Genomic DNA, 72,089 nt, shown 5'->3' with positions numbered 1-72,089 from the left:
CAGTTGCATAAAATGGTCTTAAAATGACAATAATATCGCTTATCGCAGTTATTTATGGGGCACTATATCACACAACAAAAAGTTGTTATCGTGAATTATACAATAATAATTCTCCCAACGATAAGTTCCACTGTCTAATTTCTATTTAATTCTCTTTGACGTTTAATGAAAGTCACTTTATTTCAGCTTGGTTAAATCACTCTACAGATCAGAAAAAAAGATTTATTTCTTGTATCAATTCATATCCTGTTCTGTTCTTTTAAAAGAGCATTACTTTGTGAAACTGAAGTGTTGCTCAACAACACTAAGTCTAGACAAGTGAAGACTTCAAACACAACTGTTTGAATACAGCTTCATCCTCTTTGTCTTGGCTTATGCTGAGGCCCCGTCACTGCCTGTGGGTTCCTGCGTAATCAGCAGCTGTTGTTTACAGTAAATATGAAAAGAAAGATCACATAATCATAGAGGGCTAATTTTTAAGGGGACTAATTAGGCTATTATTAAGTGGGTGTTGACAGCTGAGTGTATCAAAGATTTTTGGGTGGCAGAGATGAAAGACAAACAGGGTGTACAATTGCATGTAGTTAGAAAGCATTAAGTGCACATGGTTTTATGAATGCCATAGAAATTAATTTTCTTTCATGAACATAACCTATGCTTTCCCGTGGGTGCCGTATGGGCCTCATTGTTGATTTACGGTGGTGGGAATGTGCTCTATACATGTATGTCAAGCCCACCGCAGTTCGGTTCATAGGTCAACCCGATCCTCACACCTGGAAAGATAAGATGATGGCAAACAGAGATATCGGGGAGGAGAAATAAGACATCACAGGTCGAAGGTCAGTGTTTAGTGTTACTTTTAGGATGCTTCACATATTCTTTGTCATGAGGTGGAAATTTTGACACCTGTTTAAGTAAAAAAAATTTTTTTATCTCACTCTCTCTCATACACTAATGAGCAGTCTGTATAGTAATTTTCAATCTTTATCTTTTCATTCTTCAAAGGCTTAAGGAACTGAGAATGCTGACGCTCCTCTCATTTACTATGAGATGAATGAACGTCAAGACCACTGCAGACTGTGTCCAAGATTCTCAGCAGGATGAAAAACAGATGTCGAGAAAGAATCTATAATGAGAGCTGATAAACTTTACAGTGTGTGAGAAGTCTCTTCCTATCACTTCAGATCCTTTCCACCAGATAACTTTCTCGCTACATTTTTACTTCTATCATGAAATGGCAGTACCTAAGCTGAACTTAACTGGCTTAAGCTGGTCTAACTAGTTTCCCAGTGCACGAAACCCTCTAAAACAAGGCTGATTAAAGCTTGTATTTATGTCACATTAACTACAGCGAATTAACATTTTAGGAAAGCAATTCAGAAAAAAGAAATCAAATTAGAACTGCCTGATTAGTTTGCTGTTTATTATTACACATTTCACAATGGCTCCAGACAATGTCAGACATTCTCAAGGCTTTTGTTCAAACTGCACGTAAAGCATCACACTAAAATATAATCAGCTATTCATGGCAGAACATCGGAATAAGATTGGACACTTTTTTTCTAACCTGTTGTCTATTAATACAAACAGTTCGGTCAATACTTGTGTGATAACTACATGATGACAATAGACAAGTTATGTGTAATACTGCTTAACAAGCTTGCACACCTATGACACATAACATAACATTTGGCACCATACCGTGGAATGTTTAGGCAATTTTCTTTGTTTTACAAAGCTGCAATTGTAATGAAAGAGCCCTCATAGTTCAGTCAATGCCAATATAAAGCTGCCATGATTCAGTGCTGTGGTTTTACAAATAATAGATGAGCAACACCAGTTTTAACTGGCTTTAAATGGATCTATAAGGCGTTCTGGTACTTATATATCTGCAGTATTTGTCAAGATTAAATATTCCATATTTTCTGCTAATTAAATAGATATATATTGATGCATTCTTAAATTAGATTTACTTTACTACCACAGAAGTATTTGTATAGCAAACTTTTCTTTGGACTGCACCGTACATAAAAAAATAACAGGTCACCATAAATAATAGCACTAACACATTTAGACAATAACATCATAATTTCATGGTGTCGTGATTTTTAAATAGCTCATGAGTAGAAGTGCCCTGTAATCAGCTGTAGTCTCTGTCACAGTGCATGCATTGAAGTTTTTTTTTTGCAACCAGAGACGAGGAGTTCACTTCCTCTCAGGTTTAAGTCTGTCCAGCGCCAAATGCTCAATAAGAGTCCCCGGTCACTTCTTGGTCCCTTTGAGTTGTCGATGAAGTAATGATTACGAGGGAAAGACGCACAAAACGGGAGCTGGAAGGACACAACAACAAGAACATACTGTAGCTACTGGACACCTACAAGACAGAAAGCTGGAGTGTACTACATAAGACAGACACGTCACGTTGGTACTGAGTGCTTCTAAGGGTCGTTGTTCACACAAATACAATGCTTCATTGGACACAAGAAGAAAAAAATGGCTTCCAGAGGACTACAGGAAGGTGCTCATGTTTTCGTTATGACAGTTTTACCTTGCTTTTTTTTCTCACTTACTGCTTTTAGCCCTATTTTTTTCATCTGTTCTATGAGAATTTTGCTATCGACAACCGCAGCCCTCCACCACCATGTCTTGATAGTTTTTCAACACCACTCGTTCCTCCTGGTCCAGGTAGAGGAGGGCGATGGGGCTAAGGGCCGTCGGCACACAGCAGGCCCGCGGCACGGCCCCGTTCACGGAGTTGACCAGCGTCTGCACCATGGCATGGCTAGATGAATTCATATGGTCAGCCAGTGGGAAGCGGCACTCTCCAAGGCAAAAGAAAGCATCATAACCGGACGGGGCCACGATCCATTTATTCCATCCTACGTCTTTGAAGTCCACATACAGCGGGTGTCGACGGCAGCGAGCCCTGGAGAGCCGTTTGAGCTTGGCAGCCCTCCCACCGTGTCGTTTCACTCGCCTTTCATTCCATCCCACCCGCCAATCTGTGTCAGAGCCCTGACCCCTATCACCCTTAAACCTGCCCCCGGTCCATCTGCCCCTGCCTCGTCTGCCAGCAGGGGTCTGCTTTTTGAGGGGCACAAAGGGCTGGCTGCGGCCATCGTGACTGTAAGTCACCAGCAGCGGCCTCTGCCTCGCCCAGCTGTGCTCATCCTGCCCGGTGGACCTGCGCACCCGCAGATGTCTCTCCTGGGAAAGGCTGCTGTTATTATCAGCAATAATGTCCAGAATAAAAGACAGGCTCCCTGACCTCTCAGATAGGTTCTGAAACACTTCTCCATCCAGAGCAAAGGTTTCCCAGAGTTCTGTGGCCTTTCGATCTTTAGTCAGGCGACGCGAATGGATCAGTGTGGGCTTTGATGCAGGGTCACTATTGGAAAGAAAAAGGCTGACCACATCTTGACTTGATCCTCCGTGCAGGAAACGGAGCTCTGCTGAAACCACGCTCTCTTCTGACGGGATGGAGGACAGATTGAAGCCAATGTGAATGCCGTCCCCTGTTGTTTTCAGGACTGTAGAATCTAGACGAGAAAAAAGAGACAAATTTCTTAAACTGTGAAATACTTTCCTTCTATCGTGTTCAAACGCTTGCTCTTTGGGTAATGGCATAATTGTCCAACTAAATAATAATTGCACATCATTTGCTAGGAGCACTTATGAAAATAAGCTTCGTCCTTCTTAACCCGTTCCAAGGTGTCTACGCTGATGCCAAGACTCGAGTGAAAAATATCAGAGCATTGAATTCATGGGTAGCTTTTTCAGTGGGCATGCTGGCACCTAAGGCAGGTTAATTGACTTCCACACGTCTCCGTGCTGCGTTTTATGGTAAATTTAGCCTTTTATGACTGCCAAGGGAATCTGTATTCCTATGACCTAGTGCAAAAGCTGCTCATACCTGTGTGGTGAAAGCATCGGACTGTGTTGGCTCCTTGCACATGCTGGGAGGGGTAGCTAAACTCTGGGTCTTCAACGAGATGGTACTGTTGAGTGTGGAATCGATACAGGTCTAAAAGATACTGGGGCACCCGTGCCTCTGTACTGGGGTTGGGGTGTGACTGTAGGCCCAGGCGGCTCAACAGGAGGTTTTGAATGGTATGGGCCAAACTCGGTTCCAGAGGACTATCAAGGTTTCCATGAGTCTGGCTGGGACCCTCCTGTTGACCTGATGAGACATGAGGTAGCAGCAGGATCATCAGAACCAGTAGGCTAGCAGGGAACATGTTGGACCTGAGGGAAGATAAAAAGAGGAGCCATTGTGAGACTTTATTTTATAAAGATATTTAAAAAAAATTGTTTTTCATTGCTATTTTGAACCACATTGACTTTCACGTTATGGATAAAAAACATCATATAATTTTTGAATGGCACAATGAAAGAAATCGTGTTTTTGTGTGAACTATTGCATTAATTCATAGTGCTCATTCCAGTTAATGAATAATTGACCATGTGTCTTCATTTTGCCTTGTATGTTGGCTGATTTAGCGCTAATAGTCTGGTTTGTTGCATAGAGTGGTAAGAAACGATCGCTCTGTGTTTCTGTTGTTGATTTACTGGTATTTGTTGTTTTGGAGACCGTAATTGCAGAAACAGTGTCATTAGGGAACTGAAGTAGTTTTACAGAAATTACGGTTTGTGCTGTTTGATTTAGAGGTCTACAATGGGCCGGTTAGGCCAATTTATTAAGCCTGTGTCTCTTGAGTTGATTTAACTGACAAATGAGAATAACCCAGGACACAGAGCATTGGTGCACGGCGTTCTTAATAAGCATGCAAACGTACTTACTTGCAAATTTATATAACCTCATGCTAGGCTACGTTCCGCTACATTATGTACATTATGTGGCGTGACTTATTCTAGGATGCTCACGAGGCACATGATAATTCTTGAATGATTATAACGTTCACTGTGTGATGAAAGTAGATTTACAATTTGTTGACTTTGTGCTGTTGCCAGTGACCCAGAGAAAAGGACTTGTTCTCATTTGAAAATAATCACTAGGTTAAAGGTTTAAAGTTACTTTCAGCACACCAATGTTTATGGTAGCTCCCAATATAAAGTAAATCACCTTTCAAAAGTAATTTGAGAGTGAAAGGTTTAAAATTGCCATGGCTTGTAGCTGATTTTAAACATTTATCCAAGTCTATGCATATTTGAGAATAATTCTGGTTGCATCAAACTGACTCTTACTCTTCATTGATATCTTGTGCAGAATAAAGATATTTCTGACTGGTTCCTCTTTGATGTTTTCACTGCTAACAAGAGAAATTCTGCCTGAAGAAATTGCCTAAAAGGAACGATTGGGACTCAACACTTAGACCATCCAGCACTTAAATCTCCTTCCTTTCAGTAATAGCTAATTGTTGCAAGCTGTCATCCATTACTGACAAAATCTTCTCAAAGCTTACAGTACTGAACTATCCTTCCCATCTCTAAGCCAACATAAGTCTTTTGGTGTGTTCGTGAGAAGTGTCGAAGGGGTCATTTGAGAGCTTTGATAGAAACATAGTTAAGCAAAATTTAACAAATGAAAATGAAAATTGTTAAATGCAGCTCTATCGATAGCTTCAGCTGAAACTGAGATACAGTGAAAGTCACTGGGGTATCTATTATATGCTTGGCCAACACATGGTCTGTTCTTACATATAGATCGGTCTTGATAATTTCTGTGTTTTCAACAGCTTCCATAGCTCATATAGAGCTTATTTAGCCTAGAATATGTATCTACAAGGAGCTGGGTGGTCTCACACAAGCCAGGAACACTTAAATCTGAGACAAACTAAATGGTCTTTTGATGTAGAATGTGCCCAAGTCAGGACTTGCTGAGAAGTGACTCCTTTGGGAGTCTTGGATTACCCTCAACTGCAGGTGTTAAACGCACTGGAAAAGAGGATGTATATCGTCCTCCCGCTGTCCTCTATGTCCCCTCCATCTCGCTCACACTCATTCACCAAACTCCAGCCTAATCCTCAGAGGACACACAGGATAAGACAGTCCCTCACGCCCACAGCATCCGGCAGTAAAGTAGATTAAGTGGCTTTTACCCATCCACTTGATTGTTCCGCCCAGTGGGAGCTCACAGAGGTGTAGCTTCCAGATGGAGCTGTTCTCTTGAATGCCGCTTCTCCCCTAAACCTTCATTAGACTCCTTCGCTTCTGTCTTCCCCGCAGTCCCTCCCCCCTGTTGGTGTGTGTTTGGGCCGCATATGTGTTACGGTTTCTGTTGTGATTGGATTCGACATGTAATCACTTCCTCTACTGGGAGAGCAGTAATCAGACAGAGGGGGCGGAAAGAGGCGTTTATTAGACCCCAGAACAGACGGCGAGAGGTGACCCCGGCAGAGGAAAGGTCAGCCAGACTCGTGCCATTACCAGAGCGACATGGCCTGTTGACCTCAGAGTCGAGGGCAGGGTTTCTTTGCATCCACTTATCTCTTTCAGCTTTCTTTCCACATTTTTCCACCACTATTTTTATTCTTCTTATCAGTTCTCTTCCTGTAAAGCATGACTTCCAGAATTGATATATTGTTACACAGTTCTAGGAAAAGCAAGCTCTCTCTCTCTCATGTTTTCCCCTTTCAGATTTACCAAGAAGTCAGCAGTGTAAGGCCGTAGGGGTCATGGTGCCTCTGCTTGTTGCTGATTTATCCTCCACCGCTGTCTTCATGTTTCACATTTCACTCCGTACCCCGATCCCTCAGCTCTCCTTTCCTGTTGTTCTTCCTTTGGTTCATTCCCTAGACTGCTTCTCCCCAGCTCGCTTCCCCTCCCCATTTTGTCATTTCATTCTTGAAGAAACTCTCTTAAATATGAATTGCATTGCATTTTCAGGTGCAAAAAGTACAATGAGAGCCCTTGGTACATAAGAAGTCAAAAATAGTAGACCTGTGTCCCTGTTCTGTTTCATTAAAGACATGAAATCATTAGAATAATATTACAGGTTGGCCGCAGGGTGGCTTTATTGGAGTATATTAGCACAAAACTGTAATTTATCCCAGCTGGACAGATTAAGAGATAATGACAGCAGCCCAGACCTCAGTTTGTGCCCCATAACATTCAGTGGAACAATCTTCTGTGACCGTACACACATACACATGCACCCCACTGTTACAGACTGAAAAACACACTCCAGAACTGATACAGTTATAGGAACATACACGCACTTTCTATGCAGCTTGCCAAAGGTTTAGCTAAGAACAAACTAAAGTGGTCTCCAAGGATGAGTAGAGTAGAGTAGACCAGACAAGACATTTCCTCCCAGAATCCTCCCCTAACCCCCACATAACATTCTGTTATCAATTTGACCGATTCGATGGTCCTGAAACCCTCAGACAGCGCTGTAGTATCATCTGGCAAATGCAGAAGTATCTAAATGTATGATCTATTTTAGTTAACACAACATTGTAACATCCCATTTTGTAAGCTCTGAAAAGACACATCACTTATCAAAATTTCCTTTTTCTGCCAGATTGCGTCTTTATGATTAATCCAGTTAGCGTAGGGCTTGCCTGTTTGTTTGCTGTACGTTTCATCCCCCAATTCGAAAGCATATATTCAGCTTTCTGCCAGCCCTGGACAGCAAGGATCTACTCTCCAGCCATTTATTTTGCATGCGCCAGGAAGGCAACCTTAGCAGTCTGCAAATCTTTTACAGAACATTGTCTGCTTTTTGGTGGAAACACTGACCTGCCTGTTTCACATGTTCTGAGGATGCATCTCCACTATGAATCTTTCTTCGGGTTTAGTGAGTAACACGTGCACATTTTTAGCACGGAGCAGACAATTTGGTAAGAAATGGGTGGTTGTTTGACGTTTCAGGTTTGAGTCACACACTGCAGAATATATTTTTCAACTGACAACTGACCTGAGAAGCGAAATACTGTGAGACAAAACTTGTTTACAGCAAATAAGCTAAAACCTTAGTGAAGTTTTTGTGATTTGTGCCTTTGTGTTATACAAAGGGGTAATACATTAAACTTAATTCAGGGTTTATTGCCCATTTTTCGCAGGCAGCTTTGTTTCTCTTGATTCAAACAGGTTTAGATGTTGTCACTAGTTTTGTGGCACAGGATACTACTGATGTTGCAAGCGTCAAGGTGTTCTGCTACGGAGGTTGGTACTCACGTCCAAGTGAAGTGGGAGGTGTGCAGAGTCCATGGTTTGTCCTTGAGCTCCAGCGTTACAGACCCTCTCCTCTCATTCGCTCCTGAGGACGGAGTTGACGTCGTCTGCCTCTCCTGGGTAAGTGAATGTACCTCTGGAACAACGTCAGCCTCTCCAGCTTGTCTTCAAGCGCTCATCCTCTTCTGAGTGTCAGAAGAGCGCTTTTAAAAAACATCCGCCGGCTTCCCTGTGGCTCCCTGTTAGCCTAGGACCAGGACTCGAAATAGCAGCTGAGAAGGAGACCAGGATAATGAAACGGATGACAGAGGAAGATTTGGAAGTTTGTGCCGGCTAAATTCCCTCCTGTCCCACTGGCTTTGTAGCTGACTTTCTCCCTTCCTCTCTCAATCTGTCTGTACTTCTCTTTTGTGCTCTCCTCCCCTTTTTCCTCCCTCGCACTCTCTCTCTCTCTCTCTCTTACCAGCTGGTAAACTCAGTTAAACTCTAATTGACTTTCCTGTCCATTCGGATCCTCCCTGATAGTGATGTCACCGATGCCCCCTCCCTCCACCCACCTTCTCCAAACACACACACACACACACACACACACACAAACAAAGATAAGGTCAGGGCTGCTTTAAATACACAGTACAGGTCAGATTGCCATTTGCAACTTTACTTTTGGGTCTAAATGTTTCTTTTGCAGGAAACAGGAAAAAAACCTGCGAGATAAATTTGAGCACACAATGGGCGGCACGGCCGGTTGATCTGACACTATCTGAGCGACTGTTTATTCTGGAGGGAGTCATGAAGGTGAAAGAGAACTAATGATGATACAAGATTAATTCACTGTCATTGGTGCAAATGAACAGCCAGAGGGTGCCAGGAAAACACATCTATCACCAGCGAGAGAGAGAGAGAGAGAATGGGGCACGAATATAATGAGTGTGCAAAAGGAACACAAAAAGAAAGAGAGACGAAAGAGGGAGCAAGGTGTGCTCGTCCTTCCGGTGGAGTGGAGTGGACTGCATTGGTATGCATCTGGCAGGGCAATGAGAAAATGTCTGTAACCTCACAAGCATCGTCTGACAGATTGGATTGCATCTGTTGAATCAGTTGAAACACCCCCTTCTCAACACACACACACACACACACACACACTCAAACACAGAAACCGGTTTGCCCATGCAAGGACACTACTTTTCATACTGCTCTGTGGCATATGATACAGATTTTACATTAGACGTCAAGTGGCAACTTAATAAAAAAAAACTAGAAAAATTAGAAAAATGTCAGATTTGAATTTGAGATGTGACTTTTAAACACTTTTTTCTGTTCAGTTAGTTTTGTTGTTTTAGAATTTAGAATTGGTTTTTATTTATTTATTTATTTAAATGTCACCTCCAAAAAAACCCTCTTTTTGTTAATGACTAAATTGAATGTCTTTTTGTCTAAAATGATAATAAACACACAAATTATTGTCTTGTTGTTTTTATAGCTCTCCATATAAATTGCACTGGCAATATGCGAAATAACATAAACATGACCGTCTAAATTGGAAATCATTTCATGCTCTTAGTGAGTCGCTGCACAAAACATTATGGGCACCACAAATTGTATTCACTGCATGTGAAAAAAAAAAACCCATTTATTATAGTCAAGAGTTTTTCTTTATTTTGTGTGGTTTCCCTCACGGTTTTCTGGATAACGGCTTTTTCTGGATAAGTTTTCTGGAGTCATTCCGCAACCTGTCTAACCTGTCCCAACCTAATCTGACCAGTTCCAACTACCTGAAAAGTGCACTTGTTGCATAATCCCATTACGTTTGATCCCATGCACAGATATGGGAAGAGTTGCTCCCAAATTGCAACCCATTTTCGGTCAATGAGTCTGTTGCTGAACAGAACTGATAGCCGAGCGAGGGAGTTTGTCTAGAAATAAAAAGGAAGGAAAAAAGAGCAAGACTACTGTTGGATGATAAAAACGAGGATCTTCCTGTAGACTTGCTCTCAGTTGATGTTCGCAGTCACTGTTTGAAACGGTTCAGAGAGAGAGAAATGTCATCGCCCTCACATTTCCTCCTCAGAGCTGGGAGAGTCTTCTGCATTCCGACACGGGTGGGGCATCCTGAATTAATTAATTTATTTATTGGCCGCGATGTCCTTGTGCAGATCTGTGAGAATTTATTCGCAAACTATTCCTCTCTGTTGTGGCGTGCTGTTTCTGGCTTGCGGCCGGCAGGAAAATTACATAGAACCGAATGCAACCCTCAAATGTCACTGGAAATATTTCTTCTTAATCCCTCAAGATGCTCTGTTGTTTGACTGTCACCATCTGCTCGCTCAATAAACTTGATCCTTTTTTACATGTATTTTCGGTCCTAGCATTTCGAGTTTCCCATTCCACGAATTACTCATCGTAGCAATATAAGGAAACCAGATGAGATTTACTGTTAAACTAATCGAAAACTTGACACCCACCCCAATGATGGCCATGATATCATTTCATATTTCCTTCTCTTCTCCTCTTACCTTCCTCTTTTTTCCCCCTCTATCTCGTTTTGTTTTGCAGTTCAGCTCGGTCCGTACTCCCCCACCAGATGCAGGAGGAGTTCCCGTCCACTTTAACCTCTGATGTCTGAGGAGAGGAAACGTGGCCCCACTGGTAATGACACAAGAGGCGTTATAGCTTTACATTCATGCAAACTGGCATCATTTTAAATTCAAGTTAGGGACTAAACATGATATTCAAAGTTCATTTATTTGTCACATGCATATCGTGATGTTGTGCAGTTTCGTTCCACAGTAATACTGTATTATGTTTGTTTATTTATACCACCACCACCACGGATATTGCAAAAACAAAATATATGGACAAGCTGGTGCAATATTTAATATTGATTCTGCTCTGTTTGTGGTTACACTTTATTTAGTTTGTCCCCTTCAGAATCGGTGAAAAGCTTTACAACTTGTCAACTAAATCTCATTAGACTGCTGGATTAGATTTAGTAGACTAGTAGTGTCATTTTTAGTAGCAAAACATTTAATATGTCGGGATAGAAATGTCAAATGACTGACAGTGTTATGCTATGATGCAAATTATTTTATTTATTTATTGGAAGTGAAAATTAGCTATTTGTGATTCGTGTAAAGAAAATATACATAAACAGAGCCCTTTTTGACACATTAGGCATACGATTAAAGGGTTAGCTCACCCCCCAAAAAGTGAAATTTAATCTGGATGCCTATAAAGATATTTATTCAGTAAGGATTTATTTTTTGATTCACAAAATGGAGATTAAGAATTCACATCGATCATTTTTATATTGTTTTTTTCAGAACATTTTGAGGCTTGAAACTTTTAGGTGAATAGAGTTTCAACGGAGCGGCAGAAACCTCCTAGGATTCAAGAAAATATTTCTTGTGATTTCTTGTGTGTCTTATGAAGATAAATGAAAGTTTTGTGGCTTTAGAATAATATGAGGGTGAGTGAATGATGACAGAATTTGTCTTTTGTTAACTTTTGTTGTAGTGAATGCGTGCGTGCCATTTGCAATTGCCATTTTACATTAATTTAACTTTTACTTTCAGAATTATTTCTATTTTCTTAATCTCATTAAATTGATTTAAACCCCTTCTTTATGTAAAAGGAATGCGTCCCAAAGTTCAACACATGGTTACGGTGACCTAAGATGTAAGATTCATTCTCTGTAAGTTTTTCTTGCATTTGAGCAGACGTAAGGACTTTTACTTTGACGGTGTTTCATTTAACGCCGTTTATTAAACGCAGGTGAATAACCCGCTCCGATAATTCTCTCTCTGTGTTTTTCTTCCACACAAATGCACAAACGCAGGTTGCCTTGTATTCGACAGAAATTCCAAAGTGCGTTCTGAGATAAGATTCCTTTCTCTTTAGGTCATTGTTTTTTGAAAGAGAGAGAGGGAGAGAGTGATGAGATTAGGATGGGGGCGTCCCGCGCCTCGTTCTTTGAATGAGACGGTGAGAGACCAGCGGTTTCCTGAGCGTTAATCGCTGGGCTGCCAACCTCGCTTCCCTGCATTACATGATAAAACACGGCTGGCCATCACAGATATATAAAGAGACACACACACACACACACACACACACACATTGTATTGTCCCTCTCCCTCCTTCACAACACATTCCAATGATATCATCGGTGCAAATGTAAAGGTCACATGGGTAAACTGTAAAAATGTCCCGCTCTGTTATCGATGCAGTGATTTTGTTAGTGATCTAATGCACAGGCGCTTGTTGGAGTCTGTGTTGGTGGCCCCTGAACCTTCACCTTGGCCCCTCACGAGCCCTGACAGCTTCTTTTAGAGACACAGGCATCAAGTCCGCTTTCTGATAAACTCATGTAAATAGAGTTCATGCACATCCGATGATCGCAGTCACCGCAACTTTGTCTTAAAACTGTGCATTGAGGAAAAAATGCAATTTAACGCAATAAAAGTAATAAAATCAAATTAGTAAAACAAAAAAAGCAACAAGCCACGCAATTGGTAACATGCCCAGTAACTTTAGTAAATGCATTGAACTGCAACAAATGAATATGCGATTAAATCAAAGAAAATAAGAATATAAAGTTTAGCTGCTCTTTGGACACCTACAGTTCCAGATGTGCATGTTGCTTGCCATTTTGCGAATATCTCCAAAACAGAAATGACAAAATCGTGCTCTTTTTCTCTGTTTAATTTTATTTTGTGGATACTTCTGCAGGTATGTATCGATATATTTTACGTAGTATATTTAAGTAACACTTTAGGGAACGCTTATTCATATACATTTCCCTCCGTAAAGTCCTAATCTGCTGCTTATTAATAGTAAGGTAGTTGTTAAATTTAGATAATGGTTAGGATTAGGGTATTTGTGTGTATATATATATATATATATATATATATATATATATATATATATATATATATATGTGTGTGTGTGTATGTAATAGTTATAACGTGGTACATAACTTTCTCTTTTAAGTATTAACAAAGCTTATTACATTCATAAAAAAAATTAAAAATGCACCAATTATGTTGTCTATATGCCTCACTGTTCTTTACTCCTCACATGACGTTATAAAGGTGAATAGGTGAAAAACACACACGCTGTAATCCCCCGTTCTAATCTCAACTAATGTGATCAGCTTTCTCACCACTCAGGTAACGTTTACTGCAAATAAAGCTCATTTCATCACGCAGCACTGCTAGGAGAAACCTCAACTCCCGCTAAACCGTTTGACTGCTTATCACCCTGATAAGAACCGCCATCGAGCGTCTTTTCTTGTAAGCGCCTGCTGTTAAAGTGATACGAGATGTCACTCGAGCACTCGACGCGGCGATCTAATCGGAGCCTGCTGATACGCAGGCGTTTCGTCTAATCTCGTTGATAGTACGACCTCTTCTTGTGCTTGAGTCTCAGCCGTCGGCTTGCTGCTAAACGATAGCGAGCGACGCTCACGTCCTGCAATTAGCTCTGTTCATCATCGCTGGAGGCGGGAGGAGCGTGAAGCTTCGGCCGGCCCCGTGGGGTGAGGGGGGTCGGAAAACGAGACGGAGGGGCTTTCAGAAGAAGAGGAAGATTAGGACTAACAGGAAGTGCGCTCTCCTCTGCTCATGTAAACGTGTCTGGGTGACTGGACGTCTGAAATAAATAAATCGGCCTTGTGGGAGACGTCCATAGCGGCGGTGGAATTTTTCCTCCGAAACAGAGAAAGCAGCGCGACACACACACACACACACACACACACACACACACACACACACACTCACACACACACAAACCCCGGAGAATCCAAACAGGAACACCTGCGATTCCCTCCACATCCACCATCCGTCTCCATGCCGACCGTCCTCACTGTGTGTAAACAGTTTATAGTAGACAACATGAGTGAAGGAGCACAGAAGAAAAAACTGCTTTGGGACGAATAACAGAGAGTTAAAAGACAATCGAGCAGAGGATGCGTTCCATAGGCTTTTTCGCTCCCTTCTAAGGGCACTTGGGGAAGGGGACGTCATTCATAGGGAAGCTCCAAACGAAAGTGAGCAACTGAAGCCCTTAAAGAAGTGTGTTAGTGAAGGGAGCATGCAGTGGTTTCGCTTGTGGTCGTGTGATCTTCAGTTAGAAGTTCCTGCAGTGCATTTCAAAACAAAGTTGGGATTATTTGGACGTATAAAAACACGTTGAATGGGCTGATTAAATTTGGCTTTATTGTCACACTAAATATTTTTGTCAGTAATAGAAATCTGATTTAAGAGCGTAGTGTAAGCGTAGTCTATCTATCTATCTATCTATCTATCTATCTATCTATCTATCTATCTATCATATGTCTATCTGTCAGACCATCCATCCATCCATCTATCCATCCATCCATCCATCCATCCATCCATCCATCCATCCATCCATCCATCCATCCATCCATTTATCCATCCATCTATCCATCCATCCATCCATCCATCCATCCATCCATCCATCCATCCATCCATCTATCCATCCATCCATCTATCCATTTATCCATCCATCCATCCATCCATCCATCCATCCATCCATCTATCCATCCATCCATCCATCCATCCATCCATCCATCCATCCATCCATCCATCCATCCATCCATCTATCCATTTATCCATCCATCTATCCGTCTATCCATCCATCTATCCATCCATCTATCCATCCATCTATCCATTTATCCATCCATCCATCCATCCATCCATCCATCCGTCTATCCGTCTATCTGTCTATCTGTCTGTCTATCTGTCTGAGGCTACAACTCTTTTGTCAGGTAAAAGTTCAATAGTTTATTCACATTTGTACATTTATGCTGGATAATAGCAAACCACCCTGGCTCATTAATGTGCTGTAAAATGTGTGTAAGACTGAGTTACAGAGCCCGGCTCGACCAATCAGAAGCTTTATCTCACACTAATTATAATGTAAACAACACAACAGTGTGCAACAGCATCTCACATCTTTTCTTGGAGTTAGAAAGCTGTGCGGTATGTTATGGATAACTCTATAGAGACTCATCGGTCTCTCTTTTGTCCTCATGGGTGGCCTCTGGATTTAATGCACATGTCCAGAATCTGCCATTCGATATCAGAGAGATATACATCGCTCTCTAAACACATGGAAACTCAGCGCAGTTTGGGCTTCAGATTTTTCCAAAAGAAAGCTGTATGTGACTCGCAGTAAAAAATATAAAATACTAAAAACCATCAATTGACTTTTCTTGGAAACTGCGTCCGTGTAGACGTGCCAGAGAGCTGACGGAAAATAAAACAGCGCTCCGCTCTCACATCTCTGATCAGAAATCCCGTTGAAAGGATGACGGTTTAATCCAATATCACTGGGTTCAGGCGGCTCGTGAAAACGTCCTTCAGAACATCTCGAGTCAGGAAGATAACGTTTCACCCGCAGCTGCGGGGGTTAAAACACGGACACGCGAGATAAAACTGACAGAAGGCAGATCGGGAGAAACGACGGAGAGAGAAAAACAGCAGGTCGTAATTCAGAGCGGGCGAGACGGCGCAGGACGGACGCTCCCGTGTGATTTATGTCTGGTGCGGAGGCCAGATGTGGAGAGAGCCTGCAGGTGCTCAGATGCACATTCACACACCTGTCTCCGACTCCCTCCGTTCCTCCGCAGGTCCCTCACGGGGCCCCGAAGGTCGAGCTGAGGCCCCGTACCGTGCAGTGGGCTGCTTGCGTGTTTTAGTCCTTCTTTAAAGCACCGGTTCAGAACAGAAGCGGTTCTCAGTTTAGCGTTGCATCACATCTGTGGTAAACAACGGGACAAACTCATTAGAGTTGTGTAACATTATCATTTAGTCTTCCATTCATCTCGGAAGGGCTCTTGCATCATTTAGGGGTTTCTTTTATGATAATGAACTTAAACTTTTATCTCCCTTGCAAAATTAAGCTTCAAGTTTTGTTCAATAAAGTCCAGCAACAAGACATTGCTCTTTTGCGCAACTGCTCATGCATGCTCATAAAAAAATGCTCCTAATTTTGATCAGCATGTTAATTTCAGCCGTGTGCATCGAGTTATATATTCTGATTATTTTTTTTTGCACGCAAGAAAGTAGCTAAATTATTTGAGGAAAAAAACTTGAATTCGAATATTTAGCCAAAATGTTCTCAACTGAAGGTTTTTATGGATTAAGTTTACAAAAAAAAAAGTTTTGTTGCAATCTTACATCTCTTTGCATCTCTTATAACTTCTTTGTGCAAGAATGATAATAATAAAAAAAAAGAAATAAATATGAATAAAATCTTTCAACAAAAAAAAGATATTTTTTGTCACTTTTGGCCAACAATTAAAACGTCTAAGTAGGTACAAAGAGACTGCAGATTGATCCTAGAAAAGGAGAGTATGTTGGCTCGAAATATATGATGGCTCTATATAGCGACCGGCCAATCAGAATCAAGCATTCCAGAGAGCACCGTTAGCTCATTTGTAAAGCTATGTGCTAAAATAAATGCGCGAGTCACTCTTCCAGCGAAGTCTTGTGTTTGCCATGGCCTTGATTGACTGGAAGGAGCTCAAGTCAAGTTATGCGCGTCTTCTGTTCTTATCTGGAGCCGGTGTTTATCCAGATCCCGGGCCGCTGATAGGATCAGTAAACACGCTGTCCCCTGGGACCCTGCCAGTCCATCCCTCCATCTATTCCCTTTCCTCTCTTCCCCTCTTATTTTGTCTTCTTCCCATCTCATCATCCATCCCGGCCGGATCTCCTCCAGCCTCTAATCACGAGTCCTGCCGCTCCTTCTCTTCTCTTCTGACAGCACAGAACAGACAATGTCAGGTCGGCCCTACTTAATCTGAAGCGGCGGCGGCGGCGGCGGCGTCCCGCGGTGACTCCGGCCCGATGATGACTCACCCGCTTTGGCTGATGAAGGTCGGTGACCCCAATTTGTGAGAGGGAGGAGAGATGGGCGGACACGTCGACGTCAGCGGCTCGACCAACGGCTGGATGTCCTTGTCCTGACTGACGTAAATCAAGAGCCGGAGGAAAAGATGTCGGGGGAAGAGGAGAGAAGAGAGAAGGAACGGGGTGCTGGGAATGTTTGAGACAAGAGATACGAGAGCTAGATCCCATCAAACGATGGTTAAAAGTCTCTTTTAAAGCCTTCTTAACTCTTGAAATGCTCAGAAATGAAAAGCCTTTAAAATAATTGCTTGCAAATTTCTTCCAATAGCTCATCTCCAAATATCGGACTCAAACGTGTCTTCTTTCAATCGCCACAGATTTTTTTGTATCTCTATTTGGAGCTAATTGTTCATAGATGGCGTTGATCTGAGCAACTCGCATTTTTAACCCGGAAGAGCATGATTTGTAGATAAAAAAAAAACGTCAGACGAATGAGGCCTACGAAGAGTCAGAATGAGGCCTCGAAGCTGACAGGAACAAGTCAGAACCAAACAAATTCCTAACATAATGAGAAATCTAAAGGGTCAAATATACGATCATTAACTCACATTATTAGAGATCTGCTGTTCACAATCAAACCACACATTCGTACAGAGAGTCATCCAGACGAGATGTTTATAAGTCTTCACTTAAAAGAAAGGTTTAAGCAATGACTTTTGAGCTGGAACTAACCTTATTACACTGAGAACCAGATGTTTCTAATATTTATTGAGCAAATAGGTGGATTAGAAAACAAGAGATCTGAAGGCATAGTTCACCCAAAAATGAACATTTTCATAATTTTCCCGTAATTGTGAACAGACTCCTGCAGAACACACAACGCAAAACAATATTCATATCCATTTTAAGAGAGAGACAGAGAGAGAGAGAGAGAGAGAGAGAGAGAGAGAGAGAGAGAGAGAGAGAGAGAGAGAGAGAGAGAGAGAGAGAGAGAGAGAGAGAGAGAGAGAGAGAGAGAGAGAGAGAGAGAGAGAGAGAGAGAGAGAGAGAGAGAGAGAGAGAGAGAGAGAGAGAGAGAGAGAGAGAGAGAGAGAGAGACAGAGAGAGAGAGAGAGACAGAGAGAGAGAGAGAGAGAGAGAGAGAGAGAGAGAGAGAGAGAGAGAGAGAGAGAGAGAGAGAGAGAGAGAGAGAGAGAGAGAGAGAGAGAGAGAGAGAGAGAGAGAGAGACAGAGAGAGAGAGAGAGAGAGAGAGAGAGAGAGAGAGAGAGAGAGAGAGTAATGTATCAGTTCAGAGGACATAGGGATGAGTTTATGGGAATCAGTCTGACGTACCTTTTTTAAAAGTCTTATGAATGAGATAATAACTGTTTAGCAAAATCTGTATCAGAAGAATCCTGCAGTATATTTATTTCATGCTTGGCACAGGAGCCCAAAAACTACAACACAGTTATTATAGAATCAAACAACACGAGAGTCAGTGACGTCTCATCTAAGATCTACCTTTTCTCCTGAAACGTATGTTTGACCTTAGATGCAACACACACACACACACACACACACACACACACACACACACACACACACACACACACACACACACACACACACACACACTCACACTCACACTCACACACACACACACACACACACTCACACACACACACACACACACACACACACACACACACACACACACACACACACACTCACAGTGTTCTTTGTGTATCCTGTCCACAACATTCCTGGAGTGATTCAGTGTAACTACTTGAATAAATTGAGGGCGATTCATAATGTGTTTTGACAGAAAGCCCTTAAACTGCCTCTCACCAGAGAAGAATGCCGTTCAGCGTCAAAATGAAAATAACTCTGGCATGGCAGGCTCCCAGTTTCAGGACTTGGACCGACAACAAATGTACTGGCTTCCAACAGGAAACCACTCAATAGATATTGCTTGTCTACTTCCTGTTTTTGTCTAATTAGAGAATTATTATAGCGAATTCTTAACAGCTTTCATTGTCTGCCTGTCAGGCCTAATTCTCCAACATCAAGCTCCCTAAAACCTGCTCCCTGGACTCATATACAGACTAATACTGACGCTTTTGATCCAACCTGTAGTTTATATCAGTGACCGTGTGAAAAAAAACAGCACTGCACAAAAGATGAACGACACGAAGAACAGATACAGGAAAAATAACTAATGAATCATGACTTAAAAGTTATTTAGGATACTTTAAAATATTAAGATATATTTTTTCTTATATTGTTATTTTTGTCTAAATTATATGATTTTATATGTATTAAATTATATTATTATATAATTATATTAAACAATTTATAACTATTTTATGTCTTTTGATTTTCACTTTGATTAAAAGTTATTTAGGATACTTAAAACATATAAGAAAAAACATATCTTAACAATATTTTAATCAAAATTATATTATTTTATATATATTAAATTATATTAGTAATTATTTTTAATATATATTAAATTATATTAAACTATAACTGTTTCATGTCTTTTGATTTTTCACTTTAATTAAAAGTTATTTAGGATACTTTAAAATCTTAAGATATATTTTTTCTCATATTGTTAATTTTTGTCTAAATTATATTATTTAATATATATTAAATTATATTAATAATTATATTTTATATATATTAAATTATATTAAACAATTTATAACTGTTTTTATGTTTTTTGATTTTTCACTTTAATTAAAAGTTATTTAGGATACTTTAAAATCTTAAGATATATTTTTTCTTATTTCTTTTAATCTAAATTATATTATTTTATATATATTAAATTATATTCATAATTATATTTAACATACATTCAATTATATTCATAATGATATTTTATATATATGAAACCATTTCTAACAGTCTTATGTCTTTTGACACACAGAGTTAGAATCAGACTCGTCGTCCTCCGGCCGTAGCGCTCCACAGAACCCAAGACAGTGTGTTTTTTTGCAGACCGAAGAGATACTGGTCTTCAAAAAGCGTCTCCGTGGCCAGTTATCAAGCTCCCATCGGATAATGCGTGGGAGAATGGTCAAGTGAACTTCCCCATAAGAGAGAGTTTAATGTGATGTGAAGCAGCGCGGTCTCTCATTAGCTCAATCTTCCTGTGTTTAATCCCAGAGGGGTGTGGGGAGAGACCCTCCACTTTGATTCAGATAAAAGCAGCTATCTCTCATCTCTTTATAATTAGGATCTCCCCTCGTGTCCAGTCCTTCCTGGCGAGACGGAGGCCGCGCGTCCCACCCAATCTCCACCTGTTTGCCCGGCTAGAAAAGTCCTCGAGGCTTTTAGCAGAGTTCGGCGAGACAAGAATCACTCTTTCAGCGAGTTACCGGTGCCGTCTGACGCTTTCTTCATGTAATATAGCAAAAAAAGACATGCTGAAAATAGCGTTATATTAAAAAACGAATATTGGAATTATCGTACAAGTATTTATTTATTTAGATTCATGACGTAAGAATATACACGCAACAAAATTGTGCTGGAATTTCAAAAAAGTGAAATAATATTTGCCAATAACAAAGAAAGCGTTAGTGTGCTGGGCTATTAGGAAATGTGGCATAGAAGAACATGCTTCATGAGCAGTATGAGACACGAAAAGTATGAAAAAAATTGAAATAAATAAAAATAAATTAATTAATTAATCAAAAAAAAAAAAAAAAATATATATATATATATATATATATATATATATATTTTTTTTTTCCTTTTCATATATATATATATATATATATATATATATATATATATATATATATATATATATATATATATATATATATATATATATATATATATATATATATATATATATATTTTTTTTTTTTTTTTTTTTTTTCATACTTTTCGTGTCTCATACTGCTCATGAAGCATAAATTAAAAATAAATAAATAAATATTTATTTATTTATTTTTCACAGTTAGACGACACAGAGTGTATTTATTCCAAACATTTTTTAACGTGATTTTAAACGCAGTGCATACTTTGAGACGGCCCCCGGCGTAAATTCATTTATCGAAAATCGAAGAACAAACGAAACTAATTCCGACCAAAATCTGGCTAAAATAAAGTTTGTTCTGGGCCGCCATTGGTCCGAGGCGGTCACGTAATCGCTGGCCGGCTTCTAACACCCTTCTTTGACGTAGAGTTTCGTTCTCATTTATCCGAGGGCATGTTTTTATCAAACGCCGCGTCACTCAGCCGAGTTCCTTCGAAGTATGTCGGGGCCCTAAGAATGCAAGACGCAGCTGGTGGTGCTCTGAAGGGTTTTACGGGGCGGTGGGTTTCTGCTAGCGTCCTTGACCTTCCTCGTGTCGTTCTTCAGGAGTGAGATGGCTTCGCCGTGTTAACTCCTGCTCGCTCACAATCGCTGGAGCGCCTCCAAAATTCCTTGAAAGCAAGTTAAACAAAGCCGGGGTCGAGGGTGACTCACAATGGGCACAGAGCAGTAAACATCCCAAAGAGACGGAGCCAACGTCTCGGCCCCAAACCAAACATCAGCTGAGCGACGTCTTCAGCGCTCGTTCTCCGTGCATCGCAGAGATGTTCAGGTGAACGGAGGAAACACCGCACGCAAAAACACATCCATAACAGCGCAGGGGATGACGAAAGGTCACGGGATGATAGAAGTCACGTGACTCCACTAAAAGACACGCACACACTCAGCCATACGTATGAAAATACACGTGATTTTGGCCATTATTTTAGCCGGCTGGTTTGGCGGAGATGGTTCAGAGAGGGGCCGCAGGGTCTGTGATGTATTTTTGTAAGTTATCACAGACATGTTCCTGCGCCTGGCAGGAAGAGAGAGAGGGCCGCAAACAGGACGGACTGGAATGTGCTTCCTGCTGGCCAGTGGAGCTGGACAGGGCAGATTTCTTGTACCATCGCTGACACACACACACACACACGCACACACACACACACACACACACACACACACACACACACACACACACACACACACACACACACACACACACACACACACACACTCACACACACACACACACACACACACACACACTAACACGCACGCACACACACTCACACACACACACACACACACACTCACACACACACACACTCACACACATACACACTCACACACACACATACACACTCACACACACACACACACACACTAACACACACACACACACACACACACACACACACTAACACACACACACACACACACACACACACACACACACACACACACACACACACACACACACACTAACACGCACGCACACACACTCACACACACGCACACGTATTCAACTTATTGTACTAAAATAAATGTAGAATAAAATAAAATTAATAAATACTATGTACCCGTGCAAGTTATGTTAAAATGGCCAAACTGTGGACGTTCACATAAAAACATTTGAAAATATTTTTATTGAGAAAAGATTATTTTAATTTAAGGTTGTGTACTAAAAGAAATATAAAATTTAAAATAAATAAATAAAAATGATACAATTTATTAATTTGCATGATCTTTGGTTTACCTTAAAACAAACAAAAAAAACAACCCAACTTTGATTAATTCAGTGAATGCCTCGCATATAAGCTCTCGGATCAAATCGATGCGCTTTCTTTCTCCGCAGCAGTCCTTCGCTCGTTCCTTGATGGATTCAACGAAACGTTTAAAGTAAATGAAGGGGAGGAAGATGATTAAATGTGAGCGACGAGCGTCTTCCGTGAGCGGCCGCAGACCTGCATCTCCAAACCCGATTACCGCTGGCTGCAGGTGAGCAAGATGACCCGCAGGTACAGTTCATGACTTGAAATATGAAATTAACATTGCATGTCCTTGTGAGCTTCCTGATTGAATTAGGAGGAGCCCGTGTGTGTGTGTGTGTGTGTGTGTGTGTGTGTGTGTGTGTGTGTGTGTGTGTGTGTGTGTGTGTGTGTGTGTGGGATGAGTCATCAGACCCCGCCGCTCCGTCAGGACAGCTTCACAAACAAAGGCACAGTCATTGAACAATGTCTAATGATATTCTAATAAAAGCGGCTTCGGTAAACAACCTCGTACCTTTTAAGAAGATTGAATGTCATCGATTCTCCTCGCTCCATTAGAAGAAGAGCAAACTCCCGCGCCCTTAAAAAAGAAAAAAACTAAACTTTTCGGACACAAGTAGATGAGTGATATGCTTTTCGATGAAAAAAAGTCATTTTTAAAAACAGTTAATATTAGGTCCTGAGATTTGGGCTATTTTTCTTTCATAACTCGAACGAAAGCGTCCTCAAAACACTTTTAAAGAGACAGTTCACCCAAAAACGTACGTCGTGACGTTTAAAACCCGTTTGGATTTCTTTCTTCTGCCGAACACGAAACAATATATTTCGAAAAATATGACAGCAGCCGTAATATTTCCTCACTGAAGTCAAATGGGAGCGAAAACCGCTGGTTATCAGCATTCTGCAAAATATCTTCTTTTCTTTTTTGGGGGACAAAATATCCCTTTACGTGTTTATTTTATGACATTTTATCTGTTTCAGCCGCATCTTAATTAAATTGAAATCTTCACTTCGGTAGCACACCGTAAAAAAGAAAAAGTTTGTTTCCTGCTGACTTAAATTTTGTAGTTTAGTCAACTTAAATATTCCAGTTACATTAAGTAACTTAAAATTTTAAGTTGACTGGACAAAAAAAGTTTTTTTATTTATTTTTACAGTGCACGTACTGTACATCAAACTTTACAGATTTATTCTATATTCTGAGGGGTTTGCTCAGATCTAATTCACGCTACTTAAGATCTTATTTCTGAAAATCGTGGAGATTTTGTTTTTGGCAATATTTTGGGGGTGACCGAAAAAAAGAAATCCGAAACCCTTTCTGTGAAAAACAAATACATAAAACAGAATGAAACGATGCAACTAGAAACGCAGCCTTTCAGCGAACTCGTAACGCTGTCACAATGTATAATCTTTCTTTAAAAAAATGAATAAATGTGAACTTGATGCATCTTCATCTGCTGGCTTTGACCTCAGAGCTCATGCATTCTGAACGATTCCTTAAGCAATGTCATGATGTCATTTTCAGAATAATTCATTGCAAGGCATTTATTGTGCAATTTTTTATGTAACTCATATGCCGTTTGATTACGATTAGTTTAATTATCAGTAGGCAGGCTACAGATACTTAGAAATGAAGGGGCATCGATGAACAACCTTTAACTTTCCATTGCACAAAAGGTTCTTACAGTGGGGAAAAAAAAAAAAATCCAAACACAGTTCTCAGCAAAGGTTTATTACAAACAACAACGAGAAAGGTCTTCGACACTCTGACGGCAGCTCTCGTGGCGCGCTCTCGCGGCGAGGATCGGGACGGCGCTCACGGTTCAAACGAGCACGCGACCACGTCCTGGCTCCTCAGGAGCGCCTCCCTCTGGACCCCGAGGGGAGTCTCCAGGTCAGACACCTGGAAGCGGAGCACGTCGATGTCCGAGGCGCCGAACCTGGCGCGCACGCGCACGCGCTCGTGCATGTCGAACCGGACCGACCTGTCCGTCATCAGCGAGAGAGTCCACAGAAACCTCTGGCGGAGCTCCGAGCGCAGGCGCTGCTCCTCTTCATCACAGGAGGAGGAGGAGGAGGAGGAGCACAGAGCGATGAAGCGGGGAGAGCTGGGGTCGAACCCCCGGCTGTTGGGCTCCGGTCCCCTGGGCAGCCGCAGGACGCTCACTGGGGTCTTCATACCGCCTGCTTGGATCACACACACATCACGGGCTCTGCTGTGGACAAACCGACCCCACGAAACGGATATAAAGCGGCATCTGCTGCAGCATCCGCTGCTGTTTACCTACCTCGTTCGACGCGAGCGCATCTGAACTTCCGGCCGGAAGAGCGTTTCGTTTCAAAATTAAAGTCATCAAGCGAGATATAAAAAAGAAGTCATTCGGCAGAGACGAGTTATATTTCTTAAAAGCGACAGCAAGGAGATTTAATGATAAAATATATTTGTATTTCTAAAAATGCTGTTATTTTGCCTTTTGTATTCATCAGAGTAACTTGAAAAAAACGCATCACAGTTTTCACAAAAATATAGAGCAGAAAAAATTGTTTTCGATGATGACAAAGTGTGTGAAAACGCCCCCTACTGTTTTTCCCTGAATAACCACAAGATAAAAGTCAAGAGGAATAGCTACGTTGACAAGAGTGATGGAGGAAAAGGAAGCTTACACCTGTGATATAACGGATTTCACTGTAAAGTATCTAAAAGAAGTAAAAAAATAAATAAATCTATAATTATATTTTAAGAATGACATTGTTTTCCCCCCTGAAACTTAAATGCCCTCCAGCCAGGTGAAGAAAAATACACTGGGAAACTACTGTAGTTATTCTGTTGTGAGCATCACATCCTTCATTTTTCAATCTGAGTTATTCTAACTAGTTGGTTGAATAAAACTATTTAAAACTTGCCTCAAGTTAGCGTCAGGTAACTAGTTAGCTAGCCAGTTAAATATAAAAAATACCAATCCTCCCAATACTGTTTGAGCAGCAAATCAAAATGTCAGAATGATTACTGCAGGATAATCGACACGGACTGCTGAAATTATCATGATCATCACAGGGATAACTTAAATAGGCCTATATTAAAATAGCAAACTATTTCCCAGTATTTCTGATCAAATAAATTAATGTACTTTGGTTTTATATATGCATGCATTTATTTACTTATTTGTGTGTTACTACAGTTCTTTGCACATCGTGCATTAAAATCCTTTCATTTCGTGGATTATTCTTTATGCATAATTACTGAACATTTTTTTTCTTGTAAAATTTTGCCATCCATTTTGTTTCTCTATTTCCATTATTTCAGTTTTTTTCTTGTTTCAGTAATTGTTAACAATTAATAATAGTTAATTGCTAATTATAAGCATTAATAAGCACTATATATATATATATATATATATATATATATATATATATATATATATATAATATTGTTATACATAGTTAAAACCTGGCTTGATCAAGATCTATACTGTATTTTCTTTTTAGTGTTCTTCTGTGTTTGACTGTCAGTTTTGTTTCTGTCGAATCTTTGATGAAAGTGAATCTGTAATCCATACCAAGCAAAAATCACCAAACCAGGCGTCCTGAAGAGAGCATTAATAAGAGCACAGGTTATGCGCCGCGACATAAAGATTAGAATGGATTTTGAGAGCTTATTCGTTTAGAAACAGCAACATGCAAAGCCCTCCCACAGCTGAATCATTTCTAGACGCGTCTTTGAAACACGGACCTCACCCTTTTCTCGTAACTGAGGGGAATCCCGGCGAACCGGACAGAAGAGACTCAACGAGCTTCAAAGCTTCAATATTCTGCAGCTGATCTCATTTAAAGCCGTGCATTGACCAGACTGTCATCAGTGAATCCAAACCTACACCCTTCCTCTTTTTCTGCTGCCTTCCTATCCTCTTATTTGCTTTATTCAGTAAGAACGGCCATAAGTTATGTCGGTTTGCATAATGACACACGGCTTGCCATTGCATGAACTTCCTCAAAGCTCTCATGCTGATCTTTTGCACTGAAGCGCTGCCCTCAGACGACCCGCGCTCTCTTTTCAACTAAAATCCCGTGTAAGTCCTCGTCGTCTCACCCTACGCTTCCTTTACTCTATTGACTATGTTTTGAATGCGACGGACTGATATTATGATCATATTAGCTTGCAGTCTGCTACGTAACAAGCACAAACGCATTAATATCCAGACATAAAAACTGAAAGTGATCCGGCGAAAAGTGGAACTGATATCAGCTTTGAGCTGATGACAGCGTGCGTGCTACATTTTTTTTTTCTGTTGTACGAAATTAAGTTGTCTGTATACAGTACGAGATAGTTTTTACGTATTGCATGCGCCTTCTGCAGTTTATATCCTCGAAAGGATGGAGAAGAATGGAGGAAAACCACGCCAGCAGCATTATGGGTAAGTCTCCGAGGCGGCTTCACGGTCGCTATCGAACTATTATGTAACGCCAAATAAACGCTATGATGTGGTTGCCCGACTTCAAGAAGATACTGGCGTTATGAAAGCTAAAAGTAGAAGAGTTTCATCTTTTTCTAAGCAAATGAGCGTTTATTGTTATTCAGTGAAACAACCGTCAAATATTAAAATATTTAACAAGAAATATATCATTGAAGCACTGTAAAACAGCACTGCAATAATTAGAAAGGTACTGTATGAATAAACAAGCGCTATAATAATCTCTGCAATACACACTGCATTTCTAATAGAATATTGTGTGCGTGGTTTAAATGTTTAGTCAAACTCTAAATAATAATAGATTTGCATTTTTATTATTAAAATGTGTGTATTTATTATGTATAAATGAATTCACATATGCATGTATATATTTTTTAAATATTTATATGTAAATTATACGAATATATATATATATATATATATATATATATATATATATATATATATATATATATATATTTTTTTTTTTTTTTTTTTTTAAATATATACTGTATGTGTGTGTATTTATAAAAATATACGCAGTGCACAAACATATATTATGTAAACAAAAGTTTTATTTCATGGTTAATCCTTTGGCGTGGGTAGTTGACGAATAAAACTTAGACCGTGTCTTATGATGTGACAGCAATAATGTAGAAAAAAAAATAACATCAGATAATCTTATCGTCACTGTTAGAGCTTTTTTGGTGTGTAATTATTATAATACCATTATTATAATCGTATTTTCTTAGCTTTTTTCTCACACCATTGGACACATCGAATCATCAACTATCACGTTATACCATAACATTTTTTAATAGTCTATTTAAAATACGGGAAACAAAGTGTTGTTGTAGTACTTGTCCCATTAAATGGTGTCCACTGCCACAACAGATGCTTCTTTGTATTCACTGTATTTCTCTGTTAACCCTTCAGCTGAGTCCTGGGCTATTTGGGACTAGTTCCTTAAAGTTTTTTGTGGGCGAGATAAGTGATATTAGGCTAGATATTCCCTCTCCTTGTCAAGATCCCTCCGTCCCTCCACTCTTTAAACCCAAAACCCTCTGGATCTCCCTATTCTTCTTCCTCGATTACTTTAAACAGATATGTGAGGTGATACTGGGTTCCAGATGCACGGTGTCCCCCAAGGCTCTATTCTCGCGCCAATCTTGCTTTTTTTGTGCATATTTCCCCTGGGCTCAATCTTCTGGTGTCTCCCTCCATCGTCACGCTGAAGATATATCCAAATATATCCTCCTAATAACACGAGCCTCCATTCTTGACGCTCTACCGGCATGATGTTAAGGCCCGTATGTCCCTAAACGTTCTTCACCCGAATAAAAGCAACACTGAGACTATAGTTTTTGAATGGTCAGACGTTGCTGGTCTCTCAGGCTTAAATCTGTTAAATCTGTCACTCAGGCTTAAAAAAAATTTAGATGTCGCGCTTAAATTTGACAAACAGAGTCAAAACCGTTTCGCTTTAGTCTTAGCTAAAGTGAAATAGTTTCTGTTTAATTTAGGCTCAATTGCTGTAACTCTATACCGGTCTTAATCGACTGCAAATGGTGCAAAATGCTAGCACTAGACTCCTTAGCCGTTTCCACAGACCGCCGTAGAGCACCTTGCCCCAATATTAATATCTTTGCATGGGTGTCAGCTGTGTTCTGTGCCTTAATCCACGAATGTAATCGCTCTCGATATTGTACCGATCGCGTACGCCAATCTTTGTTTTTCCCGACTTGAGTTGCTGACATGTTCTCCGTGACTGTGTAATATTCGTTTTCTTTGCGTCATCAGGCTGGTTTCGTCAGCGTTTTGGAAAACAAAGGAATGATTCGGACCAAGTCAAAGCATGTAAACGTTCTCAGGCGTGCTCCTCCAGACCCCCCGACCCCCCGGCGTGCTCCTCCTCTTCCTCCTCTTCCTCCTCGGATCAGCCTCTGCCCTGGGCGCTCTCCTCCTCCTTCCGCTCCTCTCTTACATATGATGTTTTCGTGTGTCACAACGAAGAGGACGGCGACCTAGCGCAGGGCCTGGCCTCGTTCCTGGAAGCCCCGTCTAAGGGCCTGCGCTGTTACCTGCAGGAGCGGGACTGTCCAGCAGGAGGCGCCGTGTCCAGCGAGCTGCTGCGGGCCGTCCAGGACAGTCACTGCTGGCTGCTGCTGGTCACTCCAAACTTCACGAGGGACGAGTGGTGCTCCTATCAGATGCACCAGGTCCTGTCTGAAGGGCCCATGTCACAGAGGATCATCCCGGCCGTGCTAAACATGCCCAGATCACAGATCCCGCTCGAGCTGCGCTTTCTCTACACCGTGGATCTGAACGCGAGCAAAGAGTTCGGATACGCTCTAGTCTACAAGGCCGTGCTTCAGTGTAAGTGTTTGTCCACAGTGCACTCAAAAAAAAATGCATGCATGCATTTATATATATATATATATATATATATATATATAAAATATATAACACATTGCATTAAATATGACATTTTCAAGTATAAAAATGCAATAGAATATTCTTGATAATACACAATAACCAGGTTTACGTATTTGAATACTGCGTGCATGTTTCATGCTCATACTTGTAACTGGATACATTTTTAATAGTGAACAGATTGATGGTGCCTCAAAGCTATTTTTTAACATAAATTTAAAATGTGATTATTCCATTGCAATCACATAAATGCAAATAGTCGATAATAAACCACGCCGTGCCATTTTTTAACTATTTATTTATTTTTAAGGGCAGAAATCTGAGCTGTACGTACAAATATGCTTCACATTAAGTTGATTAGTTTTGTTGAATCTTGTAATGCATGTGAATTGTTAAATGCAGTTCAGATACAATTGTTCACAGAAAAAGTACATCCCATCATCGCTCACTCGATCCCATGTTGTTCCAAACCACTTTTTTTTTCCATAGAACACAAAAGAAAACTCAATAAATCATTATTTTTTTTTTTTGCATAAAGTGAAAATGAACTCTCGGGTGAGTTCAGGTTGTAGTAGCTCACAGATGCGCTTTATTACTATCGATTTGCAAAACTAGACAATCTGTAGACGACATGAGAAGAAAATGAAAACAAGCAAATAAATAAATAGATGGAGCGAACCAGAAGTAGCACGAAACAGCATCAACAAAACTACATAAAACCACTAAAGTGTTAACCGGAATTAAAATGAAAGACAATATAACAAAAAAATGATCAAATAGTGCTAATAAATTCATTTAAAAAATATCACTATGATGCAAATCTGTTCACAAAGGGAAATGGTTTGCAAAAAGTTCACTCTGCTCTTTTCTGTTTGATGAAATTGAAGGGTGATGCTGTCAAGTTTAAGAAAAAATACTTAATTCAACGTCTGGACACTTTTCTGAAGTCGTATACAGCTTCCTGTGTATACAGTTTGAACAATTTGTCTGTAACCTCTCGAGATCTTAAATATCCTGCTTTTTCACTTTGACTACATTGTATGCGGAGTTGTCCTATCCCCCCGTTTCTGTTCTCTTATACGGTATAGTTGTGCTCTTCTGAGTAAACTCTCCCATCAAACAGAGATAAAGCCTTGTTTCTGTGAACCAGACGGGACGCTTTATATTTCACTCTTCCCCGCGCTGATTTCGGGTGACACTTGTAGATGTTTTGTCGCAGCTGGAAACAAAATGTAGATTCTCGAAAATGTTTTTCCTTTTTTTTTTTACAGATTTGAAGGACATGTCTGAGAAGGAAAAGCCCAGCGGTGCATCTCAGTCTGACGTCTCCAACCGTCAGCATTCGTCGCATTGACCGCGATGACAAGATTCCTCACTTCCAAGAAGTGACGTTAGATATGAATGTTGTTTCGACTTACACGTATAGAACAGACACTACTTTTCTAACGTTTGGTGTCAGTAGGTAAAGGTTATTTACCTGAGTCTAGAAGTCTTTTCTTTGAAAATCTGCATTTATTTGCCACAAAAAACAGTAAAAATTTAAATATCATGAAATTTTATTACAATTTAACTTAACGGTTTTCTGTATTTTATTTTAAATATGTAATATAGGCTGTAAATCGCATTCAAAATAAACGGTTTTGTTTGCATAATACATGCATGTGCGATGTGTATATTTTTTATATATATATATATATATATATATATATATATATATATATATATATATATATATATATATATATATATATATATGCATATTATGTATATAAAATACAATTTTGAAAATATTTGCATGCATGCATATATTTAAAAATATGTTGTTTATATATATATAATGTGGAATATAAGAAGATAAATATATAAATGTAAATATTTTCAAAATATAAACACTGTTTAAATATATGCATGCATATGTATATATATATATATATATATATATATATATATATATATATATATATATATATATATATATATATTTTTTTTTATATACATACACATTATAAATATACACAGTACACACAAGCTTTTATTTTGGATTTCTTGTGAGGCATCATCACCTCAGTTATCAGTGTCACTTTTATTATTTGTGTTATAATAATGCCTAATAATTTTGTGGAAACCTTTTCAAGTTTCCCTTAACGATCAGAAAGTCATTAACGTGTGTCCTCGCTGACGAAAAGTATTAATGTCTTTAACAGACAAATAAACGTGTATTTTTGTATGACCTAACTGGTGTGTTATTCTTTCAGTGTTGTTTTTGATTTTTTTTGTTTTGTGTGAATTGCGCTACTTTTATTTTCCGTAGTGAGTGTGTCTGAAGATTGTGTGAAATAATAAATCTTGTGAAACGAGCCCAAGACGGCATCGGGAAGTCGTAGCACATGAGCTCAGACGTGCTGGGGCATATGTTTCCCTCTCTGATTTTAGGTCAAAGTCAGATTAGAGGAAGGGCTTATGTAATATACCCTACAAAATATGCTTTTAAAACGATTCTCGCTCTCATACGTGCGCAGGAAGCTGCAGATATAAATGGCAGTGATTGCCTTTAATGTAAAGCATATAATGAGAATTTGCGTCGATATTAATAGCATATCTCATAAGTGGTATATTATTAACCACCAAGAGCAGGAGTGGTTTGCATCTTGTCCTGTGTGGTTGAGTTTTGAGTTTCGCTGGCATTTCAGTGCTTTCAGAAAGGCTTTAAGCCACAGTTGGACATGCCATGTAAACCAAGAGGACACCTCAAAGACCTGCGAAGGTATGATTAAAGGTTCCCGGCGAATAACATGTCACGCGTCGTAATCCCCGCTGGCGGACCTGGCTTCAAGCGCTGGACGCATTAAATCGTTCGGAAAATCCCCAGACTCTCTGTTTTCTCTTATTTGGACTTTCCTTTGTCCTTCACGAGCTGAAGCTGCCGAAATCAGTGGAAGCACGACGTGCGCTACGGCATCTGAGAGGAACGCCGCTGCTTTGTCGGGGGATTAAATAAGATTATGTTGCGTTTAAAACGAAGCTCACTCTGAAAGAGGCCGATACAATGCTTATCTTGTATTTTTGGACTTGACTATTTCCCAAAAGTAGAAGATGTGGATGATCTCCCAGTGAAAGTTGGTGCAATGTTGAGTTTTGGAATTGCTTTAGGAGTTATTTATTTTAAATACGGTTGAAGTACAACTGTTGTCTTATAAATGCCGGTCTAATCGATGCTTCCCTGCACAGGTGTGTCTTATAGAAGTCTTGTTGGCTGACGTGCATTGCTTATCTTGGGTTAAAACAATGGTGCATACGTTTTATTATGTCTTGCATGCAATAAATTAAACGCATTAAAGCGTTTCAATAACCACCCACGTGACTAAATTCTTAAAACCTGCACGCATATTGTTTTAGTAATGTTTATTAGACACGTTCTGATTAAAGTTCGACAAAATTGAACAGATGCCGAGGTGAACGTGAGCCAGAACATCATACTTTACACACAGCCCGTGTATTGTATCTGCAGAGCACCCTGTCTACAGGTTTTACTAACAGACCTGACGATCTCTGTGCAGAAATATCATTACGATGCTGACATCTTTCCGAAGTTATTTGTACCCCCATGTGACATGGCTCTGAATCGCAGATGAAAATTGCCATTTTGACCCCGTCTTCAAAAAAGTGGATCGCTCCGCAAATATTCATCCTCGACACGTCATGAAAATGCATGTTTTTCTTTCAGAAAGCAAAGTACAAGTTCGTTCGCGATTATTATGATCAAGCTGTCAAATCAGACAATCTTGAGTCAACGTTAAACGATGCTGCAAAAGTTATATTGAACCGGCTTCATTTAATAATGTTGATTCGATGACGTAACCATTTATTGGTGAAAATCTCGCCATTGTTCGAAATCGAATCCACATCAATCGGGCGGGTTGAAGAAATATGCTAAATGTATTCAAAACTGAGAAATCGTTTCTTCATCATCATCATCATCATCATCATCATCTTTGAAACCAGTATATGCAAATCAGCTGTTAGTACACTAAGCGACAATGCACTTAATAAATAAAAACCTTCAGTTAAGTGCACCCAGCTGAAGAGTGAATCTTTATAAAAAAGGAAGTGTGCAGAGTACAGAAAAGGTCATTTCACAAATTTAGTCATCGTCAGCCAGTAACGGCCGCACTTCCTCTCATCGGAGACATGCCGTGCTAAACGTCTGTTGATGTGTGTAATTATTATTGCATCTGTCCTGGACACTTTTAAACGCTTCAACGCTGCTGACATGTTTGCTGCATCACCGCTACTATATTGGATGAATTGCGGTTGCCAAACGTTCGGTGCATCCATCCCTATTTCGTGTCATAAAAGTAGATTCGAATGCATTTAACCCCAGCTGCAAGCTTCGGGACGAACGAGCACGAAGCACGCGTGAAAGTCTGTCAGCGTGCGAGGTTTGTGCAATACGTTCTGCACGACAAGCGGCGGAAAGAGAGCGCATAAGTCTGTATGAGAATGACATAAGCTACACTGTACCAAAATGTTTGCACTCATTTTAAACTTTCCAGTGCTTCTCGATATCCTCACATAACCTTAATTAGCGATGCATATTCAGAATGCTAGTTAATTATAAAACTAGGTTAATATACTATATAATAAAGATCAGAGGCCGAGACCGCCTTCAGTATCACTCATCAAAGATATTCAAAAACTATTACTTGAGGCATTTATATGAATATGCATATTTTTACAAGTCAATTCATCAAAATGGAACCAACATCACTGCAACATTAATTCAATGCAGTTAGCACTGAAACATTAACACTGACGTAATGTTGGTTCAAGCTTGCTTTCTGGGATTTGTTTCTTTTTGCGAATTATATCAGTTGGTCACTAGTGCAGAAATCCATCGATTAACTCCTTGAAGAGACAGAAGTTTGTGTTTGTAAGAAACAAATCCAACAATTTGAAGTGGCTGTGGCTTTCTTTCAGTAATATGGCATCTGGTAACATCCAGCCATCTTGGGTTGCAAATACTGTTCATTAACTTACAGTATCCTTATTACGGTCTCCACGGAGGAACCTGAATTCAATTAATTTATCCAAGAACCAGGAAGTCTGTGAATTGATCCATCTCCGTCTCTCTCTGATTTTATTTTCTTGCGCTAAGAAACATCCACTGACCGTAATGGATTGACTAAAACTCATTATTTCTGTTGTGACCACGAAGAGGCGAAGCGTTGCCAGTAATCTTTCCACTTTAAAGTCTTAAAGGAATAGTTTACCCAAAAATGAATACGTACTGAAAATGTTCTCGCTCTCAGGACATCCAAGATGTAGATGCATTTCATTCTTCATCTGATTTGGAGAAACGTAGCATCACCTGCTCTCCAATGGAGTCCAAACAGCTGATAGAAACAAAGTCCACCAAATCTATCAATCCATCAAACAAATTTGGCCACAATTCATAATAACGCTTCCTCCAGTGAAAGTCCCTCTCCAGCCACATTGGAGCGGAAGTGTTTTCGTTCGTAAACGTTGCTAGTTCTGCACAGACTTCTCTCCTGGTTCAGGCTGGGTGACTTTAAACTAATACTTCAGAAGGGATGGTTTAACACTACTACTACCACCAATACTAATAAAGCATCTTGATGTGATAGTTTTTGTCACAAACCTGCAGCTTCTCACGTCTCCAGATGTGAAGCGGTGTGGATCATTGATGTTTTTATCAGCTGTTATTCTCATTCTCAGTATTTGCAGACTTGCGTGACAATAACGTTGCCAAACATTTCGGAGAGTAGTGCATTTTTGGCCTTTTTTCTTTCACATGTCAATGAAATGATTAACTTGGGAAATCAATATCACTCAAACCCCCCACTTCACTTCGGTTTTTAAGGGATTGAAGGTTGAAGTGAGCGGAGATCACACATGAGCACGGTAAGCCTTCTCTCGCCACGCTGGTTTACCTATGAATAATTGAAATGTAGACATTTGATGATATGTAGATGCTCAGGTTCAGCTTATTTATTTATTTTAATGATGATATGTGCAGTTTTGGACTAAAAATAACTCGTGTGTTCACATCTTCATTGACACTGTTATCTTGAAGTTGCTCTTCGCCGACGAAACTCTTCAGCATTGGTTTACAGTGCTTTGATGCAACCTGCGTTGTTAAAAGCGCTATATAAATAAAAATGATTGATTGATTAATTGATTGATTGATTGACAGGCCTTCAACAATGAAAATGTACTTCTTTGTAATTTGCTGAGCCACCGCATCAAAACCCGAACGTGCAAACAGAGCCGCCGAATGAAAACCTCGTTTTATTTGTGCCTAACCGTGCTCGTAAAATAGCAAGTACTAATATTTGATATCTAACCCGGAGTCAACACGACGCCAGTGCATGAAAAACCAGAGGACTTTTGGATTTAAACCACAGTGTGCCACTTCAGGAATATGTGATGGAAACAATTCAAATTTCTCTACCAGTCTGTGCAAAACAATTTCCCTAAAACTATGTTGTCAGGTTGTAATTTTTTAAAGCGCTGTGTTACCTGTGGTTATGTTTGCGACGTTGTCGCTTCCTTACTTTCTCTTTTTTTTTGCTTTATCAGCATCTCAGTGGTAATAACACCATTATCCCAGTAGTTTATATGTCAACAGCCCATGCATCTAGGTTACAAAACAACATCTTAACGCGTTTAAAGACCTTGAGCACGCTGACCTTGACCATTGCGACCACGAAGCGTGAACGAAGTTTCTTTCAGCATCATCGTAACGTAAACGGCTAAACTTTCCCACACAGCCCTCCGAGTAGGTCCCGTTCGCGCGTGCGCAGTCGGACAGCGTTTGGTGGGTACACTCTGTGCAGTACAGTGATGTGACCCACCGAAAAACAGCGAGAGAAAGATACCGGTGGTGCCGAGAGCCGAAAGAAGCGGCTGTTTCCGTTCCGAAGGAGACCAAAAAAAATCGGTGAAGTCATCTAACGGCGCCTCCCATCTGAAAAGCAAAGACGCCCGAAGCGCGCACTCAATCGCGCAACTTTCCTCGTAGGATGTGACCGTACGGCGCGCTTGATCCGGGGGAGAGGGGGGGACTATCTGGACAACCGCACTCACTTAAACAGCTAGCTTTGTGTTTTTAACACTATATAGATGCATCCTGGTAAGTTGATTTAAGTCTGAATTGAAGTAAGTTTTAAAACGTGTCGCGCCGCCTACTCCATGTCGATGATGCCTGAGCGTGTTGTCTATGCAGGCTGCCTGCTGCGTTTTGAGAAACCTTTATAACACATGATTTCCTAGTAGTTGCCCTAACGCCGTTTCGCCTTCCTTTTAGGCTGTTAAACCACAAAATTACAATTTTATTCAGATTTAAGCTTCTCGGTGCCGGTTGTGCGATAGCTAATCCGTTAGGAGGCGATGGTTTTAGTTCTCCTGCTTTTATCTACAGGTTCAAGCTGGTTTTTATCTCACTGACAACTGGCTTTTAGGGGGGAAAAAAGTGATTAAAAGCCAGCCTGACTAACGGGCAAACCAGTTTTAGTTTGACTGAATGTTTTCTAGGTCAAAGACAGTGGGTTACGCAAAACATTTCACTTTTAAACGCTTAAATGAAATTGACTTTTCATCGAAATCGACTAATAAGAACTCTTCAAAAGGTAGCTATTTAAAATTAATTCGTTTATTACTGTCTTCGTAACAATTATTATTATTTAGCAGCGTTATAATGTCATTTTTACCTCCAGTCTTTGACAGCGTGCCAGAAAAATTCTTACTGTATGGTAAAAAAAAAATGAGACCTGCAAAATAAAGTAAAATATAGAGCGACTAGGTTTTTGTTTATTTGTTTTTGCTTCATCTGGCGGTCTTGCACAAAGCTTCTTCTCAGGGTCAGGGTGTCAGGGTATGATTGCATCAGTCTGCGAATAATTGGCAAAGACCGACAGATCATATACACATTAAGAAATGATGATCAATTCACTGAAGCTTTTAAATGGCATTAGCTTTCATCTATGCATTGAAAGGCGATTGCATGGTAGTGCACTTGTAATGGGGAAATGCGAGGTGGCTCTTCCTTTAAGTGCATTTATTCTTTAAACGTCGACTTTGCAATTTGGATTCAGCATCTGCGTGTTGACAAAACAGATGAGTTTCAGATCTATCTAATAACCTTTACTTGTGCGGCGCAAGCTTACACATACATTGCGAGATCTGCACATCGTTGCATGTGTGCTGGTTCATTTAATCATTCACTTAATGTTATGTTGACACTGATGCACCGAGCATTTCAGGTTTGGTTTCGCTCGTGGCCTTTTCCTAACTCCGTTCATTGCAACAGTTGGTACGGGCCCCGCTGATAAAGGGTCAGGCTGCGCGTGCTTTTGTGGGATAGTGGCATAGCGGTTACTGTCAGCTTCCTTTCCTCGTTTGACTTTTAGTCAAATTCACAAGTTCGTATGTGAAATATATAACCTGTCTATTGTTTTTCCTATTTAATGTACAGTATTTATGTCGATATTTTGGTGCACGATCAAAAATTATACTGCAATTGTGCTTATTTTGCGATTGAATTGCGACATGACTACATTTTATATGAAGACTTTTGCTTTTAAGGTTGATCGCACTAGGGTTGTGTCAATAAACCATAGTATCATGCGTCAAAGAAAGTTTGTGTTTGATGCTTTTAACGACAGCAAGACAATTATTGTCAATACTACTATTACTATTATTATTATCAGGCTGGTGATACTAATTATTATTATTAGTAGTAGTATTAGTATGCATCTTTTGGCTTCTCAAGACGTTAATTGCTAGACTGCAGTGGTGTGGATTATTGTAAAGTTTCATTCTGACGGCACCCATTCGTCTGCAGGGCATCCATTGATGAGCAAGTGAAATGTTATGAAGTCCAATGCACCGTCGTACCTCTCTCCATTGAGACTTTCAAACGTCGATGCCACAGAAAGCTATAAATTCAACGTGATACTCAATATAGCTGGTTTAAGCTCACAGTGGTGGCATGGTTCTCCACGTGTCTTCCTACCTGAGGTTCATCCTGAAATGGTTACATTACCAACCATAACCACTAAACTACCAACACCCATTTTTCTGTTTGCTCTCCGTTCGCCACACAGACTAGCATTGTTCCAGAGGTCGGGTCGGACCGTGGCCTCACGGCCTGGCGGCATGTGGTGCTCATTAGACACACCTTGAATGCGCTTCTGTGTTTTTTTACACGGAAAGCGTGCAGAACAGCCGTCCAGAGAGGTGATAGGGGTTAGATGTAATTACCTGATTTGGGTTTGATCTTAAAGCGTACCTTAATTCGGTCAGATATTAAGGGAACTTCTGTCTGCTGCATTTGCATCTGACGTCAACACTTCATTAGCGGACTGGACCGCACTACAAGAATGAAGAAGAAGCACGGTGTGAAATTTCTAATCCTAAATGGTTATTAAGGAGTCCTGTCGCAATATGATATTTTAATATTTATGTTTTTAATATTTTAAGTGTTTCTGCAATGTTGTTCGGCGCTGTTTAATGATTGAAACATTGCCGCCGGGCCTTGCAGGTCAAGTCTTCGAACCGGTCACATGACCGAAAACGATCAATTATTGATGTCAAAGTCATTTATTGGTAAGCTGTTGTGAAACGGCAATGTTTGATGTTTTTCGCCCTTTGGTTTTGGGAGTTTCAGACTGTTCCCACCTTGTTTTTTTTTTTATTACTTAACGTCGAAAAGATAAATCTTACGTGTTTGCCTGTTAACGTCAAACGTGTTGATTGAATCTCACTTAGAATCAAGCGTTTCGGAGATGGGTCTCTTACGCCGAGCATGCTGGGACACGCTGAATGATGATCTGGACGCAGAGCCGGGGTTAAATCTGTGAGCTGTGAGCTCAAGCCTGTCAAGATTACTGGATTCTATTTCCAACAGCTCATAGCTATTTTTATGCCATCTTTCATACGGATCGAAACAAACTGCACTGTTTATATAGTATAACTACACTGCAGATAAATGGATTTAAATGGGTCATATGATGCTATTTTAAAGATGCTTATTTTGTGTATTTGGTGTAACAGAGTGTGTTAGTTAACGGTCAAAAAACACATTATTTTTCAAATATTGTACCTTATTGTAACTCCTCTATACCTCTTTTAAACGCATAGTTTTGGCTGAATATATATATATATATATATATATATATATATATATATATATATATATATATATATATATATATATATATATATATATATATATATATATATATATATATATATATATGCACACACACACACAAATATATGTACACACATACACATGCATACATGCATATACATGCATCTTTCTTTATAAATTACACATTTTAACTAGTTTTTTGATTCCTAGATTTTCAATGTGGTCCCAGAACATTCACCAGCAAAGAATGTGATTAAATAGCAGTTGACATGATTAAATCTGCTTATAAACTGGGAAGATAGAAAACGAATCTCGCTTGATCCCAAAAAATGACCTTGGCCAAAGACTTTCAATGCAGCACCTGGCGCACCTCTGGACACGAGCGAGATCAAGAGAGAGATTCGTGCTAGAACTGATGAAACTATACGAGAAACATCAGGGAATTATGGAAAGTTAATAATCAGTAGCCCAGCCTTCACATGTTATCTAAAGAGATTTACACTCAGGATAGTTGCCAAGGCCATACCATCCAACCGGGACCACATATTTCAGAGAAAATGGAAAAAAACCATACAGAATATTGTGCAAGGAATTTCGAAGCCTTCTAAATCGAAACTCTGTCCCTTTAAATCATAATTTGCATTTTACTGCCACTAGTGTTTATACTTATTCGTTTTATGAGATATGCAGACATGTAGGTAGAGGCATGCATTGTGGGAATCGTAGCCTCAGTTTCCTGACAGGTGTGGCATCCGCTGTGATCTTCTGCGGCTCTAACCCAACTTTCAATGTGTTTCTGCAGACCTCGGTTGTAACGAGTGGTTGTGTGAGTTACTGTTGCCCGTCCATCAGCTCAAACCAGTCTGACCGTTCTCCTCTGACCTCTGGCATCAGTAAGGCAATATTGCCCACAGAACTGCTGTTTTCTCTTTTTGGACCACTCTCTGAGATGGTTGTGGATTAAAAATCCCTGCAGATCAGCAGTTTCTGAAAAACTCAGACCAGTCCGTCTGGCACCAATATCTATGCCACAATCGATGCAAGTTAAATCGCCTTTCTTACCCATTCTAGTGATCACTTTGACCTCAGCAAATCGTTTTGGCTATGCTTACTCAGTCTGCTTATCTTTCATTCAGGACTACATATTACCAGATGATAGTTCTTTAATCTTGACCTTGTTTGATCTTTTTTGTAGATTGCAGCATTGTTACGAGTGATCATAAATTGACCACTTTCTTAAATTAGTCAGTCAAAATTGTCTGAAGGTGTAAGGATGACAACTTGATTTTGGCCCACACACTGTACGCTGACATTATGCGGTGACATTGCATGAAAGCAGTGGAAGTCATGTGGTGAACCAGGCTGCTCATGACTGCAAATGCAAATGATATCAGGTTTCTATGGTCTGTTACATCACGCTTAATTGAATTTTATTGATTGTGTAAGAGTTGACTTTGCTTTTCTGCTCTGCTAATGGTTTTAAAGACAGTTTTACAGGTGGTGGATGATGGATCCTGACTGCACCCTTTTAAACAGTGCTATAACTAATAATTATAAAAAAAATTTTGAGCTGCAAAAATTTTTGATGCCCATTCAGTATATTGTTTTTGTAGATCACATGAGATAAACACGAATTAAGGTGGCAGAAAAAAAAACTAACTTATTTAAAAAGGTATTAAATACATTAATTGTGACCAGATGAGTTTGATGAGTAATCTCAATTTCACAGATGTGTCGATATACTTCAATAGAATATGAAGAACGGATTGAATTGGCGTCATTTCGAACAAAAACAAAAATCAGGCCAAAAAAAAAAAAAGGATCACCTTTATAAAAATGAAAAAAAAAAAAAAAACACTATAATAAACATTCTTTATTCAATATATTGTTGATGTAGAGTTGAAAAAAACGTTGAATTTTATTTAGAAAAGTTAAATCGCCATCTATTGACATAAAACGCACCACTATTTTGAGCAGTGTAAACACAAATTAGTAAAATCGAATATTCTGATCATGCTCCATAACGAGGCGTTATGTACACATTTTTGTTACCACGGCAACGACTCACGCCTTCGTGTAATCAAACCAGTGTTACGTGGAAGCGCAACTGAAACCGTATCTGCAGCTTTCACAACCACAAGCTAACCATCAACTCTATTCTCTGCGCAAAAGTAACGACAGAAACGTCGGCGCAACGGAAAATCAGGTGTCAAACACATACGCACGCTTGAAACTAATAAAATCACTCCCAAAAATATGTAGTATAGAAAAAGTCATAATTATATCAGCTAAATTAGTTCCTCGATTCCAGCCTCAAATAAATATTCTCAGTATTTTCTATACAACACTTGAGCAAATACACACTACGTTTATTACCAAAGAACATTATTAATCAATGTTTCTGAAATAATTCAATGTAATATGCAAGGAGTAATTAACTCGGTCCATTGAATTATTAGAAAATAAGGCACACCCAAGGTCAGTTATTTATTTGTGATCGCATATGTTTGATTTTAATGGACTGTGATAATGTTTCATTCATATTTTTTTGTTATGCTTTCGAGGGGAGTTTACAAACCCCAATGAGTCATTTTTTCCACTGAAATGCTGAAGTCATCAGCAGAACATCAGCAATACTCTTATTGAGTCATTATGTGTTTAGAAAAACGCATGCTTGTGAATTTCTAACAGAAAACATTTCAGTCAGTTACTTTTTGTTATTGGGGAACTTGGCACATTTTTTGCGTTTAGTACTTTTAGTCTGTGCTTGGAAACAGGAAACCAGGGTGTGCGGTTGACCATCTACTGTCGTGCACGTGAACACCTACTGTATCGTAACATCGATGTAATTCAGAATCTGGATGAGCATAAACCAGTTCATTGATTAACTAAATGCATGGTTTCTTTAACGCTGACACACAAAAACGCTCTTTAGGGTGGAAGTATCATGTTAATTTTTGAGGAACTGCAACATTTACAACCCACAAGAGAAACACTTGATAGGACTGTTTTCACTTTACTTTCCAGTTTTCTTCTTTGGTTTTTTACCTGTGAGTATGACGTGTTTTCTCAGGGGAACAGTATGGACAGTTCAGAAACCAGAGGGCAACGGCGTGAGTGAAGATGACCTTAAAAGCAGCCAAAAGTGAGTATGCAACACACACATAAATAATACAGTTGTATTTGTGAATTTTTGTTATATAAAAGCCTATTTAACAACTCTACGACTCAAGTATCACCAAATCCTTGTAAAGGAAATACTAATTACTTGGTATTCTGAAGAGAAAGTCATCGTAACTCCCTAATATCAGCTGACGTCATTCTACGACTTTGAGATGTATGTAAGGTTTTGGATAGAAATGACTCAAGTGTCTCTAATAGCGCAATTTTGCTCGTAAGAAATAAGTCGTTGGTTTTAATGTTACTTTAAGTTGGGGTGGACTGCCAAAAAACATTTTGTTCGCATACCCCCTCCGTGCACCTCACGTTTGAGAACCGCTGCATTAGATGAAAGACACTATTATTGGATTGACTGCTTTTAATGAACGTGCTTATGAAGTATTTTAACACCCTGTTGAATGTGAGAGATTTCACATGTACATTTTTTCGTGCAGTGAGAAAAACACAGCAAGGGCACCTTCATATAAAACTTTAATAACAGGATATTTGTGAAACAGATGGGGCAAACGCTCCAGTGCCTATGTGTGTCAGAACCTCAGTTCTGGCAGGTTGCTATTTAGAGTTTTGTTTCGAGCCAAGCACAAACATACCTGTAGCTATTTCGAGTACCTGTATGCAAGTTCGAGTCAAATTCAAACTCCGGATTTTATTTACGAATCCTCTCAATACAGCAGACAGCGTCTAGACACGATGTCTGGAGCGTTACTGATTGTATTGTAATAGAACGTGTAATTGAGATTAATAAATGTGGAGTTCATTGACATGTAGGGATAAACACAGCGGTGCTTGGGAGAACCTGGAAGATCTAGTCAACCAATCCCCTGCACATGCTTTGGAAGGTTACCGGAATAGAAGAGATAGTCAGATTGATCCTTATCGTCTAAAAGTCCTTTTTGGAAAACTTGATAGTGTAGTATGAAATATATAAACAAATATATGAACAACTCTGCAGCTGTTGTGTATTTATAGTATATATTCCAATAAGAAACCCTCTAAATGTGCAAATAACAGCAATGACCCGAGATTGATTACCAAGGGTTAATTATTACGGAGTTGCTATTTATACTAACTCCGCCCACCAACACGTGATTGGGATAGTCATCGTTACAAAAGGCAGCCATTTTACATCAGCTCCAGTGACGCAGGAGGTGAAACCTATTTTGTATTTTTCTTATTTTGACTCGATCGATTTTGGTTCGAATACGCCTTCTGAGGTGCATATAATTGCCACTTGCTGAAAGGCAGCCCAGTGCAAGTTTTATCAATCTCACAAAATATGTACAAAATATGAATAATAATCTCTCTTTGTTTGTTATTCTCTTCCAGCATGGTTTTTAAGACTCCTCCCGGTTGTGCTCTTCTTCATCTGTTACTATTGCTCCCAGTTCTACTTCGAGAGGTTAGTGCCGTCACCTGCTTTACACGCAATCAAATACAGACGTGCTAAATCTTTCGAGGAGTACTTATGCTAACTACTGGTTGTTCTTTTCTTTAAGCTATGGAGGCAGCGGAAAGTCCCCTGAGCCCACTGTTTCTCTATGTCACAGCTATCGCTTGCAAAGGAAATGGGAGAGTCTTAAATTAAAGTACGTGACTTTACATTCACACATTTTTCAAAACCACGTGCTTCCAAATTCGATAACCTATTTTTAGAAATGCGGTCTAAACCAACAAAAAGGCCGCCTTCGTTTGCTCAGTCTAAGTGGTTATAAAAAAGGTCAAACCTTGACGCTCCACAGTCAAAATAAGACTTAATAAATGAACTGGAAAATACATTTATTTAAAATGTGTTTTGAATGAAATCAATGCAGCAGATGCAAAGTTGAACAAACATCCCGAGTGCTAATCATTAAAAGATTCACACACACACACATGTTGGGTTTCCATGTTTTAGGCGTAATGGTTTTTATACTGTACAGACCGCATGTGTTTTTGTCCTATACCAACCCTACGTCTAAACCTACCCCTGACGGGAAACTATTGGCAATTTCAGATTTTTTTATCACATTATGGGGACTCAATGTCCCCACAAGGTCAAAATTCGCTGGTGTTCCTATCCTTGTGGGGACATTTGTTCCCTATAATGTGATAAATACCAGGTGCACACATACACACACACATATCATATTATATATCTTTTCCACCTGAAGGCAGCTTTTGGCCTCAAAGACATGATAAATCGGCATTCAAGTATATACTGTTACGGTTGGCGTATTTGTAAACCCAAACAAAGAAAAGATTGTATTGTTTCCACTTTTCTGTACCGTCATTAGGTTTTGTATGCTCTTATCGCCGCTTTACGGTAAGTTACATTCCTACAGTTCCGTCCTGGTCAAAAGTGACACGAATGGCCAAAGCGTGACCTTTTTTGCACAGCTTTGGAGAGTTTAAAAAGCATTTGAATAGAATTATTACAAACCGACATGCCACCTCTTGCGGACTGGCATCTGTGTTTTCTGTATTGCGGTGTTCTCTTTGTTATTGGTTTACACAGCTGAGCATTCTCCATCTGGAGTTTCACCTTTTGCATGTATTTGTTGATTCGCCTGCTATCAGATTTGGCTGCTAATGCTATCAGATCTAGGAAGACTAACCTTTTAGTGTCAAAGCAAAAATCTGTGTTTAAACCAAGGAGAATTTAATGGCAAGACTTCAGCTTGCTCAAAAGACAAATCTGTCCACATTAATTCAGCATTGGGACCCATATTACATTAAAGGAATATTTCACTCAGTGACACCTTGTGAAACGAAAAACTATGCATTCTTGCTTCAAAATGACGCGTTATGCTATTTTATCAACACGTGTTGGGTTAAAACTTTATTTTATGGTTTTGCATTTGGTTTTGGAACTGATTGATTTACAAGCTTCGCCAATAGCTCTGTTTTTGAGTCAACACTGGCAAAATAATCCACAAATACTGCTTTTTTTCACCTGAAGACTGCAGGTGCATGAGCTCAGATCAACTTTCCAGAAGGTTTAACACAGTCGGCCAACGGTCCGGGGCAATGCACTCAGCTATGTATTCAAAATTGTTTACTCTGTCACAGAATACAGGCACAGAAATGGGCGAAAAGCTTTTTTGCTAACAGCAGCTCTTAAAAGCCATCAGGATTTGTCTTGCAGCTGGCGTAGCCAGAGAATAAAAGGGCACTTAATGAAAAAGGACACTGCTCTCGCTGTTGTGAGCGTGTTAAAGCTTGGCAGCACGGTGAAACCGACACATCCACGTATGGTGGATCTGCCTGCGCTGCTACCACAGACTAGTTTGATTAACCCCGACATGATAGTCTCGAGGTTTGGAGCATTACACAAAGCCAAACCAGTTCCCCCCATCTAATACGTATCTGTGTTGTTTGTAAATAGACTCGTCAGACTCGTATGCCTATATATATACCATCTCTAAATAATATTTTAAATTGTGTTCTGAAGTCGAACAAAGGATTAGGAACAACATGGGGGCAGGTGCAAAGATTCTGGGGTGAAGGAACCCTTTAAGGGTCATCATGTGGGGTCATCAAAAATCCAGTAATAAATTGTAAATTGTAAAATATTATTTTAGATTTTCAAACACATTTGGTGGGTAACTCTTTCTATGAAGCCTGTATTTATACATTATAAGGATATTCTTAAGGCATTGTAATGCATAATGCATATAATGTGTTTTATCATCTCATGAGTATTAGTTTTAATGTGCTATAATATTTACTTATTTGCGGTTATTACTTGTAACAATATGATCATTTATGACACACAATGAACACGATTCATCCACAGTTATAATGCATTATAAATCTCATATATTGCCATTTTACTGATGTTACTTTACTTAAAGTGCACAAATACCAGTTCTAAGTAATATAAATACAGACTTAAATATATATATATATACATTTATTTATTTATTTTTATTTATTTTTATATTTTTAATAAAGAAAAAAAAAAGATGACTAGCCCCAGACTTTTGAACAGTAATGTATATCATTTGCATAATTGATATTATTTGTTTCATTATTTGTTGATATCTGTTCCAAAATATCTGTTGGGGCCGAGTTAATTATTATTTATTTTAATATTTATAAATAAGATTTTCTACTTTTATAATTGGTTTAAATGCAAGATTAAAAGTCTGTCATTAAGTCAATTAAATCTATACACACAAAAAAAGTACATCTCTAAAATGAATAGTTTGAGGAGAGGTTTGTGTTTGAGTCTCTCTTTTGTTTCACAGCATGAGCCGAAAGACTGAGCTCTTTCTAAAGCTGGAGGATTTCTTCTGGCGGCAACATCTGTCAGCCGAAGCTTTGCCTTATGGTATTAAAGGAAGTGGTATGTACAGCCTCTGTTGCTCTGCTCTCTTATAATCTTTCCTTTAATACAATGGCTATATCTACCGCAAAGTCATTTAGCTAATGCTTATGTTCAATCTGGCTCGAGTACGTGATCGCATAAATCTTGTTGCTGAAACCTCACATGCCCCCGAAATCTTTCGGTCAACATATATAAAGAAGTTCTTCTGTTCTGGAGTCAGCTGCTTTCGCTGCATGCTGTTCATCGTTCTGCACGCGATTCATTCATGTTGATACATTCATAATAGTGCACTTTGTTCAAATACTTTCTCCTTTTTCTCTGCAGAGCTCCTGCTTCTGAAGGTCTTGGCAGTGACTTCCAGCTACACAATGCCAGCAAACACTGAGAGGTGAAGTAGGGCCAGGCTAAACTCTGAACTCAAGCTCCCATAAGCTTTAAGAAACCCGTTCCTCAAATCCGGCCTTTTGCTTTAATTGCTTATGACATGTCGCGGTGTGGCATGAATTATTGCATGCATTGCACTAACGCTCTTGTTCATGTTGAAAATGGATAATAGTTTAAAGGACAGAATCAAAAAGACAGTGACAGCGATGGCTAAAGGTGACTAAATATGCAAGTGCGTTACTCACAAACCTGTTACCAGTTAATTCTGTTATCTTTTTATTTGATTAGTTTTCTCTGTTCATTTTGATGTAAAAGAAAATAGTTACTCACCTTTGAGTAGTCCCAAACTTGTATGAATCTGTTCTGGCAAACACAAAGAAAGATATTCAAAAAAAGTAATCAGGCTGTTTTGGGTCACCATTGACTTCCATAGTAGGAAAAAAAATACTATGGAAGTCAATGGTGACCCAAAACAGCCTCTACAAAACTTAAAATTTTAACTTAAAAATATCTTCCTTTGTGTTCAGCAGAACAAAGACATTCAAACAGGTTCGGAAATGCTCGAGGGTGAGTAAATGATGACAGATATTTCATTTGTGTGTGAACTATTCCTTTAACGTTTATTTCATCATCAGATTTTTAGCATTCTACCACTGTGTCAGCAACGGATGCTCTGCAGTGAATGGGTGCCGTCAGAATAAGAGCTGATAAAAAACATCACAATAATCCACAGCGCTCCAGTCCATCAGTTAACATCTTGTATGTGTGTACATCATTAAAGTGTTAGTTCACCCGTCTTTTAAGCAACCTAGGTGTATGTGGCCTATTTCTTTCAGATGAGCCCAATCAGAATATGAGGCAGAGTCTCTAACGGCAGCAATCGGTTTTATTCTTATCAAAACGATGTCCAGAAAAAGTCAATGTGGACATTTTACATCATTAAATGCTTTCCATTTCTTAAACATGAAACAAAAATACACACCTCGCTCCACTCACGCAATCTTTAAACTAGCAGTGTCTTCAGTTACTCACTAGCTTGATGGTCAGCGGGCTAAACAGGATACAGATATGCAAACATAAGACAAAGCGACTTAATGAACAATGTTGCAGCGCTTACCGCCAGGATTACACACAACCTGTGTTAACTTACATGCCACTGAGCTTCTGAGATGTTAGAAATATGACGAGTGAAACTAGTTCATGAGCTCACACCGTCAAACCCAATCACAGAAATGACTTGACTGTGCGTGAATTACCTCCGGTGACCTCTAGTTACCACTTACACAGAGGAATATTAAAAACAGTCCAACCCCCTCCAAGCATTTCCATGCAAATAAATGGGTGTTCGCAGCGAATTCATGCATCTTTGTGAGACAAATATCCATATTTCAAACGTAATAAAAACACTGCTCTCTCACTTCATCCAACTGCCAAAAGCGGAAGAAATCAAAGCAGCAGTCGTGAATTAGAAGCAAAACACAGGATTTGTAAAGGAAAATGTTGGATTTCGATATGAGCCAAGAGGAGACTACTCCAATTTTTCACTCTCAACTTTTTTACTGGAGGAAACATTGTTATCTGGGATTATTAGACCACAATGAGAGTATAGTTCTCAATCGTATCATCCTAGAAAATCGCTACTATTCATTTTCCACAAAGAGTCAAGTTCGAAACTCTTTGGTCATTTTTTAAACGCGATGCTACCGGTCTAAATGGATTCAATGATCTGTGCTAAGCTATGCTAAAAGTGCTATCGCCAGACGAGAGATCGGCTGAATAGATTCCAGAACAGTAAAACTCAACCCATTAAATGGGGGAGTTGGAGAAAGAGCCTATTTCCAAAGAAAACGGAGTGTCTCTTTAAAACCGTCTTAACAATAGATTGGTTTCTCACAAACATGCAGTTTTTTTTCTTCTGAAGATGTTAGCTGATGAACTGGAGTGGTGTGGATTATTGCAATGTTGCGTTGAAGTCTTGTTCTGACGGCACCCATTCAGGATCCGTTGGTGAGCGATAGAATTCCTTTAAATCTGACGATGAAACTAATTCATCTACATCTTGGATGGCCTTGGATCGTCAGAAAATTATCTTTGGGTGAATTGTTCTTTTAGTTGTGTTTAGACATAAATAGTAATTTAATTGAAAATGCTTAGAAAATAAAATAGTTTACATAATGTTAAGCTTGCCATGGAACATTTTCTGAACTAAAGCACCTCGTTTGACTACAAAATCAACTTTTTTGTGGCCTTTGTTGTGTACCGAACTCATGGAAAGTACTCTGTGTGTCAGCAGCTTAGATTGCAGGACGTGTGCAGTCATTGGAAATGGCTTTTCCATAAAAAACAGTTCACTGGGGGAGATCATTAACAAATACAACGTGGTGATCAGGTAAATGAAGCCTCCACCTGTGTTTGACCTTTTGGTATTTCTGTTACATTGTCTTTATTTAGCATTTAAGACTCCTTATTATGAAAAAAAGTAATGTAATTGCTCCTCTCTGTGTTTTCTGTTGTCCACTGAATTATTTTTTTTTTTTCTATGTAAAGCGTGAAAGCCTTTCCATTAGTCTGGCTTGTATTTTGCCTTCTAGTTTTATTGAGTCTGTATCTAGTCTGTTGAGTGGCATATAATAGGCTCACTTAACAATACCTCCTGCAATTAGAGCTCTGCTTGGCTTCTGTTTCTCTACCTTTGTTTTTCAAGGCGCTTTATAGCCTTGGAATGAACAAATGCCATTTGATTTTTTTTCCAAGCTTCTAACAAACGGCAGAATTTGGCTGAGCGTGTTTTTCCATGGTCTCCCGTCCTCACCGTGTTCTCAGAAGCTAATCGTGGCGGGGGAGGAGAGCTGAGCTGCTTGACATTTGGTGTTGAGTTACAAATCCCGATGCTTCGAAGTTGCCATTAGGCAGAGATTTGAGCAGAACACCAGCTCCTCTCTAATCTCATTTGTGAGAAAAAGGGTGGTTTCTCCTGCACAGATTCACTCCCGCGAAAAATAAGTTATAACGTAGAGGTTAGTTGATAAGAACGTGCTTTTAGTGTCTCGCTCCAGTTCATTGACATTCACAAAACTGACGTTCAAAAAAAAAGAAACTTTGCCCATTAAACATATACGACATATTTGTTTTACGAAGTTTATGAAGTCTGTTCGGTTTCCAATGGTTGCATTCGTTAGTAATGCATTAAATACAGTAATGTTTATGCGTATATGTGTGTGTGTACAGTCAGATGTTTGAGTTATACTTCTCAGAAAGGTCCTTCAAGCTGTCTTGGAGAGGTGAGGCGTCAAAGTCGCAACATCTAGCTACTGGGGTTCCTCAGGGCTCGGTTCTCGTACCACTTCTCTTCTCTGTCTACATGGCACGGCTCTGTCATTCAGAAACAATGAATTTTATTCCACTGCTAAGCTGTTGACACTCAGCTCTACCTTTTATTCCATCCTGATGATCCAACAATAGCTGCTCGCATCTTAGTCTGTCTCACAGGCATTTCTTGCTGGATGTTCAAGCAGATTTACTTTATTCAGCATCAAGAAGATCAGAACCCTTCTTTCGGGACATGCCTCATAACTACTTGTTCAAGCGCTTGTTCTGTCCAGGATGGGCTATAGCAATGATCCGTTTTTTGTTTTTTTTAAATCATTACATGTTACTGAATTTAGCTAACTGAGACTCGTTGAAGCATTTGCATATCATTAATCTTTTGTTGATTTTGATTGTTTCCATTGTCCTCATTTGTAAGTCGCTTTGGGTAAAAGCGTCTGCTAAATCACTACATGTAAATGTAAATAAAACAACAAATACCATAATTGGAAGTATATCCATCAATTGGAAATTTCATTTTCATAGCTACTAATTCCTAACTAAATAATATATTATGTGTCATGCAGTGGTATGCAAAATATAAATGCTTTATTCTTTTATTAAATTTTTTTATAATTTTTTTTTTTTTTTTTCAATTTTACTAAATAGCTACTTCAATTAGAGTGCTATATTCAGCAATAAAATATTTATTTACCAATCATTGGACACCTGTTTGGACGTTTTTTGGAACATTTTAGCATTTCAGTAATTATTAAAATTACAATAAAATTAAATACGAAACGTAGCAACAGAACTAGAGTATTAATCCAACTATAACCACTGATTCTATTGAGATTCAGTGCACACTTCATTATATAAGTTTTAAGTATGTTTCCATGACAGCAAATCAAGTTTTAGAGGGTGGCTCTTCACAGCCTTGGACATCCTTGATCCTTTTTTATCAGACAGGACCATCCACTCCCAATAGCGGATGTTTTGTCAGTAAATTTCACATTGTGTTGCCGTTTGTTTGTTTTCAAGTAGCCTTGATACCGTTTCATCGCAGACTCTGCTCAGCCTCAGGAATGTGCGCTAGTGCAATCTAAACAAATTACACACTCCTTGTGCGTCAGAAGACACACACTCACACATGCTTCATGGTGAGATATATTATGGCCTTCAGGTCCCCCAGTTATGAGTTATTCACGAACAGAAGAAGAGAAAAAAAACAATCATACACATTTCTTTTTCTCTTTTTAAATTTCTGCCAATTTAGGAAGCTTTGTTTTTTGCATAACTGTAGCACAATCGAAGGCAACAGGTGTAAATCAGGTCTGTAATTGTCTTTATTGTGTATTTTAGCTTGATTCCACAGGGGATAATGGGAAATGCAGTTTGGCTGAACAAGCCTGTCACCTCATAAATCGCTTTAATGAGGAATGTTTTCAGCCAAGCTTTTCCGCTCTTTCTCATCAACAGTGCGCAAATTGTGTACAAACTACATTGCATGGCCAATATTCATGAATTATGACCAATACCAATTAGTTTCTGCTGTTCTTCCCTAATTGACACCTTTTAAACAGTCCCGATAGATTTGCAGTATTTGTACACACATATCCTACATTACACAGCTCTGATTTTATGACGCTAAAACAATATCTATAACATTTTCTATCACATACAAGTTCATGTAAAGTGTCTTTTCTATATGTTAACAGCTTTAGTGTACTTACTAGCGTACAAAAGCGCTAAACTTTTAATGACAAAAAAATAAAAATGCATTGGTTGCATCAATATAAAAAAAATAAATGCTATGAAATGCGTTTTGTGAGCAAGCATAAAACAGGCACGATGCTTAGAATTGGCACCGATGATGAGTAAGATGCAAGTACTGGATTTGATTTAAAAACAGCAATAAATCCAGGAAGGAAGCAATGCTGATTTCCACTCGCCAAATCTGATTTGACCTCTGACCTCATTACGCACTGCTTGCATATCTCTCTGTGTCAGGCTGAATGATGCCCCGGTGAGAGGCTACGAGGACGACGTGGGTAACAAGACCACGTTACGTCTGTTTTATCCTGAATCTGCCTCATATAATCCTGGTATTCACAATAACCCAGATACCCTGCTGGTCCTGGTTCCTTTCAAGCAGCAGGACCTCCGCTGGCTCAAAGAGATCCTGTATGATGAGAAGAGGGTCAGTCTGTCTCACTTTTTCCCCTCGTGTGCCGGCATGCACCCAGTAATCACGAGTAATCATTTGTTCAATTTAGGTCCGAAAGGGTTTCTGGAGGCCTCCGCCCCAAATCTGGCTTGGTCGGGCCAATCAGATCCGTGTTCTGGACCCATATTTCCTTCGCCTGACAGCCAGCAAGCTGCTTCAGATACCCCTGCAACCTCGCAGACAACAGGTGAGATCTGCGCACACGATCTTACTTACTTACACTCTTATACGGTGTCATTTCAGACATGCATATATGTGCATTTACATATTTGATAATGAAACTTTTATAATGAGGCTTTGTTCTATATTCTGATGAGCTAGGTGTTAAAGTATATATTTAGAGTAAAATGTTAATTAATAATTACAAACACAGTTCCACTGAATTAAAGATTGGTTCTTTTATCCCGTATGTTTCAACCTTAAAATCAGAACAGAGTGTCCTGTGCTCTCTGTAAGGAGCATTGTATTTGCATTATGCAAAATGTCCAGACAAACAAGTTTCTGGTTGCAAATCTTGCAGGTGACAGCCAAAGTCAGGGTTGATTCTAGGAAGAGTTAGGATGATTCTAAGGACCCTGCGATGGAGGGGGAAATGCGATTTCTACCAGAGATAACACGGTCCGGTTCCTCCTTTTCAAGGAGCCCAGAAACCGTAGCGGCTCCCCTGGATGGATTCCATGCAAATGTTTTGGGACGGATAAACGTTTATTAGAAAATACAAAAAAACGTAATATTGGGAAATATCGTTATAATTTTACATAGCTGTTTTCGTCTAATTACATGTAATTTATTCAAGCATGATTTTCAGCATCATTACTCTTCAGTGTCACCTGATCCTTCAGAAATCATTCCGATTTGCTCATCTGCTGCTCAAGAAACATTTCGGATTATTTTGCAAAGTTAAATATTTTTAGGTGGAAAATGCGATGCATTTTATTTTGGGGGAATCTTTGATGAACAAAACGTTCAAACGAACAGCACTTGAACTCTTTTGTAACATTATGAATGTCTTTATGGTCTCATTTGATCAACTGAGCATTAAATTCTTTGAAAAAAGAGAAACAAAGTCACACTGGCCACAAATGTTTAAAAGGTATAGTTTCATCTTTCGTCTGCGTCACTTACAGTAGTGAATTTCAGACTATCAGTCTCACAGATCGACTTAAACCATAAACGATGCTGTTTTTAATAAAACGGCGATCCAGCTGGCGAGCGTCGGGCTCAGCGAAGCCAATTTTCACTCGCATGCGTTAATGCCGGTTTCTGCTCGTTTGTTAAAGAGAGCCGAGAGGTTTGTCTGTGCGGTCAATTATCTGTAGTGTTTTTCGAATCAAGAGTCCGCATGTGTCCTGATAAACCCACAGAGAATTACAAAGTCGAAGAATTACGATTAGAAATGTGTTGTTTATTTCTGGTACTTTCCAGTAACAGCCAGGAAACACAAGAACAAGCACAAAGGGCATTGCACTTCCTCCCCACCCAATTCCTCTCTCTTTCTCACTCTGTCATTTCTTTATCATCCATATTTTGAAACTAATCTCAGTGAGTCCCACAAGTATCTTTTTTGTTTCCTTCTGTGTACTTTTGTGTATTTGGAGGCACACTCCTGACGGCCGTTTATTCTGCTTGTTCGTGGGAAAGTGATCGGACGGATTACACACACACACACGCATCAGATGTACCGTCTCGATGCTTATATTTCTCTGGCTCCTTAAGAAGGTTGACCTTGTGTGTACCGCGCAGACAGGGACCCCTGCTAGCTCCGGGCCGCCGGCCAGAGACGATGAGCTCGGGAGGCAGGCAAACCCAGCCGTGCTCTGTCAATAAACACGAGGAGCATCGTGAGAAACACACGTGTGCATACACAGCCGCTTCTGGAGCTGCTAGTCAACAAGTCGTATCTTCAGTTGAGCTTCAGATGGCCCGGTTCAGCAGACACCTTCTTCCTCTCAGCTTTCCGTAGGAAGTGCATGCCGCACTGCTCTGTCTAAAATTAGAAACAGTACGAAAAAAACGTTAAGTATTTAGAGGAAGTCATCATGTGTCATGCTCCTGGACAGTTTCTGTGTGTTTTTTCATTCTTCATGTGTGACCTAGTTTCTGTCTCCCCTTACTTGTGTCGTTTTATTCAGTTGTGTTGTATTCATTTATTAAGTCGATACTTTTTTCCTATATAAGTGCCTGTTTGTATTAATTACCCTATTGTGGATTAGTAAAGACTACTAATTGCGATCGATCCTCGTTGTGTGCTCCTTCCACAACCACACCGTGTCAAAAGACCGAACCTCAAAGAGCGAGAGAGAGCAATGCGTTTCCCATTTTTTTGATCAATTTTTATATTAATTTCCCGTTGATTCCATTCTGTAAATCACAGCCAGGAAAGCCGTACCCCGATTCCTCTGGATTTCATGCCACAGTTCCGGCCAGGAGAGCCGGTCCTGAGTCCGGTTCGCCACCAGCGACTCCTACGGCAAGCCCACCGCCCTTTCGCGGATCAATCAGGCCTTCCGGCGGTTCGTACTTAAATGGCCGGTGCCTGCTCCTCGGAAGCACCCTGCATGTCCGGAACCTGTCCAGGGAGAATTAATGTATTTCCACCTCTGGATCCTGTCTGCCATCAGTGTGCTGGATCGGCCGTGGGTTTGCCAGTCTCCATCGGCGTTGTGGCTCCACCTCCAGCCTCTGAGTCCCGGTCTCCGAATCGGCCCTTCGACCCGTTAGCTCCACTATAGCTCCTAGCTCCCTTCTCTCCGTCAGTCCACCAGCTCCATCGACTCCCTCATCCCTCCGGCACCACCTTGGTCATTCATCGATCGATCCACCGCCTCAAGACTCCACTCCTCCGGCTTCGCCTCGTCCCTCCATCCCTCCGGTTCTCTCTCTCTGTGTGTCTCTCTCTCTCTCTCTCTCTCTCTCTCTCTCTCTCTCTCTGTCTCTCTCTCTCTCTCTCTCTGTCTCTCTCTCTCTCTGTCTCTCTGTCTCTCTATCTCTCTCTCTCTCTCTCTCTGTCTCTCTCTCTCTCTGCCTCTCTCTCTCTCTCTCTCTGTCTCTCTCTCTCTCTCTCTGTCTCTCTGTCTCTCTGTCTCTCTCTCTGTCTCTCTCTCTGTCTCTCTCTCTCTCTCTCTGTCTCTCTGTCTCTCTGTCTCTCTCTCTCTCTCTCTGTCTCTCTCTCTCTCTCTCTCTCTCTCTCTCTCTCTCTCTCTCTCTCTCTCTCTCTCTCTCTCTCTCTCTCTCTCTCTCTCTCTCTCTCTCTCTCTCTCTCTCTCTCTCTGTCTCTCTGTCTCTCTCTCTGTCTCTCTCTCTCTCTCTCTCTCTCTCTCTCTCTCTCTCTCTCTCTCTCTCTCTCTCTCTCTCTCTCTCTCTCTCTCTCTCTCTCTCTCTCTCTCTCTCTCTCTCTCTCTCTCTCTCTCTCGTCTCTCTCTGTCTCTCTCTCTCTCTCTCTCTCTCTCTCTCTCTCTCTCTCTCTGTCTCTGTCTCTGTCTCTCTCTCTCTCTCTCTCTCTCTCTCTCTCTCTGTCTCTCTCTCTGTCTCTCTCTCTCTCTCTGTCTCTGTCTCTCTGTCTCTCTCTCTCTCTCTCTCTCTCTCTCTCTCTCTCTCTCTCTCTCTCTCTCTGTCTCTCTCTCTCTCTCTCTGTCTCTCTGTCTCTCTGTCTCTCTCTCTCTCTCTCTCTCTCTCTCTCTCTCTCTCTCTCTCTCTCTCTCTCTCTCTCTCTCTCTCTCTCTCTCTCTCTCTCTCTCTCTCTCTCTGTCTCTCTCTCTCTCTCTCTGTCTCTCTGTCTCTCTGTCTCTCTCTCTCTCTCTCTGTCTCTCTCTCTCTCTCATATATACACTAAGTCCTGTTTATAATTTAATTCTATTTCAAATGAACGATACACTTCAGAAGGTAGTGGCATTAATGCGAACCAGACCTACTGATGTTTGAGCAGGAAAGTGAACTGCTTTCTTCAGTGTTCAACAGCACATACAGTAAAACTTAACAAGCTTGGTTTTTGTAAGGGTTTTTGTTGTTTAACAATGCTGTTGCATAATATCTACAGCCACATTTGGAAAGGAAAGGTGCTGAACTCTTGTTCTGCTGATAAACATGATGAAATGGTGACAGTGCTGTGGAAAGGGAGGCTGAGATGTCTTTAAGGAGATGTATGAGTGTGTTTTGTGTGGGAGAGCACAGATCAGTAGCTGCAGAAATCATGGAGCAATGCGGAAAAGCTAATGACTTGGAACGGGAGTGAGATTGACGCAACTTAAGCAGTCAGGGCTGGAAAAACCAAGATGCATTACCTTCTTTTACTACTGGAAGTGGAAAGTTTCCAACTGAAAAGTTGATGTCTGGCAGTCATTTACAGAGAATACATTTTTAAAATGGTTTATTGCATTGTTTCGATGGCAGCATGTGTGTGTGTTAAACGTTTAACGTCTCATAAAATTGTTTAAAAGCACATTTTTATGTCCTATGTTGAGATATTTCCTTAAAGCTTATGCAAGATGTGAGAGAGCAGGGTTTTTTTTTTTCTAGAAATAGCCAGTAGCTTGTTACACTACTGGATTTGTCTACAAGTGGGACTAAAGGAAAGAAGATGATTTGATTCAACAGATTTGTATATAAAATGTGCTGCAGATGACCTGAAATAAAAGCTAAGATTTCTCCTGTTTAAAGCTGTTTTCAGCCGCCCCCTGCAGGAGCACAAACACTACTAAACACATTTCACCTGTGTTTCTCTGACAGAAACCAGTCCACCCCACCACTGGCATTCTGGCAGTATTTGTGGCTCTGAACTACTGTGACGTTGTGCACGTGGCTGGATTCGGGTACCCAGAGTTCAGGAACCAGAAACAGCCCATCCACTACTACGGAAAGGAGACGATGAAATCCATGAAGGTTGGTTTTTTTGCAAATGGAAAAACTGTGCTTTGATTCCCATCTTGCGTTGCTTTACCGAATGCTCTTGTCGTTTCAGAACTCCTACCACGATCTCAATCAAGAGGCTCTCATTCTTAAGAGACTGGAAGACCAGGGAGCCATTTTGTATCTTCATCCTCATTCCTGACACCCAGCCTCGACTTATATAAATAACGAAACATAAACAGGTGTAAATACGACAGTATCTTCATCTTCGATTGGACTGAACTGAAACACCCAGCTCTCACTGCAGAGCTGTTAGTTGTTTTTTCGATCATTTTTACCTGACCTTAGTATTTATAATTAATGAAACTTTTTTGCTTAATGTTTTGTCTGCTTTTGGGAGTTTTTTTTTTTTTTTTTAAGATATATCACCACTGGATATTTTGATATTTAATAAAATAAAATTTCTTTTTTTTTTTTAGATGACGATTTAATTACCATGAGCACAAAAGTCAATGTTTTCTCAACATTAAGCTCTGCGTTCACACTGTAGTATGAGAGTGCTGTAATTGCATTTATTTTCATTACAATGAGGCATTTTGTTAAAAAAAACAAACAAAAAAAACATCGGAGACAAAGTTGAAACAAAAATGAAACAGCTGAGAACTGCTTTAGGTCTGCTTATCTATACAAAAGTGGTATTGGGATTATGAATAATCAAGTTATTCATTATGGTAAACACAAAATAAAATGAGAAAGTGAGTAGTAAAATGAGGAAAAAAATAAGATGTAAAAATAAATACAACAGGAACAAACTCAAGAATAAATAATACTAATCTTAGCCAGTAGACATATCAAATAATGTAAAAAGTAACAATATCCTATAATAAATTATATTTATCGACTAGTGTAAATCCAACAAAATCACAGCTTTTTTATTGTTTTGACAGGGCATATAGATATAGAAAATCTCTCCTTTATCTCTCCTTTTTTTTTAAATACTTCAAATAGGGTGGGAAACAAATGTTAAATAAAATCATTACCCCAAAATCAATAAAGGAATAAATAAATATTGGCAGGACTTTTTGCTAGCCTACTAATTCTTAAAAACTACTAATTGGCTGGGAAATGAGTTGGATTAAATCAATCAGTCAGTCAAATAATTAAGTAATAAATTAAGCAATTAAAATAAAAATAAAGACCTTCTTCATTATAATTTCCATATTTAACATCAAGTCTTTTTCCAATTTTCACTCTGTACCAAAAGGCACTAGAAAATCTGCAAGCAAGAAACGGAAAAAGAAAAGAAAAAACACGCACACGCTAGAAAGATACATCAGTTATTTTTTTTTTAAAGTGAATTCGTTATATTTGAGCATGCTGAGATATGAAGTATTTGTCTGGGCAGCAGTGATTGTTCCCCGCATCGCCTGAAGAGGGCGACTGATCTACGTGAGAGCGAGAGCGCCTCTGTTTACAGAGAGAGAGAGAGAAACACGCGCTCAAGCACATCATATGTACATGATGGCCTTATGTTCGCTTTCTGCTTTCTGCTTATTGTCTCGATATGAAGTGGAAGGAGCTGCCTTTCTGCCTGAGTCAGATTCATTACTCAGAGCTTTACAGAGGAGGAACATCTGGAGCCGTGTCAGGAAGCAGAGAGTATTTTTATGTGCCTAAATATGCTGCCAGACTGCAAGGTCTCATGGCGTACAGCCCTTAATATGACCCATGTTTGGTCTCGGCGAACGGCAAACATGTCTAGTAAGAGGTGAACTTTGGGTTCGTTCGATATGGATGTTGCAAACCGTGAAGCAGTCTTTCTTTATAAATCACAGCCATAATTAGAGTAGGCTTATTAAGGAATCACAAAAAAAAACGTTCCAAACCGTTAAGCATCCTCCTGATGCAGATTATATCCTTACTGAAAGATATTTGATGTTTATGTATTTGTGTTAGAGCCAGGGCTCTGGACCGGTTCAAGGAACGAAAACAAAAAACGGAAACAGATGACATTTAACGGGAACAAAAACAGAAATGAAAAATACTGGATAATAACGTCATTTTATCATTTCCTATATTAATTTGGGATTCGAAAAAAATGGTGCAAATGTGACGTTGATGCATATGATTTGAAATGCTGTATTTCTTCTAGAAAACCGTTTTCGGAAACGCAGACGCGTTAAAAAATCAATCGAACCGAATGGGTTTTTTAAGCCCAGGTTAGAGCTGCACCGTTAACTTAGCAACATGCTAACATGCCCCATAGCGGCGTTTCTTACGTGAATCACATCTGTCCGACGAATCAGTTCAAAACCAGTTGGAACGGTTCATTTATAACTTTAACTAAATTAACTACAAAGAATTGTGCTTGATTGAATTATGACAAAACATAGAGCATGTTTAAACTCAACCGATGTTCAAAGTAGTTAGCAAATAATAAAAACACAATGAATGAATGAAAAGTAAACAGACAATCAAGATCAGAACTCAGAATAGGATATTAAGGTTTGTTACGAGCCAGGGTGGGAAAAAAATAACATCTATAAGATTTAAAAGTACTAATAGATTGGGCAACATGAGGAAGGCTGTGGAAAAGCTTCGGACCAGCAGTAGGCAGTATGTAGCTGCATGCTGAACCAACTGATAAAAGGAAATGGAAGACAGAGAAAGAAATACTACAGTATTTCTTGCCACTCTGATCACCAAATCACCAAACCGAGATGTTACAAAGGCATGGGTAGATGTTTCTAGATTGTTCTTACTGAGAAGGTGGAGATTGGCTGAAAACTGTTTGGCAAAATGAGAGGAATCAAATAGAATGTAGAAAATCCTGGCACACTGTGTATTATATGGAGGCCAAGAGCAAAATGAACAGCAACATTTTCCTGAGGACCAAACAAAATAAATCAGATTAGTTTTCATTTAGGTGCATTGCTTGAAAGCCATAACTGAAGTTAGTTTAGGCAATCTAACAACAGCTGAAGAGAGTGTATATATATATGCAAGTTAAAACTATGTATCATTGGCATGTAGATGAAAATGACATATTTTTTCAGCAATAGAAGCCAGCGGGGGCAAATACATGGAAAACAACGCAGGCCCAAGGATCAAACCTTGTGGAACACCATAACTAAGAAGAATGCTGGGAGATGGATAATGCTCAAATTTTGCCTGTTTGACAAAAAAGAGCCAAACCGCTGTAAACCCGTACCACAGAGTCCTACACAAGACTCCAAGCATGACATAATGATGGCATTCAGGTCTAAGACGACAAGAGCCATGGGTTTCTCTGAATACATCATTTAAGACTCTGACCAGGACAGATTCGGTGCCATGGAGAGCTTTATACTTCATCATTAGCGTTATTTGACAAGAAAGACTAATTAAGACAGCACAACTTTCTCTATAATATTAGAGATTTGAAATGGGCCAAAAGTTGGAAAGAGATGTACAAACTTTTTTACAGCTGTTAATTAAACAAGTTAATATATTAAAGAGAGTGTTTCTTGACACACTAAGTTATACTTTTGTAAAAATGTGTTATAATAAGTTTTTGCCATCAAGTGTATTTTCATAACCTTTTGTCATGCTTTAAAGAAGTACGCTTATTTCGATGGGGTGACTCAGACGTGAAGTATTATTATTTTATCGTTACATTTTACAGTATTGTTGCAATACTTTGCATTCAGTTCAAGAAGAAGTATATTGTTTTCACAAGGTATGCTGAAGTGTACTTGTCTTTCAAAAAGCTCGTCCTTTTAGTCTGATGCATGGTTTTTGGAACGCATCTAATTGTATGGACTATTGAGATTCTCCCGTCATAGTCACCAGCCCTTTTCGCTATCAGGATCTTCTCTGTATTCTCCGTTAGTACACACTCATTTCAGCTCCATGGCAGTGCAGACAAAAACTGCGGCTGGAGTTTCTCTATGTAGGGATGGGCAGCCACTCTTGAAGCGGTTTAGGGCACAACAGAGCTGCTGAAGTGCGTCACCAGCCCTCTTCTTCTGAGGCTGGAGTGTCTGAACAGCGTCTGTCTCGTTCCCCCTGCAGAATCGGTGCAGAACCTGGATGCATCGCTTTGTCATACCTGATTGGTCATCCTAGTGTGCGTTATGCAACACGCAGTTACATAATCGAAAAATATCTGTTTATATGACAACTGAAAACAAGGTCAGCGCAAGTTATCAATGGGACACCTTGTTCAAACATGCCTGTGGATGTGGGTATGCATATATGTTTACATGCAGGATTGCATCACGACCGCAGAAGATACCTCACCAGTAATGCAGCAAATGCGTACATTCTTTCCTAAATCGATGTAGTTCGAAGCGTTATCGCTTAAATTTCAAGTTTAAATGAGCCATCGGCTTGTAAATGACAGATTTGTGTGATATTTAAATGCTCAGCTCTGTTCCAGTAATCAGCGTAGCTGCCTTGCATGAAAAGTGTATGCAAATGGGAAGTACAGCTAGAAAAGCAGTTGCTCTTCAATAATTTTCTCCTGCGGTACGACGCTGCTGCATCATCACGATGCTCGCGCGTGATTCTTGGCTCAGATGCACAAAGAAGCGCCGTTTTTTTTTTCCCCATAATTGCAAAATCAGCTCTCTTTACACACTTGAACCATTTGCATGCGCCAACAAATCCGTTTGATACTGTTGCTTTTTTTGTTTGCCGACGGCGTTTGAATTCTAAAAGCGTTCTTTGAACATTAAGACAGCGTTGAGCGGAGATAATGCCGTGTACCTGAATGCTGTATTGTGCTCAGCACACCTACACTCTCTTAAAAACTGTGCCAAACCTGAACCGGTCTTTTTTTTTTTTTTTTTCCCCATGTGATGCACCTTCCCACACGTTCTGGAGAGCAGGGATTGCGCAGGTAAAAGAGCACACACACTGATAACACAGCAAGTTTTGGTGAAGAGGTACGTATCGGGTTGCTCTTTTTGTTCGCTTTCTATTATCGGCAGCAGCTCGTTTTGATATCTAAAGATGGAGACGTGTGAGAGAAATGGGAAAAAGTCCAATTGTCCTACCTAACTTATGGTTATTTGCAAATGGATTTACGTTTAGTCATTTAACATTATTTTAGCCAAAGCTGCTTACAACTGCTTTAACTCTTGATATCTGAGAGACCCCAGGGCCTTTTAATAGCTCAAATACAAACTCAGCATTTAAAGTCAGTCAAGCAAGGTCTTTAAATAATAGTCCCAGAAATGTTATGTGCTAAATTGCAACTTCATCATTATAAATGATGAAGAAACCAGTCAAAACCAGTCTTAAGTAGCACGGGTAGATTTGTAGCAATAGCCAACAGTGCATTGTATAGGTCAAAAAAAAATTTCTTTTGTACCAAAAATCAGCAAATAATATGTTTCATGAAGATACTTTATTGCCGTGATTATATCAAACCTTTTTGCTAAGGACTTCATTTGGGCAACTTTAAAGGTCAATTTTCTCCGTCAGATTAAATAGTAAGGTCTTTCTCAAACCATACATAAAAAAGTCCATTATGATTGGTTTTGTCGTCCAGGATCACATATTTCAATACACGACAAACAACATTCAATTAAAAAGGATATTAAAGCATATCTGAATGCTTGTTAGTACATGAAGCCACTTCAAGGACGACAGGAGAAATTGCAATACAACGAATGTAACGAAGTCCTACTTAAGTGGGTCAAGAACACTCTTCAGATAAACCGATTGCATTTAACGTAAATTTAAACAAATCACTTTTTTTTTTAATAGTGACGTGCAGTTAAGTGTCGAAGCCAATGCATTTAGTTCTTATGTATATTATTTCTGCAGTAAGAACTCATTTTGAAATTATGCAAAAGCGTGCTTTGTTTGGCCGAAGCACCGGGAACGATCTTACTCAGTGTCTAAAGCTGGTGAAATTTTGCAGAAGGGCAGAAAGTTGCGAACGGCATCTTAATCACTCGTTATGTCCCGAAAGCATTGCATATATGCTTCGTTTTTGCACGAGTGATGCTGGTAGGTTTGCACAGGGTTTTCCTGCTCCACAGACGAACTGATGACGGTCAGATACTCTTTGTCTACATGTCAACATTCGTGACCTGTCTATCTAGCTGAAGATCTGGATCACACACGGTCGATTTGCACAGGCTTCACGAGTGTCCTCAGCGGCCGGATTTTGAAATCACTGCTTTGATTAGAGCCAGCGGGCTCCTGCTCAGCACGTCTTGTTGGTTTGTTTCTGATTACGTGCTGTGTCTTCTCTGGCTGCGGTCGCTGAGGTGTAGCGCTGAACCCAGCTGTTGAGAGGAATGCCCTCATGTCTTTGTTCAGTACATATCACTTGTATACACCTGAACGAGAATGCACAACTAAGACCGCCACTGCCCTACATCTCCATACACTCACTTAAGATCTGCTTCATGGACGTGCACGACTTACTGCACGTGAAAAATGCCCTTTTTTGGTTATAAATGTGATGCGTGCCAATCATTTAATCAAAAAAGTAAAAAAAGTAATCTTTCAAAACATTTCAATTTCAGGGCGTGATCCTGTATATTGTACTTTACATCCTGATATTTTACTTTTTTTTTTTTTTTTTTTGTATTATTATTTTTTTAGATGACATTACATTAAAAGGCATGCACAAAAAGTGCTCCAAGAAAAATGGCTCGACTCAAATACCCTACTTATGTTCAGATGCAATCATTTTTGACATGCTTGCATTTATGGATTTGTTTTAATTTTATTTGTAAAAAATGATAAAACTATCAAACATTTAATAGCTTTTGTAACAGTTGCGTTAGATAAAAATCGAAAAAACATTTTTGAAAAGTGCATGTCTTCTGTATGATGCAACAGATGGGTTAAAGCTGCAACAGGCCTAATATCTGGCTGCATTTGTTTGATCAGGTCAAAGGAATATTTCTCCACATTCCTCATTTTGTTTTAGTATTAACATAATGAAATATAAATAATAATTCTTAAACTTCACAGAACAAACAGAAGATGTTCCAAACATGAACAAAAATTAAATAGCATGTCAATTATACTTAATTTGCACTGAAATAAACAAGTTAGAAGAATCTGACGAGAAATTATACAGGTTAATGTGAATATTTGCATTTTTACATTATGTTATTGGAATTTTGCATATTGGTATTTTTTCGATATCTCACAATATATCAAAAGAGTAAGGCTTTTCTGCGGTTCTCATGCTCTGATAATCCTTAAGGAAGTCTGAGACGTAAATACAGTGAGTTCTCATAGGCATGTGATCCGTAGCATGTTCTTTGAAGCTCTTTGTATGTGGCCAAACATGGTGCAATATATTTACTGTAAATTAATTTGATGCGGCTGATGCCAGGTTCTCGTCCATCTCACTGTGAAGTTTCTCTGTCATGGCAGTGCCAGCGTTCTGCAGAAACACTCGTGATATGATTACGAGCATCCAGCAGGTGATGATGGGTTATGCCACAACAACACAGATGTCCTATATCCAAACACGCCGCTTTCAATGCTTGCACGAGAGTTCAGGGAGTACAAAACGAGGAGCTCTGATGAAGCTTTCGTTTAATAAGACCCTACACTAACAAAACGGTGTGATAAAGTAGGGGAGACTGCAAAACTTTAACAAAAACATCAATGACTCAACATGCCAGTTCTCACTGTATTTGAGAAAAACAAGTGTGATTCTAAATATTACTAGATTTTACAAGTTATGCAAGGTTTTTATGCAACTGTCACTCGCAGGATTTGTTGTCAAATTAAATAGCATTATTGAAGCGTGCTGCAATAAAATGTATTTCACTGCACTTTTTTCCACCTGGGAGATTCAGATCCGATGCGAAAAACTAACCTTATGAGAAATTATTACAGAGCGCATTTCAACCAGATTTCAGCTCCATGTATAAAACATGAACAGGCTATCTATATATTTATCCGGAGGACAGATTCAATAATTCATCTATCATCTTTTGTAGCATCGCTCCTCTTTTCCTCTCTCCTGTGGCCGGAGTTCCAGGAATAAGAGCCCCAGAGGTTTTCCGAACACCAAAAAGGACAGAGAGCGAGAAAGAGAGAGTCTCGGAGGACGCGAGGGTGACCCCGAGGGGGAAGAGACACTGAGATGCAGCTGCAGGACGGGGTCCCTGAGCTCCTGCACTCGTTCACACACACACACACACACACACAGACACCAATTGACATTTATTGTGAAAGTCTTACCGACACATTCCAGTTTATTGATTCTAAACGATTTCGTCCTATTGAGTTGCACTCCGCTGTAGCTCTCACGCATTCTGAATGCTGAATAATAAGCGGCACATCAGATCTACTCTAAAGTGCTCCGATGTCTCCGATCACAGACGCCTCTGCTGTCTCATGGGATAGTGCTCTGTCCGTTTGTTTTCTGGGAAAGGACCGCGAGTGAGAAAGCATGCTAAAGTGTAAAATTAGACTTATTAGCTACAGTGTCAAAAAAGTATGTTGTTGAGTCATCGAATCATTTATTCAACACATTCAACTCTTACCGTTTCCGATCGACTCATTCGCTCAAATGATTCGTTCAGAAAGGCAGATTCACTCAAATGCCGCCGTTTAGAGAAGCACAGTTCTCACATCGGAAATGTTTTTGTCGGTGGAAATTCAATTTGACCAATTGAAAGGAGAAAACAACAACAAAACAAAGGTTCCCGGAGCGAGTTGCACGAGAAAATGCTGATATTGGCTTTTTACGCTTAAATTTAACTCAATGTGTTACTCATCACTTTGAAAGTAGTTGTACATTTTTCTAGCGATTTCTTAAGTAATAATAACAACGGTAATAATAAAACAGTAGAACGTAAGACTTTGTCGTTTCTGGGAACTCACACTTGTTTTTGATAATCCACTTTCTACTAACTGTAAGTAACTTTGCAACTATATGTCCGCTAGCTTTAATTAATTACCCTCCCACGGACCGTTGAACACTCTTTTCTGGAAAGACTTGAGGAGTTTTGCAGTCTTCATCGGATTGGTTGAATTATGCAGGATTTGGTATATTTAAAATTCGCAGGGATCCGTTATTGTGGTGACATTTCCACGCCCCGGAACATGACATGGAGCGAAACGAACTGTAATTGGTTGTTTGACGTGTCAATCAAACGGCCTTGTGGGCGGGTCTTGGTCAATGAACGCTAGCATGTGTTCTACGTGAGTATTTGTAGACTGTTAAATGCATGCTTTTAAGTAAGCCGATATTAAGCAGACCATCTACTTAGTCTCCAATGAATGCTACTGACATGTAGTTGATAGAAGTTGTTTTTTTTATTGTTCTTAGTAATAAAAGTTAAGTATAGCAAGGAAGTATAGTTCCTCAAGAGCTTTACACTCATGTGGAGGAGTGCAGACTCATATCGCAGTTCTGATGCATTCAGGACTATGCCAGAACAATACACGCAGTACCTGTTGACCTCTGCTTTTGATGCGTCAGGAGAAATATTGGATTTTCAGCACGCTGTTCCTCACAGAGGATTTCTACAGTTTGAACTATTTGGCTTCAGGCTACGTGTGTTCCTCTCCTACTCAATCTGCAGCTCCATTTGTGCCATTTAAAATAATTCTAACCTCACATGAGTCTGAAGAAAATTGAAATGGAGCACGTTGATGTGCATAAAAACAGAGACAGAAGTTATTTATTGAATTTAATGTTTTTACGATTTTTAAAATGACTTTCTAACCACCCATTTCTGCAAAACAGAGTACAGTTATATAACAGCTATATATTTATAACAGCTATATATAATAATAATCACATTTATAGGAAAACTGACACACACACACACACATATAAAGAGATTTCAAAATGATATATGTGAAATGCATACCCCCCACATTTTAATCCAGAGTTTTTTTGCCACTTTTTGAGGCATTTTGTAACGCTGCAACAAAACCATATTTTGCATGAACTTGATAAAAAAGTAATGCATTTCATTATCGCCACAGAAAATATTCTCCTTACTTTCAAACTACTTAGCAAGGGAGTTATTCGACAGAGGGGAAGAAATGGAAAAACAGGACAAAAAAAAAAAAAAAAAAGATGAATGTGGAAAAAAAGATGAATGTGGATGAGTAGGCTGTTTCTGGGGTGGTGTGGGTCGTCCTGTTCGTGACAGCTTCATTCCCCAGCCAAAGACTGCTGCTTTCTCTTTACTAGACAGTCAAAACAGAGCCACTGGCTCAAAACCTTTTAATGTGTTTTATTACTTTATTTCATTTCTTTAAACGCGTCTCTTCTAATGGTAGATAGAAGTTGTCAAAGTTAAATATTTTATTTAATTTTATTATTTTATTAATCACCCCTTTAACATAAGTTACTTTCATTTGTTAGGGGTTAGTTTTTATTTAATTATTTTATTAATCACCCTTTAATATAATATATACTTTCCATTGTTAGGGGTTATTTTTTATTTTATTTTATTTTATTAATTATCAATTTAATATAAGTTATTTCCTATGATTTGTCAATTTGGTAAATGTAATTTTTTTTTATGTACTTTATTTTATTAATCATTCAGTGATTTGGCACTTAGATGATTGTTAGATTTGATTTGATTAAATGCCACTTTAATAAAAGTTACATCCAGTGATTTGGCACATTGATGAATGTTAATTTAATTTAAAATTAAATATAATTATATTTTATATAGTACAAGTAACTTTTTTTATCTCTTTTGACAATACTCATCCCTTTAATACAAGCCAATTACGATTTGGCTCTTTGATGCTATTGTTTTGCCTTAAAGTTTGCGTTCTGGAAGTCTTGCCATTTTCATTTATGATGTTCATCCTCACTCTAATCAGAGTTACTTCCTGAGACTTACAAAGTAAACTTAAATAAAGAAAAGAAGAAATCTTTGCCATGGCTCCTGTCTGGCAGAGGTAAGCGAATGTGATACACAGAACCCCGGAGTGGGCTCACATCCATCTATTGATGTTGTAATTAAACTTTAACTAGCCTCAGTTTGACTGCTGAGTGAAAGATTTCATGTGTGAGAAGAGGAATAAGACAATCTTTCTCTCGCTCTCTCCCTCGTTCCCATTGGCTTTCTGACAGCAACACTCATTCTAACTCCAGTCCGGTCGAAATGGAATACAGTTATTAAACCTTTGGCTCTGGTTGGGTGCGAGAGGTCAGGATAAGTTTGCGATGAGTCTTACAGTAGTTGTTTTCAGCAGAACTCTGGAGAAAATGCACTGACCTTTTCTTCATCCAGACACGCCGTGATCTCGCAGATGATCTCGGACCAGGACAAACCACGCCATCGTAATGACTTCAAAAGGGACCGTAAACCGTTTTCATTGAATCGCGTCTTTGAAATAAGTCAAAATAAATGGTTTTCTTTTGCACTTTGTATGTTTTTGTGTTTCTGTGCTCTGTGAAACCGTGACTCTTTGGGGGACTGAAGCAGCAGATGCTGAAGCAAGTTAATGTCTTCAGAATAAACAGGCCCGGGGCATTGTTCTTAAGAGAGACAACAGAGGATAGTGAGTGTGTGTGTGTGTGTGTGTGTGTGTGTGTGTGTGTGTGTTTGTGTGTGTGTCACAGAGAGAGGCAGGTTCGAGGTTTAATAAGACCTTATATTGTGATCACATATATACCGCTATCTTATCAAGCCTGAAAGACGCTTTGAAGAAATGTAAAATGCGATGCATTTATCGGTTCATGCATTCCCCGGGAATCCAACCCAGGACCTTGGCATCATGTTTTTGGCATAACTTTGAATACATGACTATGAAATGATAGCAGGAAAAAAATTAAAAGATGCTTAAATACGAAACTAGAATTGTCATTCAGGAGTCACTGAATAATTGAAGTCGTTTTAGGAGTAAATTAATCACGATTTTGTTCAGAAAACAATCATTTATTGGCCAAATAGCACTGATCTGAGATGCTTAGCGATCTTGCTCTACGAAAAGGTCTCATAGAAATGCAAAACAATGAACAAAACATGGTTAGTTAATACATATACTGTTAACTGTTTATGTTATGAAGTCCATTAACGTGAATTGAGCCAAATAAATTCTTAGATGTGTTTTAGGTGTTTGTGTTTTAGGTAACGGTTAAAATTACGTTTCTCTGAATATCCTGAAAGAAGCACTAACCTGTAGAAAACATTACATAAAGGTCAAACTGAAACATAATAAAATGCTAATATTTTGAGAACAATTTTGGGCTGAAACACATCTCTTTCGTCTTTCTTTGACCTCTTGCGATCTTTATTCTAATTCCATTCTTACACAAATCAACAAAAAAGGTCTCTATAGCTTGCTCTTTTTCTATTCTATTTGTTTTCAGTTGTTCTCATTTGTAAGTCACTTTGGATAAAGGCATCTGCTAAACGACTAAATGCTATACGTATACACACATCTCAAGAACTCACAGCGCTACCTGATGCTTAAGTTTGCTAAATCCACATTTTCCATTGGAAAAAAGTGGACAGTTTGCTCACTCTTTAGGAGAAATCTGGCATCTTCTCATCATTTCAGTTCAGCGCTTATACAGTAGAGAAGGCAGGAATGGCTTATGTTCCATAATCACTGTCTTGGATAAGGCATATGGTATTGCATAATTCAGAAGCACCAGAAGAGATTAGATCACTCTGTGAAAACTGTGAAAAGAAACAGAGACAAAAGAGCTGGCAGCACAACAAAACAGTCTATTATTAACAAGATCTCTTTCCTTTCCTTTTCTTTGTTCATTCATCCCAAATATAAAAACATAAGGTGTCCAGTACCACAAATAAGTAACCGCTACTGTGTTTTAAAAATAGCTGTGATCCGTCTGTAAGTGTGGAGCGCAGATGTGGTTTTGAAGACAATGAAGATCTCGGTTGAATTTAGTTACCCATGCATGTGTGGACAGTATTTTTTTGATGGTCAAAAATAGCCATAGGTATATGAAGGGTTTTTTTAAATTACGTATATTTTAGAGTTTGAGCAATATTTCTAATTAATGGTGTAATCCACCAAAAAACATTTGCTTTGATGTTGTTACAAGTCTGCATGAAACCAAAATTGTGCTAGTAGCTAACAAACACACACACACACACACACACACACACACACACAAAACGTGTTGAAGAACATAAATCAAGTGCACTGTAAAAAAATAGCCGTTTCAACTTGAAATCCTTTGTTATCCCGCTGACTTAAAATTTTTAAGTTTAGTCAACTTGAAATATTTTAGTCAGAGGGGAAACAAAATATTTTAAGTTGAAACGGCTATTTTTTTACAGTGTATTTGAGTAAAAGTACAGATACGTATAATAAAATATTAATCCAGTAAAAGTACTGCTTTTTTATTTTACTTGAAAGTACAAAAGTGCTAAATTTTTTATGTACTTATGTAAGAAGAAATACTGATAAAAAAGCAACAAAACAACAATAATCCAATAGAACCCATCACAGAAATTCTGGGCATCTTTCCAATAGCATTTACTAAAAATGCATAGGCTTTTTTCCAAAATAACCACTATATGGAAAAAATATATATTTCTATTGTTGATATACAGACTACGTTAACGATTGTAATTTATTAATGCTCAGTTAGAACAGAAAACCTGGGAGAAAACAGATATGATCGTCTGATCTTCACAACTAAGAAATAAAGTGTTTTTGTTGTTTTGCAGAATGCCTCGGTTAAATATGACCCGAAAATGGGTCTGTTTAACAGTTACAGCATAAACTAATCATTCAGGCCGGTTTTGAACCAGATAAAGCGATTGGCTGAAAAGACTAATCCGTTAATAAACAGTGTGTTACGTTCCAGTGCATACTGACTTAAATGTTGGTGTATTTTTCCAACACATTTCCAAAATGTGTGGTATATGGCATGGGATAAAGCTACAGGTTTGGGATGACATGAGGCTAAATACACTGGTAAAGAGAAATCACGTTATTGAACAAAACTGTGAACTATTCCTTTAATTTCAGTTGCATTCATTTTTTTTTACATTGAATAAAATCCTCTAAAAGCCCTTTCAAATGAAATTACATTCAATTTATTCACTGTGCATACAAATACTAAAAGTAAATTATAATTAAAATTCAAATGAACACTCGATATCGGGAATCTAATTCGTTAAATATCAACTTTCCCTTCATTTGTGGTTTATGAAACGCTTTCGAATGCATAGAAACATAATTGTAAGCAATGATCTTTTGTAAATGTCACTCTGCTCCTGTGAGATTCTG

At 39.2% G+C, this 72,089-nt stretch overlaps 4 protein-coding genes across 10 annotated transcripts; 2 read left to right on the top strand and 2 right to left on the bottom strand.

The window, feature by feature from the left end:
- Positions 1-1,402: 1,402 nt before the first annotated feature.
- Positions 1,403-8,568, bottom strand: bmp16 (bone morphogenetic protein 16). The gene is made up of 3 exons (XM_043216812.1): positions 8,140-8,568; positions 3,914-4,245; positions 1,403-3,539 (listed from the first exon to the last, which is right to left on the bottom strand). Exons 2-3 carry the CDS (start codon positions 4,236-4,238, stop codon positions 2,614-2,616), a joined length of 1,251 nt encoding a protein of 416 aa, XP_043072747.1. The 5' UTR covers positions 4,239-4,245; positions 8,140-8,568; the 3' UTR covers positions 1,403-2,613.
- Positions 8,569-24,100: 15,532 nt separating this feature from the next.
- gemin7 (gem (nuclear organelle) associated protein 7) lies at positions 24,101-24,991 on the bottom strand. 2 transcript variants are annotated; one of them, XM_043264096.1, is made up of 2 exons: positions 24,855-24,991; positions 24,101-24,753 (listed from the first exon to the last, which is right to left on the bottom strand). In XM_043264096.1, the coding sequence occupies exon 2, from the start codon at positions 24,743-24,745 to the stop codon at positions 24,383-24,385; it is 363 nt and encodes a 120-aa protein (XP_043120031.1). In that variant the 5' UTR covers positions 24,746-24,753; positions 24,855-24,991; the 3' UTR covers positions 24,101-24,382. The 2 variants fall into 2 exon arrangements, with proteins under 2 accessions (XP_043120031.1, XP_043120032.1); XM_043264097.1 differs by having other exon boundaries at positions 24,101-24,750; positions 24,855-24,914.
- Positions 24,992-26,062: 1,071 nt separating this feature from the next.
- LOC122362880 (toll-interleukin 1 receptor (TIR) domain containing adaptor protein) lies at positions 26,063-31,052 on the top strand. Of its 2 annotated transcripts, XM_043264593.1 has the most exons (4): positions 26,063-26,633; positions 26,921-26,978; positions 28,815-29,390; positions 30,719-31,052. In XM_043264593.1, the coding sequence occupies exons 2-4, from the start codon at positions 26,948-26,950 to the stop codon at positions 30,799-30,801; spliced, it is 690 nt and encodes a 229-aa protein (XP_043120528.1). In that variant the 5' UTR covers positions 26,063-26,633; positions 26,921-26,947; the 3' UTR covers positions 30,802-31,052. The 2 variants fall into 2 exon arrangements, with proteins under 2 accessions (XP_043120528.1, XP_043120526.1); XM_043264591.1 differs by having other exon boundaries at positions 26,065-26,978.
- A 4,266-nt stretch (positions 31,053-35,318) lies between these two features.
- st3gal4 (ST3 beta-galactoside alpha-2,3-sialyltransferase 4) lies at positions 35,319-58,251 on the top strand. 5 transcript variants are annotated; one of them, XM_043264587.1, is made up of 11 exons: positions 35,319-35,369; positions 42,695-42,766; positions 44,128-44,200; positions 44,298-44,387; positions 47,031-47,128; positions 47,435-47,498; positions 49,785-49,883; positions 52,811-53,000; positions 53,077-53,214; positions 57,753-57,905; positions 57,985-58,251. In XM_043264587.1, the coding sequence occupies exons 2-11, from the start codon at positions 42,745-42,747 to the stop codon at positions 58,072-58,074; spliced, it is 1,017 nt and encodes a 338-aa protein (XP_043120522.1). In that variant the 5' UTR covers positions 35,319-35,369; positions 42,695-42,744; the 3' UTR covers positions 58,075-58,251. The 5 variants fall into 5 exon arrangements, with proteins under 5 accessions (XP_043120522.1, XP_043120521.1, XP_043120525.1 ...); XM_043264586.1 differs by lacking the exon at positions 35,319-35,369 and adding an exon at positions 36,260-36,600; XM_043264589.1 differs by lacking the exon at positions 35,319-35,369 and adding an exon at positions 36,261-36,600 and having other exon boundaries at positions 49,788-49,883.
- The last annotated feature ends 13,838 nt before the right edge of the window (positions 58,252-72,089 follow it).

The sequence above is a fragment of the Puntigrus tetrazona genome, chromosome 18 (genome assembly GCF_018831695.1).
Source record: "Puntigrus tetrazona isolate hp1 chromosome 18, ASM1883169v1, whole genome shotgun sequence".
In the NCBI taxonomy this organism is placed as follows: Eukaryota; Metazoa; Chordata; class Actinopteri; order Cypriniformes; family Cyprinidae; genus Puntigrus; species Puntigrus tetrazona.
The sequence above is the reverse complement of the archived record's forward strand: the minus strand, read 5'-3'. Positions and strand labels throughout refer to the sequence as shown.

Coding starts and splice junctions, on each gene's coding strand:
- gemin7 (XM_043264096.1), bottom strand. CDS start 24,745: ATGAAGACCCCAGTGAGCGTCCTGCGGCTGCCCAGGGGACCGGAGCCC.
- bmp16 (XM_043216812.1), bottom strand. CDS start 4,238: ATGTTCCCTGCTAGCCTACTGGTTCTGATGATCCTGCTGCTACCTCAT. Junction 3,540..3,913: donor CCGATGCTTTCACCACACAG/GTATGAGCAGCT, acceptor TTTCTCGTCTAG/ATTCTACAGTCCTGAAAACA.
- LOC122362880 (XM_043264591.1), top strand. CDS start 26,906: ATGCGCCTTCTGCAGTTTATATCCTCGAAAGGATGGAGAAGAATGGAG. Junction 26,979..28,814: donor CCACGCCAGCAGCATTATGG/GTAAGTCTCCGA, acceptor TTGCGTCATCAG/GCTGGTTTCGTCAGCGTTTT. Junction 29,391..30,718: donor CTACAAGGCCGTGCTTCAGT/GTAAGTGTTTGT, acceptor TTTTTTTTACAG/ATTTGAAGGACATGTCTGAG.
- st3gal4 (XM_043264587.1), top strand. CDS start 42,745: ATGACCTTAAAAGCAGCCAAAA. Junction 47,499..49,784: donor ATGCCAGCAAACACTGAGAG/GTGAAGTAGGGC, acceptor TCTGTGTGTCAG/CAGCTTAGATTGCAGGACGT. Junction 53,215..57,752: donor TGCAACCTCGCAGACAACAG/GTGAGATCTGCG, acceptor TTTCTCTGACAG/AAACCAGTCCACCCCACCAC.